Here is a 72,089-nt window from a genome sequence, read left to right as displayed (position 1 = left end):
CGGGATTTGTTTGGACTCGGCGAGTCCAGGATATGGACTCGGCGAGTCTGCGCTGTTTCATGAAACCCTAAATTCTCGGGTTTGGGACCTATTTAAAGGGCCTTATGGCCGTCATTTGTGCTCACCGGTCCCTTGAGTGAAACCCTAATCGAGTGTGAGCGTTTGGAGCATAGAAGGAGACTATTATTGATCTTGGAGGTGTCATTTTGCAAGAAAAGAGGAAATCAGCCAAGGGGAAAGCAAGAGGAGCCATCTTCTGAGGATTTGGAGGCCAGAGCATCACTATTGGGGTAAAATTTCGAGTTATTCTCTTCTATGTTGGTGTTTCATTGATTTAGGGTTTATTGAACCCCTTTTTGTGACTTGATCTTGTGCTCCCTTGGACCCCTAAGAGATTTAGACTATAGATCTGGACCCCTAAAGGTCCAGAGTATCCCTTTGCCCAAGCTTTTTGTGAGTCAATGGAAGTTTTGGGTTGGAACCCTTATGCTTTAGATCAAAATGTTCATTATAAGCCATGGGGTGTGTTTTGGACACCAAGATAGGGACTTTACGTGGTGAATCAGTTTTGTAAGGCTAGATCTATGAATTGATGGAGCAGATCTGACCTTAGAAACAAGTTTGAGTAATTGCATGGCATGGACTCGCCGAGTCCGATGAGCAGACTCAGCGAGTAGCTTGAAGATTGCCTTAGATCGGCCAGTGAGTGATCCAGTCGAGTCACGGGTTGACTCAGTGAGTCAGGACGAGTGAGAGAGGGTCGACAGGTGGTTTGAGTCGAGTTGGGACTCGCCGAGTTGTTCTTGAGACTCGGCGAGTTGAGTCGGGGTGGCCCCGCGACTCTCCCAGATGGAACTCGTCGAGTCGGGGGAAGTACTCGACAGGTAAGGGAATCCTATGGAGTTGACGAATACGTCTAGACTCGCCGAGTTGCCCTTGCGCACTCACCGAGTCCGGTCAAATTGACCGTTGACCGTTGACCAGAGTTGACCTATGTTTGACTTCGTAGGGATAGTCAAACTTGGAAGATAAACGTATTGACTAAAGATGTATGATGTTATAGGAAGATTGTAGCTCGGCGGATCGAGCACGAGTGACTTCGAGATTTGCTAGTTTTCGATATTCACGAGGTGAGTCTTCTCACTATACCGTACCCGGAAGGGTTTGACTGTGTGACCGGAAGGACGGTTATGATATGTGATATATGTGCTATATGTGATAAGTTAATTGTTATACGTGCTATGTATGTATTGTGGGCCGGAAGGCATTATGTTATGGGTCGGAAGGCGTGTAATGTGGACCGTAAGGTTGGCATGGGTAGGACCGGAAGGTTTACCCAGCAGGGACGGAAGTCCCCTGATACACATGGACCGGAAGGTCGGGGCCTGGAAAGGCGTATGTGCGTAAGTCGTATTTTGGGGAACTCACTAAGCAATTATGCTTACAGTTGTTGTGTATGTGTTTCAGGTACTAGCGAGGACCGTGGGAAGGCGCCGGCATGATCTGTACACACTAATAGATGTTTATGATCTTGGGATTCATATAAATTGTATTCTGACATGACACTTGGGATGTTTATGCCTTGTTTTGAATGAAAATACTCTATTTTGAAATGAAAATTTTTGTTTGAAAAATTACGTTGTTACAAGCGAGAATCCAGGCTCTGCGTGAGCAAAACTTCTGAGCCAAAAGCTCTTCTTCTCGTGCCCTTAAGGTGCTCCGAGACTCACTACTAAAACCTAGGAGGTGTTTTTTGGGTGCTTGGGAGAGAATTGGTTGAGAGGGTGTGAAGAAAAGAATGAGAAATGAGCTTTATTTATAACTGCCAACGATTGAGTACGCAGGGTGTACTCAAGAGGTAAGTTGGGCATTGCATAAAAAACAGTATGTTGGGCGTACCGAGTCCAGGTGTCGCGATCTCGTTCCAAACTGTGGGGAAGAAGTAGTGGCCTAGATCTTACCACGTGTCACTACAGGGTTTAATCAAAAATTTAATTATCTTCTAAAATTTGTACCTTTCACATATGAGCTTTGTTTTGTTACATTCTTGATATCCACGGGTAGGTAACGACGTGATCTACAACTTTCGCTTAGACTTCGTCAGCTAATTTTGAGTTTATTTATAAACTAGTATTTTAACAGGCTTAGGCAGTTCAAGTCCGCTAAAAATTCATAACTTTATCATCTGACGTCCCTTTTTTACTTTCTTTATAACGTTGAGCTCCTATTGATGAGATCTTCAATTCTCGTTTAGGTTGTGTGGGCTAGTGATCGATCGATCTAAAATTCTATTTTCGAGTTGTGTACTTCTACGCTAAATCTTAGAAAAATCATAACTTCCTTAAACAAAGTCAGATTTAGACGTTCTTTAAGTGCATGCTCTTGGTTTAATGTCTACCATGAATTTTGTTTATATTGCTACTATGACTTTTGTTTATCAAGAATTCACTTTTTACGATACGCGACGATGTGCTGGCTTTGTCACAAAACTTCGACAGGTCATAACTTCTTCATTATAAGTCGGATTTCAATGTTCTTTATATGTACGAAATCCATGTGCCACATACTATAACCGCGATTAAGATTATTTACTCTAAAAAATCTTCTATCAACAAGTCATTTTTAACGCTTATTGTCTCTAAATAGACTAACCTAAATCTGTGGGCGTTACACCCTTGATCTCCATGATTGAGATCTTGTCCTCCACGAAGTTGCTTGGATGAGAGGACCCAAACCAGAATCCATCTAATGGTATCACACCTAATGACACTACAGAGTGGAATAAAAATAACTAGGAGAATGGTCAATTTCACAAACCCCAAGAGGGTTAGAAATCGTCCCTATGAGGGGGAGGAAGAAGGGTTGGTTAAACATCAATCCAAGGTTCAAGGAAGAATGAAATCCCTAAGGCACATTTATAGCCTTGGGTCCCTTCCTAGGTTCTATACTCATTTCCATGTGGGATAGGAGGCCAACAATGAAATTCACTCCTTTTCCCATGTGGGATGGAGTGATTTTCTGTTGGATAAGGTGTCTAAGTCCATAACTATTTCTGGTCAGTACTTGACCCGACCCGGCATGGTCCATTTGGGTTGCATGGCACCATGCAATTGGATAGACTAAATGAGAGAAATAACACTTGGAGATTATTAATATATTATAAGTTCTAATATATTAATAATATTATTTGATTAGTTTGATCAACGAATTAATTTAGAATTAATTAAGTGATCAAAAGATAACTAATTAAATATACGGGTTGATTATGAAAATCATTCATACCATGTATAGTGGGCTAAGAGGCTCCATGGATTATCAAGTTAGGTTCCACCCATAGGATGCTCCATGGGAGTTACAAACCCATGGGTCATGGAAATTAAGAGTCATGACACATTAGGGTTTACATGGTGCAACCCTAGATGTGTCAACACTATATAAGGATCCCATTCTCCACCAAAATCGTCTACACATAAGAAACTAGAGGGATAGGCCGATTTCAAGAAGTGTGTATTCTCTCAAAAGTCCTTCCAAGAGAATTTGGTGTTGTGTGAAGCATTTGAGGCATCACACTCGGGGTGCTACGCTCACAAGGTTTCAAGGAACATAAGCAACAACAAGGTAGGTTATTCTATCTTTCATTCAAGTTAGAAATTGTTCCCCATGTATGCTAGATAGGAATATAACCTTGGAATTCAACTTTGCATGATAATTAGACAAACATAGATCCAAGGTTATTAGGGTTGCATGTACACTTAGGAAGTGTTAGAATGCTCAAAACCCATCATTTTCATCCAACCCTAATTCTATAAGGGTTCTGGAACATTCTTGATTAACCAACTATTGATTAATGCATCTTCAACACTTTAATTAATTAAACTGTTAAATAATTCCTAAAATGTTTTCCAATTAGTTTCTAATTAATTATTATCCATAATAATTAATAAACCAATTTCTCCTGTATTTAATCTACTCAACTTGGGTCTTGAGGGAAACCCAAAAGGACCCTGTTATTATTAGAAATATTACCAATAGTTAGGGATATTGAACACTCTTTCCAACATATCAAATTATCAAGGTGTAATATCCTAAAACTCAGAAACAAAAAAAATATATTAAATAAACCATCAACCAACATGTTAGTCAAAACCATAAAGTATTTAGAGAATATCAATAAAAAATCCCAAAAGTACATTCGAGTCAATGAAGCAGAAAATCATGGTGTGTGCAATGCGATTATCCTGAGCTCTTCCCGGTCGAACCAGAAGTACCCGAAGCATAAACTAAAGACAATAAGCACAATGTTTAGTGATTTCCCGAAAATACCTCAAACCATACATATACGTCACATCAATGCTATATCGGGTCTATTTCACACCCGGGTCTATTTCAACTCATATATCAACCCAAGGTTGTACTAGGTCTATTTCACCCCTGAGTCTATTTCAACTCATATGTCAGCATAAGGCTGTATCGGGTCTATTTCACCCCCAGGTCTGTTTCACCCCACATACATATAGAAAGCAGACACACATGCATAAAACACATACATTAGGAGTCATAAAGACTACAAGCACATAAAATCCTTAGTGTCCTATACTACAGTGAGCAAACTCACCTCTCAGTCTGAAAGATCGATGAACAGGACACTGCTCCAAATATCAGCTCTATTGGCCACCTATTCTTTAGAACATGACCAAAATTAACTTATAATCAAAATACCCAAAACACCTCTAAGTCAGCATGGTAAAAAATAGGTCAATGTCAAAAACTCAAAAAGTCAACTGAGTCAACTCAACTGAGCACACCGAGCATACTCAGCTTGTACGCTTAGCGTACACAAGCGTTGACCAGAAACTGGGTGTTGACGTTTTATGCCATGTGTACCATAGCATACACCCAACGTACGTGCAGCCATCAGTTCCTTCTATTAAGATCTAATTACCAAAAACTCTTTCATCCAAATTCTAGATCTAGTCCTCAAATGATATCCTTAACAATAAAGTTTCCAACTTTATGGTCTTGCAAGGCCATTAAAGTCTCAATACCAAAAACCATAACTTTCTAACTCTTTAAGACATTCTAGCTCATGCATGGAATGAAACTAAGGTCCAAGATTACATTTTTATGGTTCCTGATAACTTAGATCCAACTTTATCCATTTTAATGGTCCAACCAACCAAGATCTAGTCTTTAAGTCTCAAATGGAACAAAAGTGAATCATTTCCAACTTAATCCATTAAGTTCAAATCTCAATCCTTTAGATCTGAATCAATATGATGTTTAAATGGATAAAGTTTCCAAATTTATCCATAACAAGATCACAAACTTTCACGATCTAAACATTACGCACTAAAGTAACCAAAAGTTCATAACACCCAAGACTATCTAGATCTATCAAATGCATCATCAAGATTCAATCTTTATACCTCCAGAAAAAAGTTCAAGGTGAATAAAGTTTGGATCTACAAGCTCCAATGCAACCAACACTTTTCAAAAGAGATCCTTCTTCTCCAAGATGCACCAAGAACTCTCCAAACAACTCAATCACACCTTTTTTTACTCAAAATGATCAAACTAGGGTTAGGGTTTTCAAGGGAGGGTGATGGAGAGGTGGAGGCTGAGAATAGAATGGGTTTGGGGAATTTAAGGAGGTTAAATAGGGTGGAAACCACGAAAATAGGGTTTGGGCACTAAACGCATACACCCAGCATACTCCTAATACGCCCATCGTACCAAGGATGCCTAGTATGTCAAGCCTACTTGTATTTCCAGCATACTAGACTATGTCCAAAACCTTCCTTACATAACTTCTTTGTTCCAAATTCGTTCTCGATGATCTTTATATCCACGAAAACGTATTTAAGAGCCTTACAACCCTATCTAATTACTTTTAACCTAAAATACATCGAACTAAAACCCTTATTTCAGAAAATAAGTCTGAAACACCACATTTCCCATTTTACCCTTTGACTACACATCACAGAGCGAACTCTTCGATCACATAATCTATATTAACCACATCCAAATGTGTATAAACCCCTCTTTCCCAAATCCTGAAGCCTTATGATACTTGATCTTCAGGTCCCAATCCCGAATTTATGAAACGGCTCGAAAGAGGGGTTATATAAGGATAATCGTTATCATTATCAGAACCTGCATTTGCCTAGAAAATCTCCTAGATTTCATCCTTACCATATTTCTATGAGGCTTCTGGAATATTGGAATCAGTATTCCAATTAATTAATATTCTAACCTTTTAATTAATTAAAACAATTTAATTAATTAATAAAATAATTTAAATTTATTTATTAATTAATAATAAATTAATACCTTAATTTTCTTTGTTTCCTCATTGCTACTTATATCATGAGGCCAACCTAAAAGAACTTTTCTATTATTTAGTAAAATTACCAATAGTTAATAACATTGGACGCTATTTTGGTCAAAAACTGCCTATGTGCTAATCAACCAAATTGAATGAGAGGCTATGATGTTCAGAATATGTAATTGCAAATGATAAAGGAAAGTGACACAATGGTTTACATGGAAAGCCCTTGATCCTTGCTAGGATCTTCGGCATAAAACCTTGGGTGGTGATAATGATCACATGCCTTGATGCTTTTATTGATATAGAATGTTGATTATAGTGAATTCTTAGTAAGAATGAGTGAACAATATCGTAGAGTAAGCTTCTAATGAAAAAACAGTATGTTGTGTGCATAATACAAGTGTCAATTTATAGTCTAAACTAGCCAACAAGATGTCTGATATTTTCGGGATCCTCAATGACCAGCTTCATGAACGTTATTTGACCAAGTTTTTCGGGTCTTTAGAATTGTTAAGGTGATTCTTCGTTGAGAATTGGTCTTCCTTTAACTACTTACGCATACGTGTTAGTTATAGACAAAATATGACCGTTATAAATATTAATAAAAATAATAAGTGTAATTAGCCGAGATCCTGAGGTAACTGAGGATCTTGGATATTTGAGGATCCCGAATATTGTAAGGATCTTGGCTCTAACAACTGCCCCCATGTTATTCCTAAAAATATAGAAGTTATTTTTGTAAATTTTAAAGGAATAACTTAAATTAAATTTAAAAGAGAATTTGAAATTATTCCTTAATGGATATGTCTTATCTTTATCGAGATAATCGAGAAATGGTCAAATCATCCAGATTATCTTTTCCTGGCTATAAATGAGGGCTTCCGGTAACTCCTCTTTTTACACTCCCAAGTAGCCATCATCTCATTGTAAAGGTAATCCTTTTTCTTTTTATTTGTTCTTTCATTGTTTCGATTTTCCTCATCATGGCTAAGAAAACTAGTCGCTCTCGAGTTGGCGTTGTTATTCCCTCCGAGAATGATTTTAGTGATCAAGCAATCTTAACCTATGACGAGGTTTTCTCCTTCGACAATAAAGACATGGAATCGTTGAAAACCATCGGGGCTTTCCCTTCTGATGCAGTTTTTGTCCTTTTGAGGCTATCGTTGAAACTGATTTTGTGTCCCCAACATGGGTTAGTTATCCTGAATACCCATTCACTCTAGGTTTAACTTATCCTTTTACCGGTATTGTTCATGATTCCTTTATGTGTACCCAAATCTCCTATATCCAAACTATGCATGTGGCTTAGAGAATCCTCTTTTGGATCGATCGCCTGAATCGGTCCAAGAATATGGACATTGGATTACCTGAGTTGGCCTTCATCTATGATTTTTCTACTTTCAGTTCTTCTCGTCTCCTGTTAAGAGTTAAGACAAACAAACCCCACCTCATTCTGAAATCTAAACAAAATGATGGCGCTTAGAAAGAAAAATATTTCTTCGTGAGATGCGACTCGATTCCCGAGGGGGGATTCCCTGCCAAAAACATGGATTAAAAAGGGTAGGAAATAAATTTAGATATCAAGGATCCTGAATTTTACTTCCTTTATTTTGTTTGTTTTGATGCAACATTCACGTTTGAGGAGCTTATTCCTGTCGTTAGTGACGCCGAGGACAAGATTTCCAAATTTCTTACACTACTTGCAGTTGAGAGGTCGTTCAAGCTTGAATATTCCAGTCTTCAAGAGGGTTCCTCCAATACTGCCTCTATGGCCACTGGTAATATTATTTTTCTTGGATATATCCTTTTAGAGGATCTTGATTTGAAAGGGATCTCTGGAAGGTTCTAAGACTACCCGATCTAAGTCCCGCTATGGTTTGACAGATCTTGAATATGACATGACCAGTGGTTCAATTAAAGTCAAGCAGGAAAAAGGTGCCATTCTTCCTCTTCCCAAGGGATCTCATATAGATCTTACGGTTAAGGCTTTAGGATCCCAAAAACAAAAGACTTTTAAGGCTGTAGACTTCAGCTTAGAGAATCTCAGCATTGAGGATGCTCTCGGGAATTGTCTTCGTTTTCCCAAGCTGTAAGTATTCTGCGTATAGGTATTATTTATATTAATCTATCATACATGTTCTTCTTTGTCACACCCCAAAACCAAGAGCGGCGGAAACGTTCTGGGGCGGAGGACATCATGTACAGTATCACAACAATGAAAAGTAGTAAGCAAGCAACAACATCATCCATTGCATTAATAATATAATTTTAATACATGTGTTCTGTCAAATTATAATAGACACTAAGTATAAACAAAATGAAAGATGAGTCTTGAACGAGCTTCATCTTCTCTAAACCTTGCATCGGTACCTGTCTATTGTTGACCTGAGGATACAAGTTATTTCGAAAGAGAGTATCAGCTTTAAAGTTGATGAGATCATAAGTATTAATTTGTCTTAATTTGTATGTAAGTATTTGTTTGACATGTAATGAAAGACTAGAAAATGTTTTGAAAGAAAGTTCGTGTAAGTATGAAAATGTTTGTAAAACAACTGTAAACGTTTGAAAAACCCTAGAAATCCCTATGATTCCTACTATATTAAAAGGGAGTCTTCTACCAAGACCTAACTGTTTTGTATGTTCGTTTCTTGTAAAAGTGTGTAATTTTCCCAAGTGTAACTATCATTAACAAAATATAGTTTGTACATTAATGTTTAAGTGAAATGATCACTAACTATATGCAAAGGGTAAATTAATGTAGTACTATAGTGTTATATTATAGGAACTACTGTTTTACTAAATACCTTAAACCGGATTTATATTAAGGTATTATGTGATTAATTGTACCATACTATCAACTAGGAAACACGAAAATGTAGGTCGTAAAAAGGTATGACGTTTGGCACCCGCAGACCTGCAGGTCTGGCTGTAGCTAGCAACAAGGTGTAGGAAAGTCAATCCGATATAGATCTATACGCAAACTCACGCTCTCCCTCCAAGAGACTCTGGCTACAACTCGGGCCATGACATTGAAGGCGTGCTCCGATACAGTGGATCACAATTATGTTAACGTATTCATGTATATGTAATGTATTGTTACTCGTTCTAGTATCGTTGTATATGTTCTCTTTCTAGTATAGTTGTATACGTTCTCTTTCTAGTATATTTGTATATGTTCTCTTTCTAGTATAGTTGTATATGTTCTTCTTCTAGTAGAGTTGTATATGTTCTTCTTCTAGTATAGTTGTATATGTTCTTCTTGTAATGTAATGTATATGTTCTCATAGTAATAAATACTGACTCATTGTATGATATCGCGTTCTAGTAATAGTTCTAGTATATTCCTAAACTATCCATATGGTAGCTTACTAGTAATGTAACTGGTACGTATGAACATGGAAGTATACCCTTGCTACCCAAGGGTACTGCATGGACTAGAAGAACCTTTATGACTATATATGTACACATGATATATAACTAATATTTAAACGTCCTTCGGACGGGTACCCGACATCCCACCAGACCACATCTCAAGCGCGAAAAGGAAATAGGGTGGATAGCCTTCCTTAAGTCTTTTAAACATTTCTTATATAACTATACACATATAGGCATGCAATTGATAATATAAAAGCATAAAATAAGTTTTGTAAAACCTTTGAACATAATAATTATGTAACAGCCCAAAAATACAGGCCAAAAATTTCATTTTTAAATACGTCATTATAAAAACCAACTGTGTAATAAAACATCTGTAATATCATGTCATGTCAAACCAAAGTAGAAATAATCAAATGTGTTATCATAAAATAATATCAGAGTGTAATCCCAAAGATCTCATGTGCGGAAAACCATAGCGTGATGCGTTGCGATCAAGCCGGCTCCTTTCCTTTAAACACGAAGTACCTGAAAACAAAACTGAAAACCGTAAGCACGAAGCTTAGTGAGTTCCCCCATCATACCGCATACCATACAATCACATAACATACATATATTGTCAGGCATATCTGGGTGCCCGACCTACCCCTTCGGTCCTCTCGACCGGATACTATCTAGTATATCTAGGAGTTGGCCTCCCCTTCGGTCCTCTCGACCGGATACTGACCAGTATAACTGGGAGCTTGCCTCCCCTTCGGTCCTCTCGACTGAATACTGACTAGCATATCTGGGTGCTGGTCTCCCCTTCAGTCCTCTCGACCGGGTACTGGGGACTATTTCACTCCCCTACTACTACCACATAACACATATATCTCATAATCTATCTAGCATGGCTGGGCATGACCGCCCCTTCGGCCCTATCGACCGGTAATCTGGGGACTATCTCCCCCTACTGTCACTAGCACATAGCAGCATATCATACTAGCACATAAACATATCACAGGTAATAGCAACCTTAGATGAATATCACAGAGACAATCATTTATCATACAACTCCTACTGGTGGGCCGGCATTGTGGCCGTAGACCCACCACTACTGGAAGGTAACTCACCTCACCCTGCTGAAGTCCCGAAGACACCATCCCTCACTTGCTGAAGTCCCGCAGACTCAACCCAACTACTGGATGACAGATTCCCGATCTGTCAATTTCAAAACATCACCCAATTAATAATTGGGTCCCACTACATAACCATAAACACTTACTTTGGATAATTACATTACCCCAAGCTTGGATTATTCAAGCCTAAGGCCCAATCCGTAGGCCCAAAGTCAACTAGGAACCAAAGCCCAACACATGGCCCAATTTTCCAAATTGGGCCTAGGCCTATGCATGGTCTTATTCTGAGGCCCAACATCATGTAATTATTAAGGCCCAAACTATGGCCCAATTTTCCAAATTGGGCCTAAACCCCTTACATGGGCCTTACCCTAAGCCCATTAAATTATTCTAGTTCAATTGCTTGCTCTTGGATGGTCCATTATTTTCTCAATCATTTAAGCCCAATAGAAAGGCCCAACAATATACCCAAGTGAAATTAGGGTTTCACATAAAATGATGATTAGGGTTAATTTTCCTACTTAACCCATTAAGGACTTAATCCATTAAGTCCAATATTGCTTCGATTAATCTTTACCAATGATTATTATTTAATATCTCAAGTTATTAAATAATTTCCATGTGTCCCGATTAATTCCCCCAAATTAGGGTTTCATGGCATTATGGTTTTCCAAACCCTAATTAGGGTTTCCAACCCAATACTAGTCCATTAATTAATTTGTTGGGCTTTTAGATCAATTAGGGCTTTATTGGGCCTATTAAGCCCACTAGAATATCATTAAGCCCATTAGGGTTTTATTAGGGTCCATTAAGGTTTTATTAAGCCCATTAAGTCTTATTGGGCCCATTAGGGCTTCCTTTGGCCCATTAGGGTTTCAAACCCTCCGAACGAATCAACACAATCGAGACAAGGCACACCGCCACCCGACACGGCGATCGATGGCGGCGGGAGGCGGCAGCCACCACCCTACGGTGGTGGTTTCGAGTTTCTTTCCATTATTCTATTTTTGATACAAATTACAATGCTAAAAACTTAAATAAACACACGCCCACACACTAAGATAAACACACACATATGGCGGCACATGGTGGCAGCCACCACCGCACGATGGTGGTGGTGGACTCTCCGGCCACACAAATACCCATACACCCCAACGACACCGGTAACATCAATTTCACACGAACATACACCCATAAACACACCCACAACCACCTTTTACGGTGGTTAAGGGTGGCAGAAAAGGAACTAGCGGCGGCAGCCATGATGGTTTCCTCGGGTTTTCCGGCCAACCAGCACACACCACACGTATTGAAACGCGCACAAACCCACGGACAGAACACCCACCACACATGTATATATTTCGAACATGGAGGAGGATGGCGGCGGCAATGAAAAGACTGGCGAAACGAACCAGTGACGGCGACTGTGGTGCTCCGATTCCCGGCTTCTTCTTCTCGTCGGAAAGCCAACAACGACAGCAGTAAGGCGACACGGGATGCGGCGGCGTACGAACAATGGAACAAGAGGGTGGTGCGGCGCCCGAAACTGAAGAGACGAGAGTAGCGTTCGCAACATCCCGACACATGGCAGCGACAATCTACAGCAGCAACCTCCGACGACCTTGTTTACTTTCCGGCGTAGGGGAATTGGCTCCGACGGCTGGAAGTTGAAGAGGTGAGGGTGGCTGCTGGAGGTCTTCCGATGATGGCGGTTGTCTTCATGCTAGGGTTTGGGTTAACAAGTGATGGGTTTTATACTCCCGCTCCTAACAAACTTCCATCCATATTAACAACATTAGTCCCTCCCTTCCTCATTTCTTTCAAATTAGGATCGATATTTACCATATAAACCCTCATAATCATAATCCCTTACAATTTAAGTACAATATTTACTTAACAGCCCTCCGCCATGGAAATATTTTCAAAACTAATCCAGGATTTACCTTTTTAACCCCCGATTCCATAAATCTTCACAATATAACCCAGAATTTACATTTTATCCCTTAGTTCCATAGTTCCTTTTATATTGAGTCCTAATTGTTACCCATCAGCCCATGTCTTCATAAATAATTATAAGTTGAGTATGAAAATTACACTTTTAATCCCTAATCTCTTAAAGTGTGACAATTAGCTCTACGAGACCATCATTTGGTATATAATTATTTATTTTAGGGCTTCTATTCACTCATTATTTTATTTATTTATTTAATAAATAAACGGGGCTTTACAACTCTCCCCCACTTAAATTAGATTTCGCCCTCGAAATCATTCCTTACCAAGCCACTCTAATAACATAGTCATCTTCCTGGGCACACCCTAGCCTTCCCAGGGTAGCCGTGACCAATCCTCTTTAAGCCCTAAAATCCATAGGCGAACGAATTCCTCACCACAAGATCACATCCACTTCGTCTGAAATCTGTTGCCTTGAGATTGACTGATTCCCTGATAGACCACTCATACAGAATCATTATCGTTGAATCCAATCCGTTTATCTCACAACTGACTACTCAACTTCTAATCACTCACGGTTCCCACTATAAAACAGGGTCGTAGACCCAATTATCCTTCAATAACACTTATTCTTAGTCAAGGCTCAGCTAATCCCGCTGGGAGTGACTTGTCACTCCCCCAACCAACCAACTATTCCGTCCCCATATGCAACTAAAACACACATACTATCACTGACCAAACTTTGGAACTGCCCGGACACTGAACTGCCTGAAGCAGTATACACTGTTACATAGCTGCTTACCAAAAGCTACCGGGACCTCCTTGGTCTAAATTCGCTTGCCAATTCTCTGAAACACTGGGTTCCCATCCGACTGTAGAGCCAAAGGACTCCCTACTTAGTCGCCTTATACGACTTCTGAACGAAATCCTTCTCTACAACTAGTTGCCACTAGTTAACATGCTGGTATGACTCTACTACTTTCTTATCTAACCGATCGGGTCCATGCATCGAATCCTGTCATCATCAAATCCAAGACTAAAAGTGATTGCTACCTGACTAATGGTAGCCTTATCTCACACGTCCTGAAGTAGTCCATTGCTTCTCTGATCTCATAACTATAGTGACGACCCTATAACCTCATTACTGGCTTAACCAGGTCTAATCCATTTGGGTAAATCCGAAATCCAATCTGTGGATTTCCATATCCTCACTGCTGCACCCGAATTGGTGGGTACTATCGCTCCTTCCACATCCTAACAACATACTCATGCCATCTACCAACCTAGTGAATGCTACGGCCACACCCGCAGACTTACAACACTCTAGTACTATCTGCCAACCTGGTGAATGCTACGGCTACACCCGAAGACTTACAACACCCCCATGATAACTAACTTCTAGTGAATGCTACGGCTACCCCCGTTGTCTTACAACACTTTCCATACTAACTGACCACTAGTGAATGCTACGGCTACCCCCGTAATCTTACAACACTTTCCAAACTATCTGACTACTAGTGAATGCTACGGCTACCCCCCGTAGTCTTACAACACTTACCAAACTATCTGACTGCTAGTGAATGCTACGGATACCCCCATAGTCTTACAACACTTTCAATACTGGGTCGAACACGCACTCGACCTAACACACAACTGAACTTTAGTCCTAACCGGAACTCAAATCTGGTTCCTGAAACCTATTATCACGTGACCCCATTGTATCAGTACCGTACCCATGCCCGTTATCAAAGCGTCACAGTAAACCACAAAATCATCTACACTCTCTGGCAGGGTGAGAATCGGTGCCTCGCACAACCGCTGTCTGAGAGTTTCGAAGGCTGCCTGCTGCTCAGGCCCCCAACGAAAGGTCACCGACATCTTGGTTAGTCGGGTCATAGGAACCACAATCTCAGAGAAGTCCCGCATAAATCTCCAGTAATAACCCACCATACTCAAGGAATTCCGAATCTCAGATGGAGACCTCGGAATCTCCCACTACATCATGGCCTCTATCTTGGCCGAATCAACTAGAATACCCTTCTGGTTGACAAGGTGGCCAAGAGATTTCACCTTGCGCAACCAAAACTCACAGCTAGAGAACTTTATAAAAAGTCTCTCCCCCACTTAGATTCGACTAAGTCGTCACATTACTTGATAATTGAAGGATTCCCAATCCTTCTCGCTTTCTAATATCCCACTGATGACAACCTATGCCTACGAATGCTTATGTTTAATCGTCGATTAAACCTTGAGATCTCCCATCCTCATAAGTCTCGATGAGTACTCTTGAGATCTGATCCAGTCTGACACCTCAATCCATTTAACATGCTATCAATTGAAGACCTTAATCTTCACTCTAGCTGACGAATCCTCGTTCCCACTGCCAATCTTGCAGTACCACTGAACCCTAATCGAACACAGCCCATACAAAAACACAATTCTCTTGAACATCCAGTGACCAACCACTTATGCATCTAACACCCGTGACTGACACTACCCTCTTCCTGTCACCAGTTCTGTCCTAGCAACGGTAGTGCCTTGAACTCCAAAGTTCATCCATAAATAATTACCGACCATACCTGAACAATGATAGAACCTCTGAACGCTGACTTCATTGGAGAACAATCACTCCAACCCTGATCGAGTATCCTCTTAATAATACTCCTACATAGATCCCGACAAAGATCCGAAATGATGACGGTATGCGCGGAACCCACTCCGCAAGACACATCCCTCTTTGGGTTCATCAAGGACCTTTCGGCATGCTGAATGGCATATATGATCCCTGATAACCCAAACACTAGCAGAAAACCGACCCGAGGTCTGACTTATCCAAACACACTCACAGTTCGAACGCGATACGTATCCCCAACATCCATCTAGTAGCAATAGAAGTTGACATACTCGCAACGTTTGGGGAAATACTAGTCACTTTCTTCTGATATGACCAATCCTGCTACCCTGTAGCAGCCTAAACCCTTGGAGTGACAAACTTCCTTGTGTACTTTCTCGTACGCGCTGCACTGACTCAAGCCCTGCTGGCCTTTCACCTAATGTTCAGGAGCCATGGGTCTCTTCCCGGGACCCTCTACTACACGCACCTGGCACGCACCTCTCTTTCCAGGGTGCTCCCAAATCGATCCCGTATCTACAACTCTTGGAAGTCATATCCTTCAGGGTCTGACACCCTGTCACGCTCACTAGCTCGCTTGCCAAAGGCTAAGCTGCAACAACTGGAACATCCTCTATCCCCAAACTGGGTCACAAACTCTTCCCTGAATCTTCTTAGATTCTCCAAGGGATTTTCGAAATCCCTAGGGTTTCCTAACCCTAATTTCGAAATTTGGAGGCTAGGCAAAAAAAAATTTAAGAACCCTATCAAAAATCGCCAACTAGGGTTTTCCAACCCTAATTTGCGAAAAACACCATGCCTTAGGGTTTACATGCCATAAACCCTAATATGTCAAATTCATAAAACATATAAGCATCAAATACAACTGAAACCAATCAAGGCTCTGATACCACTGATGGGTTTTATGCATAAGAACAATCCTATGTGCTCATACAAACCCTAATGCTTGGATCTAGGTTTCTCTATTGTACATGCTTTGAATCCAAGACTAATAAACTTAGATCTAACATATTATGAACTAAATTAGGGTTTATAGAATTACCTTTGATTGTTATATAGCAATAACAATCAATTCCTTGCTTGGATTGGCCTTAGAAAGCTTAGTGCCTCAAGTGCTGCACCTCTAATGGAGTCACAAACACCATATACAACTTGGATGAAGAGGAGAAGAAGAGAGGCTGCCCAAAAACGGCTGGAAACCCTAATGGAATACTTGTCCACGTTTTTGGGGCATAGGGGCCCTTTATATACATGTAGGCTATTAGGGTTTACAACTAGGAAACCCTAATTTGACTGCTTAGGCCCTAAGCAGCCCATGGACTCCTTAAACATATCCCTTGGACGATTTCTAATGGGCTTCCCATAGAATTCGTCCAACCTATATATTATTAGGTGATCCATAGCCCAATTATAATTATCTTATAGTTACAACTTCAGTCCCCTAAGTTTAATTAATCTCTTTTAGCCACAAAATTAATTATCAATTAATTATTGACTAATATTAATTAAACAATATGATTTCTCCTTTAATATATTATTCTCATAATATATTAATAAATCATATTTAAACCTTTCTCTCCTTAAATCATCCTACATATTGCTATGGTGAAGGCAACCCAAAAGGACCATGCTCATAATCGGGTCAACTACATACCAAAATAGTTATGGACTTAGACACTAATCCAATAGTCTCCCACTTGGATAAGTCTAATAACTATTTTCCGTATGACTTCAGAACCTGATCAGCAATCGTAGCTTTCAAAAGCCGTTGTCAACTCTGATCTTATCAAATATCGTGTCCTTTAGATAAGGGATTATATATTCCTCCATTCTCAATATATCGTATAGACAAAAGACATGAGTTTCAATCATTCTCTCTATACTGTTTCCCGACTTCCGATTTATGACGACTGACAACAGACTACAATTGAACACATCAACTTAGTCCCGGCTTGGCCAAGCGCTTAGGTGTCATCATTAAATCATCGAGAGGCCCACAGATATCGCTTTTATCCCACTTTGGGTAAAAGGAATGGATAAACTTCGACTCAAATGCTCGCTTGCATTTATTGATCGAGTCACACACAACAATAAGTTTTATAACACCAAGTTACTGGTGCGTTTACTTATTATCAATGTGCAACCGACCAACAAATAACAACTCACATGTCTCGGTTTCAAGAATATACAATATTATCGTCTCACTAATCACTCGTGATAAAACCATGAAGTGATCCAAGTGAGCGTGGGTTTAATCCAATACACTAATCTTATCAAAGCACTCATGAACTCTGCAGCAAACTTGTGCTATGTCTAAACACTTCAGACAATCTACAGACAGATTCATGACAGTCTTCCTTCATACTTACTTCCAACGTATGAACGACTGTGGATGTTTGAATAACCTAGTTATTCTGGAAGTCAAAACATGCAAACTGAAACATGACAATAATACTTAATCCTATATGGCCCCAAAGTTGTTAGAGTAAATAAAACACTTCTATTTATCCACCATATTGATCACTCATTATTTATCATTTAATGTTTCGGATAATCAACTCATTACTTAAATTACAACAACAGTTGTCCCATGCATAAAGCATGCACACTATGTTTCCTATGGTCCTTACTTTGTGAAATAGATCAACTGAAAAACCTTTTTAATGATGCTAATTTCACAATTCCCAATCCTTATCATTAGTGTAAGAACACAAGGTTCTTGGCACTACTAGAATATGCTAGATTCTAACATTTTACGCAACGATCCTTTCGTAAAGTCATAGCACAAAAGTCACCAACACTTGGCTAATGAAATTACAAAGTGCTTTCTTAGAAATTGTTACATGACAATTCCATAGACGTGAAGTCTCACATTCAAAGTACATTCCTTTGAACATCCTTCTTGCATAAAAGTTTCAAATCTAGACATAGATTCTTAATATCCAACTCCCAATATGGAAACATTTCCATATTTTCCATATGACAACTCATTCTTAATAGAATCTTATCTATTCATAATAATGTCGATATGGTCCATCCAATACCATACTTCCAACTACTCACAAGCGACCAATCCTCAGCGAACTTTGGATCATCCTTTGATAGTTGTTTAATTATTTTAGTCAAAACCAATTCTAGTCCTTTTTCCCTCTTAATGCGCTAGACATTTAGAAAATTTTAGAATGGTAAAATATTATAGCATTTGCAATCGATCCTATACCCGAAGCGTATGGGACACAATGCATAATGTCTTACATAAAGATATGATACTTTACCAATCTTTTGCCATAATATTTTATGTGTCATGTTCTCACAATTCGAACTATGAAGAGGGATGCCGTAATCATAATCGAATTTTAAGAACACACAATGTATCCTTTGACTGAAAATATTAAAATTTCTCAATCTAAGCTTTAGATTTTGAAACGAAGTATAATATTCTATCCCTTAATTATATTAAAACAACTTTTCAACCCATGCAACTTTGCAAATTGAATCTTTGTTTTTCTATAATTAATATTGCTAACTTGCAATACTCGCCATAATAATCATACAAGCATAACACTTATGCTCCCACTATCATGATTATTATCATATAAGCATAACATTTATGCTCCCACTAGCTTTGACATGTATTCAGAAAACAAATGAAATTTCCGAAAACAATACCTATTGAATTTCTGAAATTCATATTTCTAATACCAGATGCTTCGATTAGCCTTTATCTAGGCTTCTTAACCTTATACACCTTTGTCTTAGATAGCTCATATGTGTGTTTAAACAATTCAGAACTTATGTTACTAAGTTCCAAATGTTGAAACTAATTGCCAAATCTCATAATTCGAACTATGGAAAGGGATGTCGTAACCATAATCGAATTTTGAGGATACAATTTTCACAATTGCTATATTCTTAAAACCTCTCTTAGTGAAAGTATTTCCTCACAGTCATTTTCATGAAGGAGGGAATCTTATGACACTTAGATTTTTATGGTGTATGAGTTCCTATCCATGTGAATTTGCCAAAACCAAGGTTTGCGACAAATCCAAACTCATATGGACCGAACTTTCTTAATCTTGATTTCTTGCCTTATGGTAACACGAGTGCCCACCATGTCTTCCAAGTAGTTTAGTAACTTGTCCTTACATATCAATGTACTTTCCATCGACTAAGGCTCTAGTATGCATTCAAATGAGTACTCATAGAACTCACATACACAATTAACTCAATTGGAATGGCACAAAAACAAAATAATGTCAGCACGATAGGTTGCAAACCTCAATTCGTGTGCTAGTGATGATCGATAAGGTATATTCTTGATTTGTTCTTGAAACCTTTCAAGACCATTAATACTCCCACTGACTCCTTGACATATAAGATTCTCTTGTCAAGAAATATTTCTTGACAAAGCAAATATTCAAGAGTTAGTGTAGTTCTTATCAAGACAAAACACTTCACAAATTGGTCCTAGTTGGTGTTTGTCTTATCCAAGACATCACAACTTACCAATTTCTAATGTTCAGGAATAAGAAAACTTTTCCAAATTCCACATTTGATGAGTGTTATACACCTACTTAAGACTTGTCACTTAATGTCACAATCTTGTAGTATGACTCTAAGACTTGATATTGGAACGAAGTATGATTGACTCTTTGATTTAACCATTTCTACAATTCTCGATTCCTCTTCTTAGACATGCAATTGCACTAAGACTCACTTAGAGGATCAATTGAGACATGGTTCTTAATCATAAAGACTTATCATAAAACACAATAAAAGGTACTCTCCCTTCTTCTTAGAATAGAGTAATTTTTATCTTTCTGCCTACTTGATTCTTCTTTATTCGTTCTACTATTCATTGAAACTCTTTCAATCAACTTAGAATTATACTTAATCTTATAAGTATAACCATATTTACTAAACTTTAGTAAATCATGACGAATATCTTTGTCACTCTTGTGGTAGACTTGATCAACGTACGACCTAGTGTACTCGATCTCCTAGTCCTTCAATTGACACTTTGCCAAAGAATTAGTCTAAGTTTCCCAAATGTGAAAGTTTTTCATTCATCATACAATACACATTGCATGATTCCAAGTTTCTGTCCAATTGAAACTTGGGCGATGAGAAACTCTCCCTATTTGGTAAACTTTTGACATTTCCACAAATAACATAATTAAGAATCAAATCCATTATTGCTAATAATAGAAACTTCAAACATCAATTTTTTCATACATGCCATTGCAAGGATAAATAAATAAGATAAAATCAAAATTCATTTTATTGCGGAAAAATTTTGTCCTTACAATGCAATTCAATTGAAAAACTATGTTATTACATATTTCTTAACAATCTATTCTAACTCCAAGTAGTTGCTCAAGAATCCATTCTTCAAGTAATGCGATCGAAATCCATTTCTTCATGATTAGATTCAGCTCACTTCTTCCCTCAAGCTTCCTCTCTTTTCTTCGATCCTACAAAACATCAAAATGTAATCTTATCACATCATGTATTAAGAATCTAGAATAGGAACTCAAAAAGATTTAGATAATGGATTTTACCAGAAGCAGAGCCAAACGTCTTGACTCTCCCATCTCTTAGATCTCTCAGGTAGTTAGGGCAGCTTCGTCTCCAATGCCCCTTCTCTTGGCAATAAAAGAAAATGGACTCCTTTGGCACAGCACATCGGACAATCACAGACTTAGTTCTTTCTGGACTTCCAATGTTGCCAGTGTCCATTGAAGTTTGGGAGTTTGATTCACCAGACAAATTTGCTTGACTAGCACGCCAAATCATTGCTGATTCAGCAGCTATAAGCAAATAGGTGAGATCAATTAGGGTCACGTCGTGGTCCATCATATAGTACTCTCTAACGAACTCACTATATGATTCAAGAGTGAATGAAGAACCCAGTCAACAGCCAACTCACTTGAAATCTTGACACCCAACATGTTTAACCTATCAATGTGTGACTTCATCTCTAAGACGTGCGCACACACAGGTTTCCCATCTTCGTGTTTACTTGCCAAAAGGGCTTGAGTGAGCTTGAACTTTTCAAGCCTTTGAACTTGTGGGTCAGGGAGAACAATTGGAGGAGGTGGAGGAAGTGAAGCATGACTCTCATTTCCTTGATCATATCTCGGAACGTCATCTTCATTTGGAAAGCTTGTTCCAAAGGATTTGGGAAGACCATTGTAAGATGTAGACATCTACAAAACGGGAGAAAATTCAAGTTAAGTTGATTGGAATTCTTGATGTAACACCCAAATGAAACATCAAGCTAGGATCCAACACAATACTCTACAACCTAGAAGAGGGATGCCGTAATCTAGTTGCAGAATATCTGAAGGTAGGTAAATGACGATTTACCAATTTCCACCATGAAAAACGAAAAGGAAGATTAAGTTTTAAATGAATTGAAACTCCTAGATCTTTTGAGATTCATTGAACTTTTCAATGGCATGTTTAATCTCGATTATGCCCTACTATTTGTGACTGGGATGCCGAGGATCACAAACAAGGTGTGAATAACCATACGAATCACGTGGTGCACCCAATGCTACAATCACCTAATCAATGTGCCGGTTAGCCACACACGCTCCATTGATCTATGATAAGCATCGAGCCACCCTCCGCCACCAATGTCATCCCCAAATTAGTGTGCCGGTTAACCACACATGCTCCACTAACGTTTGACAAGGGTACGAAGTGTAATTCCATGGGTTAGCATGCAATTTCACATTTTGCCTAAAGTAACTATGATTTGGGAATTTGAAAAAGCATTTAGTTACTTTGTACTTCATTATACTTATAATGGAAGGTTTCTGTCCTATCCTACCCGTTCGGCTAACGAACCTCCACTAGTCAAGAGTGCGGTGGGTAAGAGTGGATACCCATTCAATCGCCATTTTATAGGCAATTTCCTTAAACACCCCTTATAGACCAGCTTCGTGAATGAGTCCTACCAACGGTAAGACTGACTGTTTACTCATACATATAAAATACTAAACTTTTAATGTTATATATAGTATAGGGTGTATTTTACACTTTTAAAATACTAGGTGGTTTAATTTAGTGAAATTATACTTTTAATTTAATTAAATGTAAACCAAAACTTTATGGGTTTATTAAATCACTTTTAATTATACACTTTAATTAATTAATAAAACCATAAGGGTGCGATTTGAACATTTCAAATTACTAGGGTTTTAGAATTTAATATTTCAAAATTAAACTTTTAGTCAAATTTTAAATTCCAAAACTTGAGGGCAGGTTTTGAAACATTTCAAAACATAAGGGATCAAATGACAAATAATTCAAATTAAACAATAAATTTGGAGATTATCTATATTTGACTTAATCTCATTTTATTTTTTTTTAAATGTATGGAAAGGATAATACAAGATCTTCAATTATCCAGTTTAAACAATTAAATTGATAAGCACAAACATAGCAATATCCAAATCCCTAAAATCATGGGATCTTATCTTGGGGTGCAAGGGATTTTCGAAATCCCTAGGGTTTCCTAACCCTAATTTCGAAATTTGGAGGCTAGGCAAAAAAAAATTTAAGAACCCTATCAAAAATCGCCAACTAGGGTTTTCCAACCCTAATTTGCGAAAAACACCATGCCTTAGGGTTTACATGCCATAAACCCTAATATGTCAAATTCATAAAACATATAAGCATCAAATACAACTGAAACCAATCAAGGCTCTGATACCACTGATGGGTTTTATGCATAAGAACAATCCTATGTGCTCATACAAACCCTAATGCTTGGATCTAGGTTTCTCTATTGTACATGCTTTGAATCCAAGACTAATAAACTTAGATCTAACATATTATGAACTGAATTAGGGTTTATAGAATTACCTTTGATTGTTATATAGCAATAACAATCAATTCCTTGCTTGGATTGGCCTTAGAAAGCTTAGTGCCTCAAGTGCTGCACCTCTAATGGAGTCACAAACACCATATACAACTTGGATGAAGAGGAGAAGAAGAGAGGCTGCCCAAAAACGGCTGGAAACCCTAATGGAAGACTTGTCCACGTTTTTGGGGCATAGGGGCCCTTTATATACATGTAGGCTATTAGGGTTTACAACTAGGAAACCCTAATTTGACTGCTTAGGCCCTAAGCAGCCCATGGACTCCTTAAACATATCCCTTGGACGATTTCTAATGGGCTTCCCATAGAATTCGTCCAACCTATATATTATTAGGTGATCCATAGCCCAATTATAATTATCTTATAGTTACAACTTCATTCCCCTAAGTTTAATTAATCTCTTTTAGCCACAAAATTAATTATCAATTAATTATTGACTAATATTAATTAAACAATATGATTTCTCCTTTAATATATTATTCTCATAATATATTAATAAATCATATTTAAACCTTTCTCTCCTTAAATCATCCTACATATTGCTATGGTGAAGGCAACCCAAAAGGACCATGCTCATAATCGGGTCAACTACATACCAAAATAGTTATGGACTTAGACACTAATCCAATAGTCTCCCACTTGGATAAGTCTAATAACTATTTTCCGTATGACTTCAGAACCTGATCAGCAATCGTAGCTTTCAAAAGCCGTTGTCAACTCTGATCTTATCAAATATCGTGTCTAATGTATTTGACTTTTATTTGAAGTGCTTGATTGCAGGGTTTGTACGAATGGAAATTTCAGGTTGTCACATCATCCCCCCATTAGAGAGAATTTCCTCCTAAAATTAGAGTTTAAGCAAGGAAGTAGTTAAGAATAACAAGTAAAGAGATGAGGGTACTTCAGTTTCGATTGATCCTCGTGCTCCCAAGTGAATTCAGGTCCTCGCTTGACGTTCCAGCGAACCTTTACTAATGGGATGCGGCTTTGCTTTGTCTTCTTGACCTCTCGGTCCATGGTCACTATGGTTCTTCTATGAAGTTGAGGCTCTCGTTGATCTCGATCTCGTGGAGTGGGATTTCAAAAGTCCTAACGGAAAGGCACTTTTTCAAGTTTGAGGTGTAGGAAGTAGAATGTACGTTGTTAAGTTCACAGGTAGGTTGAGTTTGTAAGTTACAGGGCACATTCTGGCAAGAATCTCGAAAGGCCCTATGTATCTTGGATTTAGCCTTCTACGCTTTCCGAAGCGTATCAAGCCCTTCTTGGGTGGGACTTTCAAAGGAACGTGGTCCCCTCCTGGAATTCCAAGGGTTTACTTCTCTTGCCAACGTAGCCTAGACATTTTGAGAATTTCTGTAGGCGTCTTTGGTGCTGACCAGTTCTCAACGGTTTTGATTTTGGAAGGGTCCTAATGAATTCCCACTTCACTAACAGTGTGCCTTGGGAATTCGACTCTTCAAATTCAAAACTCGCATATAGAGAACTTTGCGTAGGGCTTCTCTGATCGTAATGTTTCTAAGGTCTGACGTAGATACTTTCTATGCTCTTTCTTACTACGAGGGTAGATAAGTATGTCATCTGTAAGGATAATGACGAACTGATCTAAGTAAGGACGGCATACCCTTATTCATTAAGTTGATGAATATTGCGGGTGCATTGGTCTTATCCGAGAGGTATCACTACGGACTCGTATTGTCCGTAACGAGTTCGGAAGGCCGTCCACGGGACATCCTCCTCTAACACTAGTAACTGGTGATACTCGAATCTCGGATCCATATTTGAAAGGTACTTCATCCCTTGTAGTTGGTCTAACAATCCATCTTTGCGAGGCAGAGGGTAACGATTCCTAATGGTAATTTGATTTTGAAGTTGACCTTGACATTATGGAGATAATCCTGGGAGTTCTTCTGGAAAAATATCAGGAAGATTCAAAAGAAAGTATGGTTATTCATGAGGTAAGCAATAGGATAGGTGTGTCTATTCTATCTGTATCTCTTGTCCTCACTCGGCAAGAAGGCATTTGATTGGATTCTACGTTTATTCGCGTGGCAGCATTATTACTCGTAGTCTTGAGCAGTCTCCGTACTGAAGTTCATATCAGAAGTCATATTTGGTTCATCAATCACAGCTTCGTATATACGAGTCGTATACAACTAAGTTTGAAAAGGTAGTCAAAAAATGATTTTTCTTTAAGCTCACATCAAACAAGGGAAAGGAGTTAAAGCAGGATCATCAATTCTAAACCCATAGAACCTTGATTATTTACCACCCTTGCGTATACATTTCTCTGTGATAGATCAACCATATGGATCTTCGGATTGAACTTGACGTACTATACGAGTAGTATTCCGGGGAGGTTTTCTGAGGCTCCTTTGTGAATGATACGAAACATAAGGTACTCTATGCATGAGTACCTCGGAGTTCTGGAATAACAGTTTCGTTAGAAAGGGGATTTTGGAGAAAGAAGTTTACGCACTAAACTGGTATTGTGAGGGTCGAATAGACTCAAGTTATACGATAATGTATGACTACTCATAATAAGGGGCGTTAGACTTAGTTCAAAGAGGTGTTACAAACAAATCCCAACAGTGCAACCTTTAACAGAGTTTCAGTACTTTATATTAACTAATAGACTACTGATGCGAACAAGTTGTTGGGTTTTGAGCATTCTAACACTCCTAAGTGTACATGCAACCCTAAATACCTTGGATCTATGTTTTCTCTATTATACATACAAATATGAATATTCCAAGGTATTACCCTATCTAGCATATAATCTATGATACTTGGGTAATAAAACAAGTTAGAATACATACCTTGTTGATGTAGCTTGTCTTCATGAAGCTTGAGTGCCTAGTGCCCCAAGTGTGGCACCTCAAATGGTTCACACAACACCATGAACACTTGGAATGACCTTGAGAACAAGGATACTTGGTTCTCTCTTAGTGAAATCGGCTAGCCCTCTTCGTTTACCCACACTAGTGCTCATTTCACCAACTAAGGACATCTTTATATAGTGTGGAGACTAGGGTTAAACCCATGACCTTTTATTTCATATGATCCATGGGTTAAACACTCCATGGACTATCCATGAAAGCTTAGCCCAACCTAAATGAAGTTGGCCCACAACACATATATATATATATATCTAAGAGTCCATACTTAATTAGTTCCTTTTGATCACTTAATTAATTATAAATTATTTCTTGATCAATACAATTTAAATAATATGATCATATATTAATATATTAGAACTTATAATATATTAATATATATCACTAGTATCCTTTTTCCTCATCTTGTCTATCCAATTGTCCCGATGACATGCAACCCAAATGGACCATGCCGGGTCGGGTCAAGGCTTACCAATTATAGTTATGGACTTAGAAATTAATCCAACAGTCTCCCACTTGGATAAGTCTAAACAATTATTTCAAGTACAACTTCAAGAACCCACTGGCAATCGTAGCTCTCAAAAGCTTCCGTCGAACTCTGACCCTGCCGATGATCTCTGACCCTTGTCAATGACTTGTCCATTAGATAAGGGATCATCTATTCCTCCATTCTAGATATCATATGGACTGAGACATGGATTATAATCATTCTCTCTGTCCATCTGTTGTTTCCTGATTTCTGATTCATGATGACTAACTGATTGAAAAAATCAAATCAGTCCTGGCTTGACCAAGCACTCACATGTATCATCATTAAATCATCGAGGGGCCCACAGATATCTCTTTTATCCCGAATGTAAAAGGAATGGATAAACTTCTACTCATATGGCTTGTTCTACTACTTGTTGAATCATACACAAAGGCACATTTTATATCATCGAGTTACCAATGCGTTTTCGTGCAATCAATGTACAACCAACTCATAGTAATAACTCATATCTCTAGGTTTGAAGAATCTAAGATATTATCATCTCATGATAACTCGTGATAAAATCGATGAAGTGATTTCAATGAGCGTGGGTTGAATCCAATACTCAAAACTTGTGAGCACTCATGAGTGTTGTAGCACCACCTTGTCCAACATCTTAGACCTCTACAAGCCCAACTCATGACAGTCTTGATTCATATCTACTTCCAACATTTGAACGACTCTGGATAGTTTGAATAACTTAGTCATTCAGGAAGAACAACCTAGTTATTCTGGAAGTCAAAACATGCAAAATGAAACACAAGAATAATTGAATCCAATATGGTCTCAGGACTTGTGAATATAAATAAAACACATTTTATCTATCACCATATGATTACATATTATTCATTGCATACTGTTTCAGCTATCAACTATATTCTTGAATTAAAACAATAGTTGTCCCATGCTCCGAGCATGTACACTATGTTTTTCTAAACAATAGCTTTGCGATACACCAAGTATGCACTCTATGTTTTCCTATGATCCTTACTTTGTGAAATAAACGAATTGAACCATGATTCTAATTTCACACTCCCAAATCCTTATTGTAAATGTAAGAATTCCAAATCCTTATCATTTATCGAAATCTATTAGATTTTAAACTTATATGCATTGGTCCTCTTGTAACGATTATGCATAAAGTCACAAAGACTTGTCAACAAACATTATAGAGTATTCCAATGGAAATCAAATCCATGGAAACATCCTTCTTGCATTAATTTTTCCTAATCTTACACAAATTGAACAACTTCCACCTATGGAATCATTTCCATATTCCCATTTTAACTATCACTTCTGAACAAGAGTTGCATTTTTCAGAATATATCAATATGGTCCTTCCAAAATTAACACTATACTTCCAACTGTCCCTGAGAAACCAATCTTTGGTAAACATTAGATTGTCCTCGACAATTGCTTAATCACTTTATTCATATCCAATTCTAGACCTTTTTCCCCTCTTAATGCCCCGAGCATTTGGAAAATTTAGAAAGGATAAATATTATAGCACATGCAATCGATCCTGTACCCAAAGCAAATGGGACACGATTCATGATGTCTCACATAAAGACATGATTCTGGACCAGTCTTTTGCTACAATATTTTTATTTGCCATGTTCTCAAGATTTGACTATGAAGAGGGATGACGTAATCATAATCGAATTTTGAGAATGCAATATATAGAATTTCCTTATGTTGAACCAATCCAACATGAAATTCATATATATATATATATATATATATATATATATATATATATATATATATATATATATTCTTGACTAAAGATGATTAAAATCTCAATCTAAGCTTAAAATCTCACTCTAAGCCTTTTAGAATTGACATGAATTATAACTTCCTCTCCCTTAATTATAGCAAAACACCTTTTTTCAATGAATTCAAACTTCTGTTTTCTATAATTAACATTGCTAACTTGCAATACTTATCATAATTATCGTGCTCCCACTAACATGATGATTATTAGCATAACACTTATGCTCCCACTATCTTTGACATGTACTCAGAAATCAGATGGACTTATAGAAATCAATACTTTATTGACTTTCTAATCAAAGTTCAGATTTCTAATACACAATGCTTTGATAAGACTTTATCAAAATCATACACCTTCCCTTAGATAGCACATAGGTGTGCCTAAACAATTTCAAAACTATGAAAAAGGATGCCGTAATCATAGTCTCATCAATTGTTTAGACCTTTTCTATTTCTCATAAGTCCATGTTGGTGTGCCCTACTAACGACTTTGAGAATGCAAAGATTGCTATCTACTTAAAATCTACTTAGTGGAAGTGTTTCCTCACCATCATTTTCATGAATCAGAGAGAAACCTTATGACCCTTAGATTTTTGTGGTGTATGTGTTCTTATCCACATGAATTTATCAAACAATAATCACAAGACTAGGTTAGTGACAAATCCTAACACATATGGATCGAACTTGTGCAATCTTGACTTCTTGCCACCTGGCAGTACAGGGCCTGACATTGCTTCCAAGTAGTTATGCAAACAATTGAGAACATGTAGAACTCAAATATACAGCCAACTCAACTGTAATGGGCACAAAAATGTCAACACTATAGGTTATAAACCTCTAGTTGTGTGCTAGTGATGAAATACATGTTTTATTCTTGATTAGTTCTTGAAACTATTTCAGGATCTTTTAGACTCCCACTCTCTTCTTGACCTATAAGACTTTCTTGTCAGATATTCAAGAGATAGTGTGGATTCTAATCAAGAAAAACACTTCACACAATTGGCCTTAGTTAGTCTTTGTTCTATCCAAAACATCACAACTTACCAATTTCAATTGCACACGAGTAGAAAACCTTTTACTCTTACATTTGACTAGTGTTAATAAACCTTATTTAAGATGTGTCACTCAAGTTACAATCTTGGAGTATTAACTCTAAGAATTGTTTTTGGAACAAAGTATGACTCATCTTCTTGATTTAATCATTTTAACAATTCAAGATTCCTCTTCTTAGTCATAAGGATACACTAAGATGACTTTAAAGGACTAATTGTGACATGATTTCTAAATCATTAAGATGATCACAAAACATGATGCTAAAGTACTCTCCAATCTTTTCAGATTTGAGAAACTTTTATCTTTCTGCCTAAGTTTATTCTTCTTATTCGCTCTGCCATACATTGGAACCTTTTCCAATGTCTCAGAATTACACTTAAGCTTGTAAGTATAACATATTTACTGAGCTTTAGTAAATTATGACGAATAGTCTTATCGATCTTTTGTGGTGAAAATTCTCATTCATCATACAACTTGCATGATTCCAAGTTTCTATCCAACTAAACCTTATGTGATGAGAATCTTTCCTTATTTGGTAAATTTAGACACTACCATAAATGAAAGAATCAAATCCATATTTCCAATATTGTTATCAATGGAATCATATAAGCAACAAAGTTTCTTCACAAATGCCATTGTAAGGATATTTTAAAATAAATAAAATCAAAATTTTTCCTTTTATTTTAAAAACTTTGCGGAAAAACTATCCTTACAATGAAAAAGCATATGGAAAAATTGTTGTTATCTATTTCTAAGCAATATTACATAACTCCTAAGTAACAGCTCAAAATTCTGATCACCGAACCATGCGATCGAAATCCATCTTCGCGATCAGAATCAGCATATACTTCCTTGTTCACTTTTCCTTTGATTCTTAAAACATCAATATGTGACCCAGTCACATCATGTGATAAGAATCTCAAAATAGAAACTTAATAGAGTTTGATAGTGGATTTTACCTGAATATCTTTCAGGTAAATTTGGCAGCTTCGTAATCAATGCCCCTTACCATGTACCATTTTCAATGTCCATGGAAGTTTGGGAAGTTCGTCTTCTAATCAAATTTGCTTTACTAGTCCTCCTAATCATTGCTGATTTAGAAGCACCGAGCAAATAGATAAGATCATTAAGGGTCATGTCATAGTTTGTTCCATAGTAGTCCCAATGGAACTCACTATATGACATAGAAAGTGATTGGACATCCAACGTTCTCAAGACTTTGACACCCAACTCTCCCGGCTTTTCAATATGTGACTTTATCTCCAAGATGCGATCACACATAGAGCTTGCTTGCCAATAGGGCTTGAGTGACCTTGAACTTGTGGTTTAGGGAGAATAATTGGAGGAGGTGGAGAAGTGATGTTCCAAGAGATTTAGGTGGATCATAGATGTCTGAACTAGACATCTTTTGGGACATATTCAAGATAGTTGATCTAAAGTCCTTAATATAACACCCAATATGAAATATTAAGGCTAGGACCCAACAAACTATTTTGTAACATGGAAGATGGATGTCGTAATCCAAGCTATAAAATATCTGAAGGTAGGTGAATGATGATTCACCAATTTCCACCAAGATAAACAAAATGTATTATTAGGTTTTTAATTGGTTTTTGAAACTCCTAGATTCTTTAGAGATTCATTGAACTTTTCAATGGCATGTTTCAATCTCGAGTGTGCCCTTCAGGTTTTGTGACTGTGATGTCGAGGATCACAAAACAAGGTGTGAAGTAACCATACAAATATACTTGGTACCCTTAATATTTACCCCTCAATCGATGTGTCGGTTAACCACACACGCTCCACCGATACTATGATAAATATTAAGTTACCCTTTGCCTACCTTGTTAAATTCAAGTTAGTGTGCCGGTTAACCACACACGCTCCACTAACGGCTTAAACAAAGTGCAAAGTGTAATTTCATGGATTAGCACCTTATTCACATTTTTCCTAAGTAACTATGATTGGGGATTTGTAAATGTTTAGTTACTTAGTATTTATCATTAATACTTTTAATGAAGGGAGAATTCTAGTCCTTGTCCTACCCGTTTGGCTAACGACCCTCCACTAGTCAAGGAAGCGGTGGGTGAGAGTGGACACCCATTAAACTGCCATTTTATAGGCAGTAACCTTATACCCCCCCTTATAGACCGACTTCGTGAATGAGGCCTACTAACGGTAAGACTGACTTTACTCTTATATATATATATATATATATATATATATATATATATATATATATATATATATATATATATATATATTAACTTATAATATTATAAAGTATAAGGGTTGAATTTTAACTTTTAAAATTCTAAGGGCTTAACTTGGAATTAAAGTATTCATGAAATAAAACTTTTCAAATTCCAAAACTAATTAGTTCCAAAACTTATGAGTTTAAATTAGTTTTAATTAAAAAACTCTTCAAGTTCCATAACTTGAGGACAAGTTTTGGAAGACTTTAAACTATTAAAGAATGTAACTATTCTTCTTTTGTAACTTATGGAACTAATTAAGGCTAGACATTCTTATTATTTAATGAAGTGACTCTTGACTCTCCATAACTTGAGGACAAGTTATGGAATCATAAAACCATTTAATGAGGACAAGACTCTTCATTTTGTAACCATTGCCAACTTTTATGAGTTTTAAGAAACTTAAATGTGACCTTTCATGTAACTTGAGGACAAGTTACACAAACACATTTTAGAATCATCTCTTAGATTAAAATGGATTGAAAACACATAATCAATTAACTTATCTATTAATCTAAGCAACTCATATGAAAAAAGATAATTCACATCAAACTTTTTCATGTAATTAGCATAACTTTTAAACTAATACAAAACATGAATCTATTGACAATTATCTTTGAAATTGGATTAGCATGAACATTACCACATCAAAAACAAGTTTATAAGTCCAAAAACATCTTAGGGTAATGTTCCTAGTCCAATTCCAACCAAAATAGTCAAATAGATGCTGTCAGGGGGTCCAACTCGTCAATTGCACGAACCAACTCGACGAGTTGGATGATTTTAGCCTTGGACTTAGCGAGTCTGCTATGCTGATAGCACCAAAATTCGATTTTTAAGCCAATTTTGCAAGTATAACAAGAAAACAAGCCTAGGCTCTAATACCACTGTTGGGTTTTGAGCATTCTAACACTCCTAAGTGTACATGCAACCCTAAATAACTTGGATCTATGTTTTCTCTATTATACATACAAATATGAATATTCCTAGGTATTACCCTATCTAGCATACAATCTATGATACTTGGGTAATAAAACAAGTTAGAATACATACCTTATTGATGTAGCTTGTCATCATGAAGCTTGAGTGCCTAGTGCCCCAAGTGTGACACCTCAAATTGTTCACACAACACCATGAACACTTGGAATGACCTTGTGAATAAGGATACTTGGTTCTCTCTTAGTGAAATCGGCTAGCCCTCTTAGTGTACCCACACTAGTGCTCATTTCACCAACCAAGGACATCTTTATATAGTGTGGAGACTAGGGTTAAACCCATGACCTTTCATTTCATATGATCCATGGGTTAAACACTCCATGGACTATCCATGAAAGCTTAGCCCAACCTAAATGAACTTGGCCCACCACACATATATATATCTAAGAGTCCATATTTAGTTAGTTCCTTTTGATCACTTAATTAATTATAAATTAATTATTGATCAATACTAATTAAATAATGTGATCATATATTAATATATTAGAACTTATAATATATTAATATATATCACTAGTATCCTTTTTCCTCATCTTGTCTATCCAACTGTCCCGATGCCATGCAACCCAAATGGACCATGTCGGGTCGGGTCAAGTCTTACCAATTATAGTTATGGACTTAGAAATTAATCCAACACAAGGTATACTACAAAAAGCAAGTATACGTAGCATGACAACCCCTTGACTGATGGGATCTCGCAAAAGATAAGACTCGAGTTGCACTAGTTTTTCATAGTTCATAAGTCTACTATAACGTAACGCCCTAGTATTTCAACATGGTTCCGAAGTAGTCTCTCCTGCGGCAGTGATCCTCAGCATCTTCCCGTCTGTGCCAGAGTTCTTTGTTATTGGACAATCCTTCTTGAGGTGTCCTATCTCACCACATATGTGACATATCTGGCTAATACAAGCATTGGTGGTGGAAGTGATGTGTTGGGTCGGAGTTATGTGGACATGAGTGTTTTTGTTTTTCCTCCCTTTTGGACAATCCTTGTAATAGTGTCCGGTCTCACCACAACTATAGCAAACCTGGATGGCTCCAGTGGTGGGGGTGGTTCTACAGACACGAGCAGTGTGCCCCGTTTTGTTGCAATTGATGCATTGCAATACCCGGCAAGCTCCATTATGATGTAGTTACACTTGTTACACTTCTGGAGTGTTCCCTCATATCGTTTGATCGGTGCTGAGGTGGTAGGGGTCGCCACTGGTTGTTGATGCATGGCAAGCTTTGGAAATCGTTTGCGTTCCTTTTGGGCTTGACGCTTTCATTTCTTAAACTCCGAGTTGTGGCTTTGGGTGTTTGAGACCGTTATCATTTGTTGATTTCATGGATTGATACAACAATCAGAATTGCCAACTCCTTTGCCAGCCTTGTTTGCGTTCCCAAAGCTGAGGTTTGCAATGACAGCCGCCACGGCAGCTGTTACCGCGGTTTGGAATGTAGCGGCGTCGATATGAAGGATAGGGGTTTCATTGCTCAGCTGACTATTTCTGGATGACGACATGATTCTATTATACAAAAGAAAAGGAGTTCGTGAGTGATTATGATCGGTACTAGATGTATCTTACTCTTTTATGTAAATGTAACTTTTTCGTTTCGTTTAAATTGTTCTCGGTGGTTTGACCTACATCCCTATGATGTAATACTAATAAGGAGTAGAAGTAAGTTCATAGAATTGTCACAAGACGATTTCTATTTCGAACTAGGTCGGCATTGGTTGGTGTATGACATGATCCAACCTTTGACAAGAATTGGAAGTGACCCTTGAGCTAAATTACCATAGCTCCATAATTTTGACGAAAGTGAGGTTCAAATATGCTCTCAACAATAGAAGAATGAAAGTATTTAAACAAGGATTGACATAGAAATTAGCCGACTATCAATATCATTGATATTTAGGATGTAATAAGTTTGGGAAAATTGACCTTGTAGAAGGTCTTACATCATATCCGTAGTAGAAAAGTTTTGACAGCATAAAGGCCTAACTATTTGTACTTACGGTACAAAGATAGTTACATAGAAACGTGCTACCTAGGACATAGACAGGAGAATGATTCCTTATAACATGGAAGGAAAATAAAACATATCCTACTGGTGACGGGTATCCCTCGGATGAACCATTAGTTCAGCCAGCTGACACTCCATATCAAGTAGGTGTTTTTCATACACTCTCTGGCGTACTCGGAGCTCTATGACTTCGGCTCGAGTTTCAGCTAGTGCTTGCAGCAGGGCCTCATGGTCACTCCTAGACCACTCACGAGAATCTTCAAGATTAATGGTGCAGATGGTATGAACTCCTGCATTGGCATCAACATCTGCGATATGATGGAGAGCTTTCCTGCCCTGGATTTCGTTTCGGGCAACTCTACGGATCAAGATTGGCAGAACTCTGTCTGCTGAGCCTCCTTCGCTTAGGTTATAGAAGCTTCGGTCTCCATTAAATGGCATAGGTTGATCTTGCACTTCGCTCCATGTGTCCAAGTATTCTACCCAAGGAGGCGTCGGGCCTTGAAAAGTCGGACGAGGGTTAAGGTTTGGAATAGAAGCCACCGGGGGTAGGTTCTCAACTTCCGGATCAGAGTTAGAACCATCAGAACAACCTTCTGCAAGGTGATCATCCAAAGAGATTGGATGGTCATCTTCTGGCTCTTCTTCAAGCCATCCAGCATTGCCTAGGTTTGGGAAGTATGGGTTGTCGTGGGGATGGAATCCAGCCATGATATATATGCGAGAAAAGGGATGTGAGAATCTTATATAAATAGACGTACTAATTAAGATAATTATAGGATGATCCTTACCAGTACTTCAATACTTTCATAGTGTATACCAGTTATATGAAATCAAAACAGGATAGACCTTCGAATAAGTGACTCTAACTTCAAGTCCACAACCAAACAAGGAACAGGGAGTGAAGCAAAGATCACAGATTCTAATTCTATGACACCTTAATTTCATATAACCTTAGTGTATCCACTTAGCAACTATTGACCCACTTAGTAAAGACCTTTTTACTTCGTAAATAAGTAATTACAATAACACAAAATACTTCTAATGTTTTCATTGTAGTAGTGTTGGTAAGTTTTTAGACTTGCTGCCATATCACAACCATTCTTGGACATATGCTAATCACTCCTCGGACCAGCATAGTTGATCAGGCTATGCCACTCCCAGGACTGACCATACATCCCCGAGCCTACTTGTGATATTCAACAATCATAATACTTTTGTTTTTGTCATTGTGACACTGTTTTTAGTATGAATGCAGGTATGTATACTTAGTTAAATATTTTATTATTTAAAGGTATAAACTCTTGGTCAGAGTATTTTAATCCCATTGTATTTATAGTCTGTATATCTTTTATGGGTTGATATACTCGATTCACTATAAACAAAGCTCTCATACCAATCTGTCACACCCCAAAACCAAGAACGGCGGAAACGTTCTGGGGCGGAGGACGTCATGTAAAGTATCACAACAGTGAAAAGTAGTAAACAAGCAACAACATCATCCATTGCATTAATAATATAAATTTTAATACATGTGTGTTCTTCCATATAATAAGACACCATAATAAGTACTCAAAATAAAAGACGAGTCTTGATTTCTTCGTCTTCTCAAAACTTGGTTATCGTACCTGTCTACTGGAGACCTGAGAATACAAGTTGTAAATGTTCAATGAAAAGACTTGTAAATGTTCAATGAAAAGGTTTTTATAAGTATGAAAACCCTAGAAAAATCCCATATTTCCTACTAGTATAAAAAGTATTCTTCTACCAAGACCCGACGGTTTTGAAAGTTTGCTTCTCTGTAAGAATGAAGTTTTTTCCCATGTACAACTATTATTAACAAAATATGGTCTACCTCATCGTTTATGTGAATGTGTCACAAGACAAAAGTAATAGGGAAAATTATATAATCATTGAAATCGTATCTGTAGGGTCCATTATGTGTTGCATCTTGGGCTCGGTCCTTAGTCCAATTTTGTATCCGGATTGGGCCTGTCCATCCATGATTTAGTTATTAGGGTTTAGTATTTATAGATGCTTGCATGCATCTTTGTACGTAGCTTTTGAGTCGATGATTCACAGCGATTATAGTTTTATCGATTGTAACCCTAAAAGCCTCTACAGTGGAAGTTCTTTATCAAGCTCTGCTGAGGCGTGAATCTATTGAATCATTCAGCTTATTTTTGATTCATTCTCTTGTTTGTTATTCTGTTTGCATTATTTTGATTAACCTGTGTGAGATCTAAACGATCAAAGAGTTTTTCAACTCATCAATTGGTATCAGAGCAGGAGACTGTGTAATTCATACACATCTCTTCTGTGAAAGAAGTGATTAGGGTTCATTCCGCATTCATTGATATTTATTGAGCCGTCACTCCATAATTGACGTATCTCATTAATTATTCATCTTGCCCTAATATTACGTATTACAAAGTCTGATCTTATAACAGGTTAAACGATCAAGCATGGACGATTCTCAATCCAATCCCATCAACATCTCTAACAGCATCAGATCAACAACCAAGATCCCAATCCTCTACACTCAAGACTATGAAGTGTGGACGCACCATTTTGAAGATTACGTTATTGGATCGGAAGATAACGGGTATCTGATATGGGAAGCTATCACAGCTGGCCCCTTCTCTCACTCAAGCACTTTAAGAATCATTAAAACTCATAAGGAGTACAATGATCTATTAAAAGATGTGAAGGACGTCGCTCAGGACGAAAAGGAGAATTTCCAATGCAATATTAAGGCATTGAGACTAATTCGATTCGCCCTTCAATCCGACACATTTCAGTTAGTAAGTTCTTGTGGTACAGCAAAGGAAATCTGGGATCGGCTGCAAGAGCTGTATTCCACAGATGAAGATCTGGAGCACTCGATTCAGACCCTACTTCTCTCTGAATTTGGAGAGTTCAAGCATAAGCCAGAGGAGGTTGTTACACAAACATTCGATCGGTTCAATCATCTTCTCAGTAAGATGATCAAACATGACATAGAAAGAAAGCTCATCGAACAGAATGTCACTTTTTTAAATGGCCTAAGACCCGAATGGAGGGCGATTGTGTCGACGGTTAAAGTGCATGAGCAGTTCAAATCATATTCTTTGGCGAAACTGGTGGGGATTCTGAAATCCCAGGAAAAGATTGTGCTACAAGAAAAGAGCGTGGTTTCAAACTTGGGGTCTTTGGCCCTTCTGTCTAAAGGTAAGAGTGCAGCAGAAGATGAAGAAGATCTGAATCTGGGAGACTATGATCTGACATCTAAAGATTATGCAATGATGGTGTCAAATCCCAGGAGGTTCATCAAGAAGAAGTTCCCTACCAACAAGAACCGAAACTGGCAGGGAAGCTACAACTCTGAAAAAGTGAAAGAGGAGCCGAAGGTTGGAGAACTAAAGAAAGAAGCGAAGGGTGAAGCTGATTCTGGTGTCAGCTGTTTTTACCATGGAGGGAAAAATCACTACGCAAAAGATCGCGTGTTGAAGAAAATGGCAGAGAAAGAAAAGGAGAAGGATGAAGAAGCATGTCTCCTGAAAACATTGGAGGAGATTAAAAGGAAGAAAGCTACTACTAATCCCTCTATGAATGCTCTTGTTGTGCAGGATTCATTAGATGATGATGAGTTCGATGGTGTACAGGTGTGGTCAACCGACTCAGAAGATGATGAAGTGAGAAAGCCTACTCATGGAAAGGCTTATGTGGTGGAGAGTGGTGATGCTGGTGGAAGATGTTTGATGATGACAGATGTATCCCAGATGAGGGGATACAACACTGATGGTGGAAATGAAGTGGCTAAGGAGCGAGAGGACATGTGCTTTACAGCGAAGCCTCTCAGTGTGCAGATCAGTGAACTAGATGAACTGATCAAGAACGTACAATCCATTTTTTTCGTTTAAAATTCCACATACGTCATATGAAAATGAATTAAATAACTTGAATTCAAGAATCTCAAATCTGGATAGTTGTTTAACTCAAACACGTGTTACGAATTCTAATCTGACTGACCAAATAAGCAAGGTATCATCCAAGAGTGAGGATCAAATAATGTGGATCGAGCAGAAGGAGTTGGAGCTAGTTAAATCTAGGGATGAAAATATCTATTTGCAAAAAGACAATCTTAAATTGTTAAAATAGAGAAATGTTTTTTGTTTGATTGCAAAAAGACTTTATACTAACATTACTCAAGTGCATTTAGACTGTGAAATAGACCAGAAGATACATCGCATGATTTTGCCCTTCCTTGAGCTAAAGGAGGATGAAATCGATGTCGAAGCATACAACTGTGAAAGTGTTGTATCTTCAGATGATGTAAATCTCACTTATATGTTTTGTATGGACAAAATTGAATCATTTATAAAGTCCAAAGACCATAAGGACATGCTTAAGAATCTTTTGGATGAAAATGATAGGTTGAAACTCAGAGCCGAAACTATACAAAAATTTGACTTATTGAGTACCAAATTAAGTTCAGAAAATAAAATTCATGTTGAAAATGCATCTAAACTTAATGAGGTTGATGACATGAGTTAAATCTCTATAGAGGATGAGGTTGATTGTTCAGAGTTTATTAGGAGTGAACCTGAAAACCACAAAAACCTGATTTCTGAAAATTCTGTGGAATTTGCTCGACTGTCCAAAAATAAGTCCCCAATCCTTAAAGAGAAGGTCGTTGTTTACCAAAAGGTAAGAACCACTCCCAATCAGGTTTATAAGGTCACAGGAGTAACCGAACATCAGACAGCCGAACTCTCTGCATTGGTGAATGAAGATAATGCAGACGGTTGTGATGAGTTTTTCTGGTCTGCACCGATAGACAACGTAGACGAAACAGTTGGTTTATCGGAGCGAACATCATGGAAAGTCAAAGGTAGATATGTGGCAGAACCACTTAATAAACCTACCAACTTTGACGTGCCTAGTTCAAGTGGCACAAAAGAGGTTCCAATAGAATGCGTCTCCTCAACAAGCAAAACCTCTTCCATGGAAAGTGAACCAGTTATTCAGAAGCCGAAACAAAAGGCAAATATTCACAGGCAACCGAAACAGGTGAAAAATCAAAAGCAGCAGAGAAATCTGAGATATAAGAAAAATCTCTCAGAGCGAAAGCAATTCTGGCGCTCCCAAAATCCTCACTATACTCACCTTGATAGAAACTCCAAGCCAAAAGGAGAAGAAAATAAGAGTAAAAGGAGCTTCGGTCCATTGGATCAAAAGAATCAGAGGAAGACTTTCGGGCCACAGAAAGAACAAAACCAGAAAGATAAGTTTGGTCCCGAAAGTAACAACAACCGAAAGCCTGGTTTCGGTCCACCAAACAACAATAGACAAAGACCAGAGTTCAGTTTTGGTCCAGCAACCCACAACAACCGAAAAGCCAGTTACGGTCCATAAACAAATAGCAACCGAAGGTCCAGGTTCGGTCCCTCAAATGATCACAACCGAAAGGTTCATTTCGAACCTAGTGTCAGGAAAGATTATCATTCTAATTTCCATTCCTCTAATTCTTCTCGTTCTCATCCTCCTTCTAAGTCTAATTCTCGTCCTACACCAAGCTCACACTCGAAGAAGGATTTGAAAGGAAAAAGTAAGATTTCCTCAGCAGATGAAAACCGAAAGCAAGCTAAAGTCCAAACTCCCGAACCTAAATCCAAAATACCTGCATCTAAAACCAATAAAATCAAAGTGTTTACTATTAAGAGGAAAGATGAAACAACCTTAATAAAACGAACTTATCTTGTTGATGTTTCTCTTACTATTCCTGTTTCTATAAAAAGCTCACGAGGACCCAAGAAACTTTGGGTTCCTAAATCTGCTTAATTCTTGCAGGTTATGAGTGACGAGCAGTTCGACGAAGAATGGTACATAGACAGTGGCTGCTCACGTCATATGACAGGAAGGAAGGAAAAGTTAAGGGAGTTTCGGTCCCTTCAAAACGGTGGTAACATCAAGTTTGGTAACAATGCCTATGGAACGATAAAGGGTTATGGAATGATAACCAATGAAGACTTTACAATCAGGAAGGTAGCTTATGTAGAGGGGTTGCAGCATAACCTCATCAGTGTGTCTCAACTGGTGGGAGGTACAGGTCTCAAAGTATCGTTCGATGACGAAGGTTCAGAGATAATAGAGAAGAAATCCAACAAATTCATTCTCAAGTCAGATCGAAAAGGTGAAATGTTCCCTCTGAATCTCAAACCAATCAAAGGGAATCCAGCCATATGTCTATTGTCCAAAGCCCATTCAGATGAAAGTTGGTTGTGGCACAGAAGGCTCTCACACCTCAACTTCAAAGACATCAACAAGTTAGTCACCGGTGGTCATGTTCGAGGACTTCCACTGCTTAAGTTCGATCGAGAACACTTATGTGCTGCATGTGAAATGGGGAAACAAAGTCTCCAAAGTCACCCAACAATCATAAACACCAAATTTGTCGAACCACTTGAGTTGCTTCACATCGACTTATGTGGTCCATCATCAATCGAGAGCATTGGCGGTAACAAGTACATCCTTGTTATTGTTGATGACTTCTCAAGATTTACTTGGGTATTCTTTCTAAAGCACAAATCTGAGGCGACTCCCAATAGGAAGCCGAATGTCAAGTTCTTTCATGTGTTCGGTTCGAGGTGCTTCATTTTCAACTCTAAAGAGCATCACAAAAAATTTGATGTCAAATCCGATGAAGGCATCTTTCTGGGATATTCTCTTACTTCAAAGGCGTACAGAGTTTTGAATAAGCGTTCTAAATGAATTGAAGAAACCTATTATGTAATGTTCGATGACAATTACGTTAAGCAGTTGAAGTTTACCGAAGAAGCAATTGGAGAGATTTTCTCTCAAACAGGTCAAGTCACAGCCTCAATCGCCAATTTCTTTGACCAGTTCATGGATTTATTTGATGAACCTGAGAAGGCTACTCACTTTGAGGCCGCGGCAGCAGACAACAAGATGGATCACCTTAAGAAGATTGTCGAAGATGCAGCCAAACAAATGGGAGAAGAAGAACCAGATCGAAACGAACCTCCTCAAAGCAATACTTCGGTCCAGGGGGAGAATCAATTCTCTTCAGATCGACAGAACTCACATTTCCAGGGGGAGGGTCCATCAGTCTCAATCGACGATAATACTCATTGCAAGAGGAAGAATCCAATCTTTGTTAGAACCGAAAGCCTCTCCAGACCCGAAAGTCCGGAACAACCCGAAAGTCCTGTAGCAACCGAAAGTCCGGAACCACCCGAAAGTCCTGTAGCAACCGAAAGTCCGGATCAACCCGAAAGCCCAGTCGAAGAAAGATTTTTTGGTTCACATCCAAATAATTCATCATCTGTCGAGGGGGAGAATTCCAATATGTAATATGACGATGATATTCAATCAGAGTTGGAAGAAATGGTAAATGCTGAATTGGATCCATCCTATGATCCAAATTATCCTCCTCTCGCCAAATGGACCAGAGATCATCCTGTATCTCAAATAGTGGGTGATGCATCAGAAAAGGTTCTAACTCGATCACAACTGAAGGCGAAGCAAACTGCTCTATTCTCCCAAGTAGAATTCTGCATGTTTAATTCATTCATCTCCAAAATAGAGCCGAAAACCGTCAATATTGCTCTCGATCATTCTGATTGGGTTCAGGCAATGCAAGACGAAGTTAATGAGTTCGAAAGAAATAAGGTCTGGAGACTCATTCCAACACCAAAAGATGCCTCGGTTGTCGGTCTGAAATGGGTGTTCAGAAACAAAATGGACAAGGAGGGAAATGTGATCCGAAATAAGGCTCGGCTAGTAGTGAAAGGATATTGTCAAGAAGAAGGAATCGATTACGAAGAGACATTCGCTCCGGTTGCAAGGCTGGAATCCGTTCGAAAATTTCTTGCCTATGCTGCACACAAGAATTTCGAGGTCTACCAGATGGATGTGAAGTATGCATTTCTGAATGGGGAACTTGAAGAAGCCGTGTACGTGGAGCAACCTCCTGGTTTTGTAAATGAAAAGCATCCAAATCACTGCTACATCTTGGACAAAGCAGTTTATGGTCTGAAACAAGCACCTAGGGCATGGTATGAAACATTAACTAAGTTTTTAAAGATGTCTAAATTCAAACAAGGTTCGGTTGACCCAACCTTCTTTCGTAAAAAGGAAGGTAACCACCTTATGATCGTTCAAATCTATGTCGATGATATCATCTTCGGCTCCATGAATCCTAGCCTAACAGTTGAATTCAGGAAGTTTATGGAGACTAAATTTGAAATGAGCTCAATGGGTCCGATTAACTTTTTCCTTGGTTTAAATATAAGACAGGGACCCGAAGGCATCTTTATCAACCAGGAAGCATACACAAATACTCCTTGCCAAATTCAGCATGATGGGAGCCTCAAAGGTCAAAGTCCCTATGGCGTTCGGCACCAAGCTCACACCATCTATGGAAAAACCGGCAGTCGACATAACGTTATATCGCCAAATGATTGGTTCCCTGATGTACCTCACAGCTAGCAAGCCTGATATAATGTTTACGGTATGCTATTGTGCCAGGTTTCAAGCAAATCCTCGTGAACCACACATGCTGGCAGTGAAGAATATATTCTAGTATTTGAAGCGAACCACCTCTCTCGGTCTCTGGTATCCCTCAAACTCCGGTTTCTTCGTTCAAGCCTACTCAGATGCAGACTTAGGAGGATGTGGTCTAGACCGAAAAAGCACCACAGGAGGCTGCCAATTCCTAGACAGGAAGTTGGTTAGCTGGCAATCTAAGAAACAAACATGTGTTTCTCTGTCTACAGCCGAAGCAGAGTATATTGCAGCTGCCTCCTGCACATCACAAGTGATTTGGATCCAAAGCCAACTCCGGGATTATGGACTCAATATGAAAAAGATCCCACTATATTGCGATTCAGAAAGTGCAATTAGGATCTGTCATAACTCAGTGCAACATTCCAAGACCAAGCATATAGCACTGAGGTATCACTTTATTAAGGATCACGTGGAAGATGGAAACGTCGAAATTCACTTTGTTCGAACCACTAATCAACTGGCCAACATCTTCACCAAAGCTCTTCCTGAAGCAAGTTTCAATAAAATCCTACAAGGCCTAGGTATGATGGAATCAGAGTCAGTACCAAAAACACCTTCTCAAAACTAAAAGTTGGAAGCGAAATGAACCGAACGCTCGGTCTATTTCGGGCTCGGTTCACATGGGAACCGAAATGAACTGAACTATCGGTCTATTTCGGGTTCAGTCCCACTGCACTTGTTTTCGCTTATCTCAAAAAGTTCATATCTTTGGTTGTATACATTTGTACAATTGTTTTCCAAAAATCCAAAAATATTTTTTTAAGGAACCGAAATGAACTGAGCGTTCGATCCATTTCTGGTTCGGTCAAAATTATTATTTTTTTTTGTCTCTACTTCTGTTTATGTTAAAAGTTCATGGAATATCGATGGGGCAGGTATCATTCTCACACTTTATACTAGCTAAGTGTCCCTAGAAGCATGTTGCTGCATGTTGTCCAAAGCCTCAACTGATTCTGAATAAAGCCTTATTGACTAGGTATAAACAAACCTCGTCTTCCCAATTAAGCTGCTAAATTTATTCTAATCATGAGCTACCTTACTCTTTTCTCATATGAGTTAAGAGTTTTCTGCTTGGTCATTCCTTTTATAGCAGAGGTACTTTGGTTTCTTTACAACACCTCATACATTCTTCTTCATCATATTTCGGTTCATAAATGTAACCCTTGAGACTCTCAGATATAACCACTGAGGTTTATGGTTACACAATCTCTACGTTTATGATCTTAGCTTCGTGTCACTACATGCTAAGTGAAACCCACAATTCAATACCCACTATGCATTGACGGTGAACAATTAAATTTGCTTTAGCTTTCACCCATGAATTAATGAAAGCACCCAAGTGGTTGTACCATGAAATCTCTATTTTTTTGTGTGATTCTTATGAAATTGTTAAACACCATAACATTTCTTCCCATAGAATCCAGTTTTAAATTGTTTTTGAGATTTCACACCAAACATTTCCAACATGTCACTAAATATTGTCCAAACCTACTTGTTCAACAGACCACATTGGTCTCACAAGTACTTCATTCGGTTTCTATCTTATGTCAAGATCTGGAATTCTGAACTGAAGCAAAAGCCACCCTTCTAAGCCTCATCAAAAGATGCATTTCAACACTTCTTAACAAGTGCTTGATCGTAATTCAACGGGAATCCACACAGACACTTTAAAACCCTTTCGGGAGGGTAACTTCACGAACGTCAGATTCAAAGTATTAAGGGGATCAGATAAAGCCGAACATGCCATTTCTCTCACTGATCTTCCTAACCTAAATCCTCACGATTGGATCATTTTGCATAACATCCTCCTCATCAATGAAGCTGAATATGGGCCGATCATAGATCACTTCAAGAGGATGTTGGTTTGCTACATCATGGAGGTTGCTAAGATGGATCAAGAAATCACTAACGTATTCAGGAAGAAGCCTACCATCTCCCCAGTCGGTTCTGCAAGTGATCTGAATAAAATGCAGATGGGGACGATCGATCCAAAGCGAAAATCAGTTATGTTCACCAAGAATGAAGGCCAAAAATGTATGTTCGCCTTGGCTGACAAACATCTTTATACCACTTCGTGTTTGGAGCATGTTCTGGGGATCATCAATCGGTGTAAGCAAAATTCTGAAGATGATAAGAAGTACTTCAATGACATGATCCACTGGTATATTCGTTTCAGACAAACTATTCTTGCCATCATTCCTTGTCTGTTCGATACCACGAAGAAGGTTACTGCAGCAGGATCCAGTAAGCCAAAGTAGAGTCTCGCCCCAATTGACGCAAAGGGGGAGATTGTAGGGTCCATTATGTGTTGCGTCTTGGCTCGGTCCTTACTCTAATTTTGTATCCGGATTAGGCCTGTCCATCCGTGATTTAGTTATTAGGGTTTATTATTTACAGATGCTTGCATGCATCTTTGTACGTAGCTTTTGAGTCGATCATTCACAGCGATTATAGTTTTATCGATTGTAACCCTAAAAGCCTCTACAGTGGAAGTTTTTATCGAGCTCTACTGAGGCGTGAATCTATTGAATCATTCAGCTTATTTTTGATTCATTCTCTTGTTTGTTATTCTGTTGCATTATTCTGATTAACCTGTGTGAGATCTAAACGGTCAAAGAGTTTTTCAACTCATCAGTATCCTTTTGTATAGGATAAACATGACGCGGTAAATCGCCGAACAGTACAACCGAGATCATCCGTCGATAACAGGTCCCGCTGTAGCTAGTAGCCAGGTGTAGGATGGTCAGTCCCGTAGTATGTAATTGTCTTTCTAGTATAGTATATAGCAATTCTCTTCGTATAGTATGTAGTAGTCTACTTAGTATAGTATACATTGATTCTCTTCACATAGTATGTAATAGTCTTCCTAGTATAATCATTGAAATCATATCCTTTTGTATAGGATAAACACGACACGGTAAATCGCCGAGCAGTACAACCGAGATCATCCGTCTATGACAGGTCCCACTGTAGCTAGCTGCCAGGTGTAGGATGGTCAGTCTCGTAGTATGTAATCGTCTTTCTAGTATAGTATATAGCAATTCTCTTCATATAGTATGTAGTAGTCTGCTTAGTATAGTATACAGTGATTCTAGTCATATAGTATGTAGTATAGACTCATGAATGAACTGACTCTTGTGTGTTTCCTTGTACTAGGAATAGTAATTAGTATCTCCTAACTATGCCTATTATAGTTTACTAGAATGTAGTTTTAATGTCCAAGTATGTTTATACACCTTTGCTACTCAAGGGTGTTGGAACTGAAGAAGAATTAAAAACTCTCATATCAATACATATATACTTGTAACATGAGTGTATAGATATAACTTTTAGCAATATAAAAGTTAGAATGAGTTTTTGTAATACATTTAAAGATTTTTGAACAATAAATAGTAATGACTTAATGTCAGTTTATAAAATGATTACAAAGTGGTTTGTGTGATACCAAAGTTTAAAGTAACTTAAATTCATTGGTTGAAACACAGTTGTAATAGAATTTGAAAGGGAAGGTTTAGTATAGAAAACAATTTTGATAAAGAGTTTAACATGTACAAGCGTTTGAGAAACAATTTTGAAGTAGTTTGCTTGGTAAGACAGCTAAAAGTGAAGTAAATTCCTTTGTTGATAGTTATTAATCACATGTGATTGATATAATAACTATAATGATTCAACTTGTATCTCCCTCCCCCCATAAAACAATTTTAAAAACATTTAAAAGGTTGATTAAGGGGTATGAACTCACCTGAAGTGGGTATTGTGAACGTAAGATCGATAAAGGATGCTAAGTGTCAAGGGAAGACTTAAGCACACACGGATCCTATTTAACATATAATGACACATATATTCTTACAATTAGTGTTTATAACAACTAATTATGTAATGAAACAACCTTAGGGCTAGGAAACACTTGTACAAAAGTGTTAAACCACATAGGGTTGCATATAAGGGGTGTAGGGCCTCTCATTGGAGTTTATGGTCCATATGGTAATAACCACATGAGTTTACGGCCCAGGGGTAATTTCCCCATGAGTTTACGGCCGTAAACTCATGGTATTAAGTCCTAAGTTGTGTTTTAAGGTCTTACAAGTCAATATGAAGTGTTCTATGATCAAGTCTAAGCCTTAGGAAGGAATGGTGGCACCATTGCAACACTAACTAGAGTTTACGGCCTAAGGACCATGTCTCCATGACTTTACGGACGTAAACTCATGGTATTTTGTACCATTTCAAATTTTAAGGTCCTTAGCTCTTGTTAGAAGTGTTCTAGACTTGATCCCAAGGCTTTGGAAGGAATTAGGGTTGATTTACACTTAGAATTAGGGTTTACAGCCCAAGGAGGTTCCTTGGCCGTAAACACCCTTTTAATCTTATTCTCTTTTTGTTTTCTAGGTGTAAACAAGTTCATTCAAGTGTACAACAAGCTAGGACAAGAGTACTTACAATATAGAAGCTTGTTTGGGTGTTTAACGTCCAAGAACACTAGTGTGTGTTCTTGGTGTTTTGAAGAACACTTGAAGATCTATGAAAAAGATAAGATTTCATGGATGAAATGATGTACAATCACTAGAGGAAGTGTTATATCAACAAATCAAGTGAAGAAACACTTACATTTTTGGAAGATTGGAAGAAAAGTGGTATGATACTTGAGAGAGAAGTTGGTGTTCTTGAACTTGGAAGTGAAGAATGAGGGAAATGGGGAGTAAACTCATGCTATATGCATGAGTTTACGGCCATAAGGAGTTCATGGCCCAAACTCTATTTGTTTGGTCGTGAACACCAATCCTAGGTTTTGTTTGATTTGTTGTTACCCCATAGTCCTAGAATATACTTCCTTTTATTTGTTCTTTTGAAGAATAAATATTAAAACACTCAAACGGACTTTAAACCAGCTAAAAATTAGTAGAAATGTATTTGAATTTTTATTTGAAGTGCTTGACTGTAGGGTTTGTACGAATGGAAATTTTGGGTTGTCACAGAGGAGGTAGCTGATCTCTTTCCTCAGGGCTATACAGTCCTCCGTGATATTGTCGCAGTCTTCATGGTAAGCAGACCATTTAGACTTTTCATTCCAGGCGGTGGGTTTGTTATCTCTCATCGGTCATCTCGCTTTGTCTCCAAGATCCTGCATAGCATGAATTACACTTGAAATATCCATAGAAATAGTCAGTGATCTTAGGAAGTTCTTCCTCTTCTCCATCATCCTCGAGAGCATTGACCCTGTGATGATCCGGTTTGGAGTAAGGCTTCGTTTCGTAGGATCTTGGAGTCGAGGATTCGGCCTTTCTGTTGGGATTCTCATATTGACTCGAAGGGTTGCTTCTCTTCTGGATTTATCTATCCTCTTCAAGCCTTATGAACCTCAATGCCTGACACCTGACCTCCTCAAGTCTTTTGCATGGGGTCATCACAAGGTCTTCATAGAAGGGTGAATCCTTCCAAAGTCCCATTTTGAAGGCTTCTACAGCGGTGGCCATGTCGATGTTGGGGATGCTCAAAGCTTCCCTGCCAAACCTACTAACGAACTCCCTAAGTTTCTCATTAGGATCCTGAACCACTCGGTAGAGATCACTAGTGATCTTTTCGAAGGTTTTGCTGCAGGAAAACTGGTTATTAAAGATATTGACTAAGTGTGCGAATGAAGCAATAGAGTATGGGGGAATGTTTAGCAGCCATTTGAGGGTTGATCCTGTAAGTGTCGAACCAAATCCTTTGCATAGGCAAGCTTCCTTCAAGTGACCTGGGATGGGATGATCTCCATCCTTTCTCTGTATTAGGCTATGTGCTCTTCAGGATCTGTAGTTCCATTGTATAGCTTCATGTTGGGGGTTTGAAAGCGCTTAGGAACTTCGGTATTGGTTATTGCTGGGGCAAATCTCGAGATCTTATGACTTGTAGGAGATGCTTCCGATATGGGTTGGACCACTCTGGGTACACTTAAGATCATATGCCTTAGTTGTTGAAGTTCCTTGGCCATGTCTGGATTTACTCCTGCATCAACATTAGTATAGTTAGTATTAGTAGTATTGTTGTTTAAGATGTTACTAGAATCAAGGTTTCTAAGAGTATTGAAAGGCTCACTGAGATCATTGATCATAAATGCTCGGTTGTCTATGGTTGTCCCCCTGGGCGACGCCACAGTGGCAGGAACTGTGTTCTTCTGGTGATTCTCTAAGGATCCCGCATCGCCAATATTCAGGATCCTTGGTTATACAACTGTGGGCGTTATTCCCTGGGACTTTTGTAATTTTCCCTTCATCCTTTCCACTTCTTTGAGCAGATCTCTATTCTCCTCCTGTTGTTGGGTCACCTGTTGCGTCATTTTCCTCATCATAGCAAGGAGTTCTGCAGTAGTGACCGAGGCAGTTGGATCCTGTAGCCCTGGGGATCAACCCTCGTAGAGTAAGCTTCTAGTGAGAAAATGGTGTGTTGTGTGCAGAATATAAGTGTCAATTTATAGTCTAAACTAGCCAACAAGATGTCCTATATTTTTGGGATCCTCTATGATCAGCTTCATGAACGTTATTTGACCAAGTATTCCAGGTCTTTAGCATTGTTGAGGTGATTCTTTGTTGAGAATTGGTATTCCCTTGACTACTCTGCACATGTGTTAGTTATAGACAAAATATGACCGTTATAAATATTAATAAAAATAATAACGGTAATTAGTCGAGATCCTGAGGTAACTAAGGATCCTGGATATTTGAGGATCCTGAATATTGTAAGGATCCTAGCCCTAACAGACATTGTCTCCAACATTAGATAATATACATTATCGTCTAGTAGTATTGTTGAGTTAAGATCGGGTATCAAACAAGTAACACCCCCCTTCCTTTTTTAGTGGTTGACTAATAAGAAGTTTTTCAGTGGTTGACTAATAAGAATTGTTGCGTTAAGATCGGGTATCAAACAAGTAACACCCCCTTCCTTTTTCAGTGGTTGACTAATAAGAAGTTTTTCAGTGGTTGACTAATAAGAAGTTTAATGGTTTTATGTCTTTAGTTACTGATTTCTTTATTGATTTCATATCTTTGTTCGATTAACCCATGCTAATAATTATAAACAATTAACACAATGTTTATTTGATTAACTATCTAAATAATTAATTAAATAATCTAATTATGAAAGATTTGATCTAATGAGTAGTCATCAATGGTCATGAAAACCAATCTATGCACATAATGGTCATCTATTGCAATCTTTAATGTTTTAGTTCTCAGCTTAGTTTCTTTATCCTAAGATTTGATCCATCATTAGTCCTAAAAATTTATTGTTATAAATTGAATAAAATACAAGTTAATAAAATCAGATTGATGCTCTAAATTATGTTAAACTCAGTTATAAGCAATAAAAATCAAAACTTTAATATTAAGGATTTATAATCAAACACACATGATAAATAAGAAATTAATAAATCCAATATCATTTATCAAACCAATGAATCAAGGGGTTCATCTATATTAAAACGGAAGTAAAGGGCTGTAACCCATAATTATGACTAGAACACAAAAATACATCAAAATTGTATTGCAAAAGATAGTAGAACAAAGGGAAACCTCATAAAAACCCCACATATTTTCATCAGATTTTAAAAAAACCACTATATTATTTTTTAGTGCACTAAAACTCTTATATTTTCGGAAATTCTTATTTAAGGTTTTCTGACTTCAGAAAAAACCTAATATATTTTCATGAAAGGATTAAAAAAATCATTATATTATTTTTTTTAGTGCATTTAAACCCTCATATTTTTTTAAAATTTTTTAATCTAATAAATTGTAACAATCAAAACGTTAAGAATCGATTACCTAGCATTTTCGGCTATCTAGGATATACCGAGTTCGATGCCTTAAATGATACATTTTAAAAAATATAAGAGTTTTAATATACAAATAAATAATATAGTGGTTTTTTTAAGACTTTGATGAAAATATGTTGGGTTTTTATAAGGTTTTCCCTAAAACAAACTAAATTGAAGTTCATAATTATTGTATGCGTTGATCTTTAAACACTTTATTTAAGTGTGTTCTTCAGCTTTGAATTCCCTTTCTGTCTTTTAAAATCGTAATATAACTTGTCTTCCAAATTGTTATTTAAAATCATTATAAAGAGGACATCTATTTATAGGAGATTGAAAATATTTAGATTTGTATGGGGACTATGTCATTTTTGTGTCGCATATCGTCGCGTTTCTATGTTGTCGCAAGACATCTACTACTAAATCGCGGCGCGTCTTAGGCAAATTTGGCAACTTTCGAATTTTAATCTTTATCATCTCTATTGAGCTCCAACCGTCTCCTTATACTACTCAATGTTGATTTTTTTTCCCTGTATTTATCTGATTCAAAGTATTATCAATATCAGTTTAAATATCAAATCATAGAATATTTTATTAAGAGATTGGCCAAAATATATATGTAAATAAGTCAACATCGCAATATCAAATTTATTTACTTAGGTTATCTCCAATAATAATTCTAAAGTATGATTTAAAATCATTGTTACATTATCATTCCATTAATTTTAACATCTATTAAACGACATTTCTAATGGTTAACCTCTTAAATAGTTTTTTATTTTATTTTTTTTTTTAAATTTTAAACAATATATGTTTATCTATTTAAAATGTTTTATAACACATCCCTTATTTAATTTGTCAATTTTTAAACATTCATCATATTTAATAAACTTTGAATGCTAAAAAAAAAAAAGAAAATTGAAATAAAATTTAACAAAATTTTTTTTCTTACAAACATAAAATACGAAAAAAAATTAATCTGAATGTTATAAAAAAAATTAGAAATATTATATAATCATTATAAATGTTATTTTATAAATAAAATACAATTAAACATTTGTTAGAAATAGTTAACTAGTAAGCAAATAAAAAATTATTACTAAAATATAATTATGTAGTAAAATGAAATATGATTAAATGATAAAAGATAAAATATAACAAATATAAAAAAATTAAGCATTTAATATATATCAAATGATTAATAAAAGAGTAAATTACACAAATGGTCTCTATGGTTTAAGGTAATTTGTGTATTTAGTCCCTAACTTATTTTTTAATTCGAAAGGTCGCTACTGTTTGTTTTTTTACGCATTTGGTCCTTATTTTTTCTAAAAAGATTATTTTTTTCCTTGATTTTTTAATTTATTTAAATAAACACTCCCTCAGCCCATCCCTCTAACCTTACATTGTCTACCTTATTATTTTTCCTTATTTAAATAATTGTTTTTTAGGTAAGACAGAGACCGAAAACGTAACAAAAACAAATAGTAGGGACATTCCAAATTAAAAAAATAAGTTTGAGACCAAATACACAAATTATCCCAAACCATAAGGACTATTCATGTAATTTACTCTTAATAAAACTAAATAAATTATATACTCCTGGATTGAATAATTATTAAAAAAAATAAAATCTAGAAACATATCATAAAAAAGAAGTCTAGGCTATACGGAGTTTTTCCATTTTTCACACGTTAGGTGACCTGACACACCCAAATCATGCATGATTTACCTACAAACCCCAGCCCAACCTCTTGCATTGTGATGCGTGTTCACTCCGGTTACGGACACCCACAATCTTTGTCCTTCTTCCCTCTCTCTCTTTCTCACTCTGCTTCTTCCTCTACCTCTCTCTTTCTTCCTAAGACTTGCAATAACATCATTTTTTAGACCTTAGGGCATGGTAGGGATGTTTCTTTTATTTTATTTTCTGTGGCTCACATTATCCTTTCATTTACCTAAAATCCAAAGAATTGGTGTGAAACTTCTCTAACTATTTTTTTTTAATATATATTTCATATATATATTATATTTGTTTCGTAGGGATTAAAAGACCATAAATTTTAATATATTTTTTTAATAGATATATAATTTTATAAATATTAAAAAAGATTAAAAAAAAAAACAATAGAATAAGGAGAGAGAGCGCCACCCCCTCCCCCTACATCTTTCCCACAGGCCACTCCCCTCACCCGAGGGACGGTGTTCCAGTGAGAAGAAAACTTTCGTCTTCCCTTTTTTCGCTTCTATTTCATGGGGCCTTATATCTTGTAAGAAGCTAGGACTCAAGTTTTTGGATGACGTGGATCACCTTCACGTAAGTGATCCTCATACACTCCGTATAGCCTTAGATACTTGTAGCTTAGTTAAAGATATTTTTTTTATAATTAATATAATAATTGATTCTGTTACATGTTAATTTTGCTTGGAGTACTATTTTTTTTTAAATTACCCAAATATTTCATCCATGCATTTTCGAAATAGATTTTAGTAATATTTGACTTTTAGATTTAACCGTCTTCTTATCGAAAATGATTACAAGAAACCGATTATACTCTGATTTTGAGCAACAAGTTTTATCAATTTTTGTTGTTTTAGCGACACTAATATGATAAGAATTAATACTTAAAATTTATATAACGTATCGGCATTGGCGGATATATGGGGTGTTGGGTTACTACAACATCCCGAAAAAAATTGTTTTATTTATATAAAAAAAAAGTTATTTGTAAACATGTTTTATATTATTTTATCATCAGCTAAAAAGATTATATCATGTTTTTTTAATTCCTCGAATATAACAACTATATAGTATATTTATTGATAATATTTATACTCACATATAAAAATTTCTAGCTCCGCAGCTGCGTTTCGGAATTAGATTATAATATCAAGTAACTTGAACTATTATATTAGATTTATTTTCTCACATAGTTATGTTAAGAAAATATCGAATAAATAATAAATATTATTTCCATAAAAGAATTACGTTTGTTTACAATCAAATTTTAAAGCTTCTGTAAAAACATAAGGTAAAATGACGGTGTTATAAAGATGATTATTCTAAGGAGGCTGGAACAAGGCTCGATGGTGGCAGAAAAATGGGTGTCGAAGGTGATGGTGGTTCTGGTAATCTCGATGAAACTGGTGGTGGTTTGGTGGCTGATGCGAATGAGGACCGGAGTCCCACAAGAAAAATCAAGTTGGATATAGGCTCGTCGGAAAAGATAAACCAAAGTCTTGTCGAAACTACAAAAAAACGCCAGGAACCAACTAAATTCATACCAACAGATCATACGGTTAAGTTATGGTATATTTAATTTATTTCCTCAAAATATAATTGACATGTATCAAAATTGTATGCTTTGACAGTCAAATTAAAAGTTTTTGTTCAAGAAACTTTTAGAAGGGGTTATAATTTAAAAAGCCAACAATAAGGTGATGGTGAGTTGTGTATGGGGCAAAGTATCGGTTGTGCTATAAGTACCTCTTTATCTAAGTTTACCCCCTAAAGTCAATCAAATGAACTTTTTTGACAGTTGATTTGACATCATTTTTTTCCTTTTTTACACAAATTATTATTATTATTATTACTCTCTCCGTCCCAAAATTATAGTCCATCTTTCCTTTTTGGTTTTTCTCAAAATAATAGTCCACCTCTAAAAATAAATAAAATTTTTACCAAAATACCCCCTCATTATTATTTAATCAACTGAGCATTTCATGGAACATTAAATGCAAAGTAAGGACAAATTTGTCAATTTATTATATAAAGTTAGTGGTAATTAATGATTTTCTTAATTTGTGTGTTTTTTGTCTTTGAACAATAATATTGGGACGGAGGGAGTATTATTATTATTATTATTATTATTATTATTATTATTATTATCATATTTATTATTATTATTATTATTATTATTATTGTTATTATTATTGTTATAAACTTTGCACAAAATTTTAACATTCGGATGACGTTACAAATTCGAACGTCGATATAAAATCGTTTTTAAATATTTTTTATATTTTAATATTAATATTAGTATTTTTATATTTTAATATTAATATTATTATTGTTAAAATAATAATAATAATAAATTTAAAAGGAATTAAAAACAAAATAAAACAAAATAAAAAAAAAAAACCAATAAAAAACAAAAGATCAAACCAGAAGGTGGGATTGGAAAATGAAGGGGTTACTTTTAGAAAACCAAATTATTTGTTCAAGAAACTTTTAGAAGGGGCTATAATTTATAGAGCCAAAAATAAGGTGATGGTGAATGGCGAGTTGTGTATGGAGACGGTTGGACGCGTGGCACTTGTGCTGTTCATAAGATGGAGAAGGTACTCAATGGAGGGGTGATGCTGACACGTCATAGTTTTCACCGACCCTACGCCTTTTGCTCTTTTCGAAAAACATTTTAGTTATAACGAGACACGTGTCTCATACATCGCCCCCCGGGCGTAGCTATCCATTGCTAAAGTAGGTATTAAAGTAGGTATTAGGACCTACCTTTTTTCTTTTTTAATGTAACAATTATATATAAAAAACATAGGGAATTATCTTATTTTTTTCAAATGACTTATATTTTTATATTTTTTTCCGTTTTATTAATATAAGGAACCATTTTAATTTTTGTTTTAGATTCGCCACTGCCCTATATATATATATATATATATATATATATATATATATATATATATATATATATATATATATATATATATATATATATAAGTTCACGTGAAAACACAGATAACTTGTGAAAATGAAAAGAACCAATCAGAATAAGCCACCTATAATTATTTACTGATAACAATTTATAAATAAATTATTAGTTGTAATTACGCCATTATGTACTGATCGGTAATTTTATATTTTTTCCATTCACACACGATTTCATATTCTCCGCATTCTCTCTCTCTAACCTTTACTCTTATTCCCCCGATCAAACTTCCGATTATCACATCATCGTCGATTCTCTATTACCACCAAGCCTAATCACCCCCTTCGCCGCTCCTAACACCAGCAACAAGATCGGTGACTACCACCTGCTGCCACCATCAATACCACGCACCACCGCCATCACCACTCCATAGACGCTATTGTTTCTCCTCCTGCCTAAAACCATCGATAGTTGAGGTCTGCTCCGTCAATAAAACACCAACATTCGGGGTCTGCTCCACCTTTTCTACCTAGTCAAAACTCCATAGACGCATCATTGCATGGTTGGGCATTTTTTTTATCTCAACATCTGGTGGAGATGTCAATTTTGGTTTTTAGGTTTTGCAATTTCGTGTTTATGTGTGCAATTTGCAAGAATTATGGGATGAAGTTGTGTTTTTCTCGGTTAATGTTTATGTTTATGTTGCCATTAATACTGGCATTATTTTTTAGGTTGTTTTAACTAAAACAACCTAAAATAATATTTTTTTTTCCTTTATCAATTTAATTTTATTCAAATTTCTATTTATACATAGCAATCAACATGTTCGTAGTACTTCATAACTAACAATTCACAATTCTGGTGATATAATGTTTGGCATTCAGACTCAAAGAATGGAATTATTAGCCAAAATTGGATGAATGTCTACTGTTTATCAACATAAAGTTTTTTATTTTGGTCTCGGAGGGAAACTTCTGTTAATTAAGTGTTTTTACTACTGGATTTAATGTTTCTTGAAATCCAAAATGTAGTTTTATTTATGACAAATATATGATCCAAAAAGGATATGAAGTACCAATTCGTATCAAATTCACTTGCTTGATTCTTCTGCATAAAAGCTCCTGGAGATTTTAATTTTCAAGTACAAGTAATTTTTTTATATTCTATTTTGAAACAAAAACATTTTGAAATGAATATTATTTATTATTTGTTTATTTGGATTTTAGTGGTTGATAACTTGATATTGATCTCTAATTTTATGATGTTGTAGTGGGATGATTGATTAAGGCAACATGAATTTTGTGAAATTGTAGAGAGAAGTTAGAACTCCATAATTATTGATTTCAAGGAAAGAATAATTAAAGTCCTTGAAATAAACATTAATAGGATAAATGAAAAATGGTAGGTATTCATTTTACTGCCTATTTAATGTATATTTTTATCAGTTTTCTTTGGTTTCATCATCACAGCAGTGCCTTTTTTATGGTTGTATCTGCCAATCTTGAACCTAAAAGTTATAATCAAGCTGCACAATTTGAAGAATGGTGAGAAGCTATAAGTTCTAAGTAAAATTACATGGATATGAATAAGATTTGGTCTATTGTACCTTTACTTTTGGGCAAAAATTTTGCTCACCAAATGCGTAGGTATTGAATTTCAATCGTCAAAAGTTGAGATTTTTTTTAGAACGACAGCAAGTTGAGAATTTTAGTTATGGTGTTGTAAACACTTGGATTTTTATATCAACTAGTAATAGTGTGACTGTACATTTTATTTGTTTTTTTACATAATGATCAAACATTCAGACAATATGTTCTCACTGCATTCTATTTGTTTACCAAGTTTGCGTCGTTATTATTAATATTAAAATTCAAACCACAGTTCGATCATTTATAAGACTCTACGCAACAATTTCATACTTTCTATCTTAATATTTCTTGTACATCTCGTAATAAATATGAATTAGTTAATGATATGCGATCCTTATTATGGAGATTAATTATGGTTATTACATTGACTGAATATCAATATCTTATAAAAATGGAACCGAGTGATATTATGAAAGATGAATGATGTTATGAAAGAGAGATGAAGGGGGTGATAATATTAAATAATAGTCCAGTTTTAACTATTTAATTATTAGAACGGGGGTGATAAGATTAAATTGTCCCGATAATTGTACAATTTAACCAAAAAAAAGATATTGGCGGTTGTCTTGTGAGTAGGTGGTTTCAAATTAGAACGGTTTGTTTTTAAACAAAACCGTTTATGGAAGTTTAGTTATGTAAATTACTTATATAACCTTTTATCATAATTATAATATTTTATAGTTAAATTATATTAAGAATGATGTGTTAATTTATTATTGGTTCTTTGCATTTTCACAAATTATATGTATTTTTGCATGAGCCTTCCCCTATATATATATATATATATATATATATATATATATATATATATATATATATATATATATATATATATATATATATATATATATATATATATATATATATATATATGGACGAGGGTTCAATTAAGGGAAAAAAAGGTTCAAAATGAGATAATCATTCTCAGCCACACATTTATTTTGCCGCAAAACAATTAGGATTACCGGCAAAAATGGATAATGGATACACATGTGCTTTCCAACAAAACATGTTTCTTTAAACTATGTTAATCATTACCTTAATATACAAAAAAAAATTGTTTGATTTTTTGATTTTTAGAAAGCTATTTTTATCGAAAAACTATTTTAAATATATCAAAATTCATAATTTTTTATTCTATATAAATAAACATCCATATTGATATAGTTTTAAGATAAAAAAAAATAGACTTTCAGCTCTCGTTATTCATAAATGAATAAAAATCCATTAGTTTTTTATTACAATACATTCGTTATTCACTTATGAATAAAACATATGTTTAACTTTTTTTTTTATAGTTTGAGTATCGTTCATATATGAATATATTACGTAATAAAGTTTTCTTACTTAAAATATATTTTTTACATCATCTTTCATCTTATATTATATTAATATATGAATAAAACGTGTATTAGTTGTCGTCATATTTTATATGAATAAAACTTTTATCAGATTTTTGTTACAGTTAATTTGCTATTTATATATGAATAAGTAGTATAAATAATACTTAAACTGTAAAAAAAATTAATCATATTTTTTTTATTAATAAGTGAATAACGAATGTAGTGTAGTCACATTTTTATTCACTTATTAATAACGATAGTTGAAACAATAAAAAAATATAATTTTTAGTTTATCTTAAAACTATAGCAGTATGGATGTCTGCTTATAGAGAATAAAAAACTATGAATTTTGATATATTTAAAATCATTTTTCGATAAAAACAGCTTTTTAAAAATTAAAAAAACAAAAAAAAAACTATGTTTTTATGTATATTAAGGTAATGATTAGCATAACTTAAAGAAAAATGTTTTATTGGAAAACACATATGTATTCCATTCCCATTTCCGCCGGTACGAATGAGGCTTTTGCGACAAAGATAAATGAGTGGCTGAGAATGATTCCCTCATTTTCAACATTTTTTATTTTCTCAATTGAATTACCTCTATATGTATGTATGTATATATATATATATATATATATATATATATATATATATATATATATATATATATATATATATATATATTTAAGTGAATATACATTTAAGTTATATAAGCTTAGGTATCCAAACTCATCATACAATGCCATTTTGAATTATATATTCATTGTAACTGTCCAACGTTCTTATAATTCAACTTCTAACTTGATTTACTTCCTAAATTTTTATAAATTTCACATTTATCTTCCTCTCATATAATTTTAATTTTCAACAATAATATATATACTCTAGTATATGTTCGACAAAAAGATATGATGCGAGAGGAAAATAATATTGAAATTTCGAAAATCTTGAAAGTAAATCAAGTTAGAGAATGAAGTTTAAGAGCATTATAAAGAATATATCAAACAAAATGACGTATTATGGTGGGTTTGGGTATCTAAGCTAATATACCATTAAGGATATATTCAATTTCTCATATATATATATATATATATATATATATATATATATATATATATATATATATATATAGGGAGAGAGAGAGAGAGAGAGAGCGAAAACGAGGGGGTTAAACTGAAAAAAAAGGTTGACAATACGGAAATCAATCTCAGTCACATATTTATTTTGATACAAAACACTTGTATGTAAAAAATGTTTGTATGTTTTCAAACCAAACATATTTTCTTAAACTATGATAATCGTTACGTTAATATATATATATATATATATATATATATATATATATATATATATATATATATACACACACACACACACAAGTTATTGTTTGTTTTTTTTTTTTATTTTAATGAACATTTTTATTGAAAAATTATTTTAAATATATCAAAATTTTAAATTTTTTATTCTCTAAAAATAGACATCAATATTGATGTAGTTTTAAGATAATATAATTTTTTTATTTTTTGTATAGTTTCAGCTGTCGTTATACATAAATGAATAAAAATGGATCATACTTTGATTATAACATATTTGTTATTCACTTATGAATAAAACTTATGTTTAGTTTTTTTTATATAGTTTAAATATCATTCATATATAAATATAATACGTAATAAATTTATCTTACTTAAAGTATTTTTTTTTACATCATCTTTCGTCTCATTTTATATTCATATATGAATAAAACGGGTATTAACAGTCGTTATATGTTATATATTCATTTATAAATAGAACATTTATCAGACTTTTGTTATAATTCATTTGCTATTTATATATGAATAAGTACTATGTTAATAAAAGACGAAATGTTTTAAAAAGTTAAACTCCTTATTCACATATGAATAACAAATAAAGTGTAACAACCTCATAAATGTCTTATTCATATATGAACATAATTTGAGAGAATATCTAATACATGTTTTATTCATATGTGAATATAACATTTGACAAGAGCATCTGTACACTGTAAAATTTTTATTAAATGTTATATTTATATATGAATGATACTTCAACTTTAATATATATATATATATATATATATATATATATATATATATATATATATATATATATATATTTCAGCATAAATTTTATTTTTAAGTGAATAACGATTGTGTCTAATAAAAATCTAATGTATTTTTATTTACTTATGAATAATGAGAGCTGAAACTATAAAAAAAAACAAAATTCTTATTTTATCTTAAAACTATATCAATATACATGTTTATTTATAGAGAATAAAAAATTATGAATTTTCGTATATTTAAAATATATTTCCGACAAAATAACTCCTTAAAAAATATTAATTTTTTGTATATATATTAAGGTTAGGATTAGCATAATTTAAGATAACATACTTTGTTGAAAAACACATGTGTATACATTTCACATTTCCGAGGGTTTTTTCTCGATTAAACTTATATATATATATATATATATATATATATATATATATATATATATATATATATATATATATATAATGTTGTAAAACTCGTCGAGTTGGCCGATTACTCCTCCAAGTTACAAAATCCCGAGTACTCCCCGATCGACCCTTACTGAATTGGGCAGTATTGTAAAACTCGTTCAACTCGGCAATTAATATGTATAATAATGACTTATTATTTAACACACACACACACACACACATTTAACTATTACTACATATATATCTTAAATTTTCAATAATTATTCATGAAGTGAGAGACCATTATGTGTTTTTCAGTTTTTATGTATTCACATGTATCTAATTTTGTTATATATACTTCAATCAACTTATGATTTTATCTTATGATTTTGATATATATACTTTCCCTAAAAATATTTCTACATGAATTACCGAATCCGAGTACTCCACGAGTACTTCCGAGTACTCGCTGCTCGGTAGTTGGCTGAATAGGTACCGAGTAACGAGTTCTACAACCTTATATATATATATATATATATATATATATATATATATATATATATATATATATGATCAATAACTTTTTTAGGATTGTACAATCATTTTTTCAATCCTTATTTTAAAGTATATCTTATATCTAAAAAAATAAATGAAAATATGCAAATTCATTATAATTTAAGCTCTTTCTATATTGATGTTCAAAAAAAAATTGTTCAAAAAAAATTTGTACCATATGCATCACATGCACATTATTTGTAAAAAACGTTTTTAGAGCTTCTTTTCTATCGAAAAAAATATTTTAAAATATGTAAATTCATCATTATCTAACTGCTAACGATACTTATATTCGAAAAAAAAAAGTTGCATATAACATAAAATATGCACCATATGCACATATGAGAACATAAATAGAAAAACATTTGTTTTGAACTTCTATTTTTCAAAAAAACGTATTCTATGGTAATGCCCTAACTTATTTAGATATTATCCATCTGTACATTAACGTGCATATATGAAGATTTGTATATATATATATATATATATATATATATATATATATATATATATATATATATATATTTATATTGTATATGTACATATGGTGAACATTTTACATAATTTTTTTTCCGAATATATCAATATGGAAAGAGATTAATCAATGATTAATTTAAATATTTTTAGTTATTTTTTCGATATAAAATAACCTCTAAAACCAAAGTTGAAAAATCATGCACATTTTAGTTTTTACATATATGTACATTTTTTTAAACTATTCTATATATATATATATATATATATATATATATATATATATATATATATATATATATATATATATATATATATATATATATAAAATGTCTTAATTGTCTAAGACAGTAATATTAAAGGTGATTAGTTGAAACAAAAATTAAAAAAATGCCATATTTTTTTATGAAAAATGTGTGTATGTTCACATTTTTCATAAAATTTTGTTTCCGAATAAATATGGAAAGAGGTTGAAACTGATAAATTTAAATATTTTAGATATTTTTTTTAGTACAAGTTAAGCTCTAAAATAAAAGTTGAAAAAGCGATCCTAAAGATCCTAAAATACTTTTGATCATATTTGAACTTTACTGTGTTATATATATATATATATATATATATATATATATATATATATATATATATATATATATATATATATATATATATATATATATATATATATATATATATATATATATATATATAAAGGTAAGTATATTGTCGCATATTATATATCTGTCGCTTAAGCACTCCATCGTACTGAGACGATGTAAGAAATAATATTCGTATATTAATAAAAACTTGAGAATATGCATATACTTGCATCGGTACGCAGGAAGGTTTTGCGGTAAAAACAGATATGTCCTAATGATGGTTGCGTTAGTTACGGTCGTGGAGGGTTCTTTTCATGTATGAATATTAAGTTTTCTCCATCATGCCGGTGCTTGGGAGGGTTTTGGGGCAAAAGTAATATGTGGCATATATTTGTTTTTCTGCTCTCGATTTTGTAGTTGTTCTCATTTGAACATATATATATATATATATATATATATATATATATATATATATATATATATATATATATATATATATATATATATATATATGGAAATGGTCAAATGAGAACACCTAAAATGTTGAGAACGCGAGAACAATTGTGAACCAATCATCATATAAGGGTATAAATGGAATTTTGCAATATAATTAATTATGGATAATTTATGGGTAATTAATTAATTTCTAAAATCATGAGATTTAATATGATCAATAGATTTTTTTACACAAATATTAGGAATTTATATAATCTATTTTTAATTAACAAAATCAATAAAATGATTTTAAAAAACGTTTATACCATAATTTTAAAAAATAAAACGTTATTTTTTTTTTTTTTGCTTTAAGTTATTTTTTACAAACGACATCAAAATTACTGACGCATTAATCATTTTATCCCGAATATTTATCAAGTAGTGTCATATTCATAAGTGAAGATGCCACGACTAGACTCATTTTTTTTATGAATTCAAAACAAAGAATGTTTAAGAATTCATCATTTCATTCGAAAAAAATAAACCACTAATCATAATCATAATTGAACACAACTCTAAACAAAAGCATTTCATTACAAAAGAATGAACCTCTAATCATAATTATGCACGAATACAACTTTAGCGATACATTTTTAACCATATGTGAATATATTTTAACAAAATACAAAAGACATCTAAATTTCTACATTTCCAGCCGTTATATTCATTTAACAGCCCGGATTCCCAGGTATTATTTATTCATATATCTTTGGTGTTTTGTGAGGGGACTCGGCGAGTTGGAGCTCAAACTCGCCGAGTAGGATCGCGGTTTTGGACGCGGGTTCGCGCCTGGACTCGGCGAGTCCGCACTGTTTAATGAAACCCTAATTTCCCGGTCCTGATCCCTATTTAAAGGACCTTATGGCCCTTCATTGCGGCTACCTTGACCTTGAGAGCACCAGAGCAGCTGAGAGTTCTTGTGAGTGAGATAAGAGGCCATTATTCACCAATTTTGTGTGTGTTTGCAAGAAAGGAAGAGGAAAGTCAAGCTAGGAGAGTTGGGGAGCTCGGATCTACTTCCATTTTGCCAGAGGAAGCTACTTGACGTAACATTCAGAGCTTATTCTCGTGTTTTTGTTGACATGGCCAAATCTAGGGTTTCTTCATGACTTGTTTGCCTTGTATTTGGAGCATGAGAGGTCCCTTGGGGAAATGGTACCTAGATCTGGACCTTAGTGGGTCCAGAGAGTCCCAAATGCCCTGCTTTATGCCTTTCCTTTTGAGTTGGGAACTTAGGTTACCATTTTAGATGTCATTTCATCAAAAGAAGCCTTGTAGGCGTTGCATGGTAGCCAAGATGGTAACTTTACGTGATGAATGTGCTTGGGAGGGCTAGATCTATGAGTTGTTAGAACAGATCTGACCTTAGAAGCGAGATTGAGTTGATGCATGGCATGGACTCGTCGAGTCCGAAGAACAGACTCGGCGAGTAGCATGAAGATTGTCCTTAACCACTCTGCGAGTGGTCTTGCCGAGTTAAGGGTTGACTCAGTGAGTTAGGGAGAGTTAGAGAGGGTTGACAGGTGGACTGAGTCGAGCTGTAACTCGCCGAGTTGTTCTTGAGACTCGGCGAGTTGAGTCGTGGTGGCCCCTCGATTCATGCTAGGTGGAACTCGTCGAGTCAGGGAAGTACTCGACGTGTCAAAAGAGGATCCTTGGAAGTTAGTGAACACGTATAGACTTGCCGAGTCGCTCTAGTGCTCTCGCCGAGTCCGGTCAAAGTTGACTGTTGACCGTTGACCAGAGTTGACCAGTGTTGACTTGATAGGGGTAGTCAACCTTAGTTGAGAAAGTGTTAATTAGAGATATACTGTGTTATAGGAGGATTATAGCTCGGAGGATCGAGAGCGAGTGATTTCTGGGGTTTGCGAGTTATCGAGATACGCGAGGTGAGTCTTCTCACTATACTTTACCTTGAGTAGTTAATCAGAGTTATGTGACAGAGTTTTTGTATGCTATATGTATGTTATGTGTTGTAATGCATTATTTCTATGTGATTTATGTTGTGCATGTTTATAGAGTTGGAACCGGAAGGTTCCCAGAGTTAGAACCAGTGGGTTCACAGAGTAGGGTCTACAGACCCACAGAGTTATAGCCTCGAGTGGCTAATATGTGTTATGTGTGGTATTTTGGGGAACTCACTAAGCTTTGTGCTTACAGTGTTAGTGTTGTTTGTTTCAGGCACTAGTGATGACCGTGGGAAGGCGCCGGCTTGATTTGTACACACGCATGGAATTTTTATGATATGTGATCTTGGGATTTTTGTATGATATGGATTGGAGTCTTAAAACATTGATGTTTTTATGAAAATTAAATGAAATGTTTTTATATTATGCGAAAAATTATTTTGAAATTCACGCTGTTACAAGTTGGTATCAGAGCCTTGGTTTGAGGGATTCGAGTACACCTTCGGGCGTATTTGAACTCAAACTGAGGATTAGAGAAGTATTTTAAAAAAGAGTAAAAGATTTTTGGAAAAACGCAGAGCAGAGTTGTGTGTACGATCAGTCCGTGCCCGAACGGTGATTTACCAAAATACCCTCATGTTATGTGATATTAATATTGATATGATGTATTCTCAAGCTAGAGTAGGCTAGGTACTCCTATTAGGACTAGAGTGGCCTGATTTGTGATGCCTTAGCGTAGGGAGAGGTGAGCTGCTATGAGATGCTTGAGAGTGAGTAGGTAGCAGCGAGGGGCTTATGAGAGATTGGATAAAGAGTAGATTGTGCATGATAGAGTACTTGGAATTTGGGATCCGAAGAGGAGGACTTGGGATGTATTCTGATACGGTGCGGACAATAGTATTGGGCCCGTACTACTGAAAGCACTGGGGCGGAGTATAGCCCAAGTAGGAATCTTTGGAATACCAAGGATCAAGGAGGGATGAGTTGTCGAGTGTGAGTATGCTCGAATGGATTCTAATTTATCGTATGTTGTATTTCATAGGCAGATCATGGTGAGGACACGTCTGATGCCTGAGAGCAGTGAGACCAGTGACGAGGAGATCCGCCGGATCATCCACGAGGAGGTGGCTGCGACCATCAGGGCAGAGATACCAGAGATGTTCGGGTCTATTAAGACCACGCTGATTGAGACCTTTGACGAGCGTTATGCCGCTCTTTCTGAGGCTGCTGTTACAGCGGCCACCGCAGCTATTGCTGCCGTGAGGCCGCAAGGTGGTGATGCGTTGCTGTTCCGGGAGTTCAGCAACACAAAACCATCGGAGTTTGATGGGACCCAGGACCCGGTGGCAGCTAGGAGGTGGATTTCTGACATAGAGGGGTGTTTCTTCACTTGCTCATCTCCTGAGCATTTGAAGGTTCGGTTCGCGCTGAACCAGCTTCACTTGGGAGCGAAGGACTGGTGGAAGTTTGTGACGGCGCACTTTACGCCTGCTGAGCTTGCGGCAGTGACCTGGAGAGGTTCACTGCCATGTTACGAGATGAGTACGTTCCCCAGGTAGAGAGGGAGCGTTTGTTCCAGGATTTTCTGACCCTCAAGCAGGGTACTGAGTCTGTTACAGTGATTACCAGGATGTTCCATGAGAGGGCGATGTTCTGCCCTGAGCACGTGTCCACCGAGCAGGCACATACGAGCCGATATCTGAGTATTTTGAGGAGAGACATTCGGGAGTTCGCGGCGAACTCCTCGTACCGGACATTTGCCGAGCTTCAGGCAAATGCCCAGAAGAGGGAGATTGAGCTAGAGACTCAGGCCAGGGAGGAGGCAAAGTCTCAGGGGAGGGATCGGCGACCGACATAGTCTCAGCCGGCAGCCAAGTGGGCCAAGCCCGCTGATCCCAAACCAGGGAGCCAGAAGGGCCGCACTTGTGGGAAGTGTGGCAAGGGTCATGATGGAGTCTGTAGAGCGGGATCTTGCTACGAGTGTGGCAAGGAGGGGCACATGGCCAAGGACTGCCCCAAGGGGTTTGCGGTGTGTTTTCACTGCAATCAGACCGGACACCGGAAGTCAGAGTGTACGCAGTTGCGAGGATCATCTCAGGGAGCACCTCAGGGATCTGCCCCTACCGCCAGCAGAGCTAACGAGAGTCGGCCAGTGAAGGCCGAGGCGCCGAGGGCACGAAGGAGAGCTTTTTAGCTAACCGCGGAGGAGGTCCGCACAGCGCCCGATGTCGTGGCTGGTATGTATTCTTTCGTGTATTTATTTTGATGTTGAGATATTATGCTTATATTATGTTATGCGTAGGTACTTTTCTTGTGAATTCTGTACCTTCCTTGGTGTTATTTGACTCGGGTGCGAGTCGGTCTTTTGTATCTTTGGCTTTTAGTCAGCATATCAGTGTTAGTCGTGAGGCATTGAGTCGGCCTCTGAGAGTTTCCATAGCTGATGAGAGGGTGATATATGCCACGGAGGTTCTCCGAGGGTGCGTAGTCGAGATTTTCGGAGTTGAGTTCCCGATTGATCTGGTTCCTATTGCGATGGGTGATGTCTGTGTCATTGTGGGCATGGACTGGTTGAGCAGATTCGGTGCGGTTATCGACTGCGAGCGAGAGCTGGTGACCATACGAGACCCTAGTGGGGGAGTTCTTTCGGTGTACGACGAGGGTACACGTTCAGGTCAGCGTTTTTTTCGGCCGCTAGGGCGAGTCAGTGTCTACAACAGGGCTGTAAGGGTTTTGTGGCGTATGTGATGGATACGCGGGTGGATTCCGAGAGGCCGAGGTCAGTTGAGGAGGTTCCGGTAGTGCGTGAGTTCCCAGATGTATTTCCCGAGGAGTTGCCGGGTGTGCCTCCTGTGAGGCAAGTGGAGTTCAGTATCGATTTGGTTCCGGGGGCCGCGCCTATCGCTAAGGTGCCTTATCGCCTTGCACCTCCAGAGATGCAAGAGTTATCCTCGCAGCTTCAGGAGCTGCCGGGGAAGGGGTTTATTCGGCCGAGCAGCTCGCCGTGGGGAGCGCCTATCCTGTTCGTCAAGAAGAAGGATGGTTCACACCGGACGTGCATTGATTACCGGGAGTTGAACAAGCTAACGGTCAAGAACCGTTACCCGTTGCCGAGGATCGACGATTTATTCGATCAGTTGCGGGGAGCATCTTGGTTCTCCAAGATCGATTTGAGGTCTGGATATCATCAGGCGAGGGTGCGTGATGAGGACGTCCAGAAGACAGCGTTCATGATGCGGTATGGGCATTATGAGTTTGTGGTGATGCCTTTCGGGCTCACCAATGCCCCGAAAGTGTTCATGGATCTCATGAACCGAGTGTGCAGGCCGATGCTGGATCGGTCGGTGATTGTATTTATCGACGACATTCTGGTATATTCGAGATCTAGAGAGCAGCATGAGGAGCATTTGAGAGAGGTTCTCGGAGTTCTGAGATCGGAGAGGCTTTATGCCAAATTCTCCAAGTGTGATTTCTGGTTGCGGGAGGTCCAGTTCTTGGGACATCTCGTTAACCAGGAAGGGATATTGGTGGATCCGACCAAGGTTGAGGCGGTAATGAGTTGGGAGGTGCCGAGGTCACCCTCCGAGATCATGAGTTTCCTAGGGTTGGCAGGGTATTATCGGAGATTTATCAAGGATTTCCCTAAGATCGTAGTGCCACTCACCAGATTGACCCGGAAGGGTGTTGCTTTTTCATGGGGCCCCGAGCAGCAGGCCTACTTTGAGACACTTCGCCAAAGGTTGTGCGAAGCCCCGGTGTTAGCCCTCCCGGAAGGGATGGAGGACTTTGTGGTATACTGTGATGCATCGATTTTGGGGTTAGGAGCGGTGCTGATGCAGAGAGGGCTTGTGATAGCATATGCATCGAGGCAGCTGAAGCCTCATGAGACGAGATATCCCACCCATGATCTAGAATTGGGGGCAGTGTTGTTCGCCCTCAAGATTTGGCGTCACTACTTGTATGGGGTTCGGTGTACGATATACACGGACCATAAGAGTTTGAAGTATTTGATGGATCAGCCCAACCTAAATATGCGTCAGAGAAGGTGGTTGGATGTGGTCAAGGATTATGATTGTGAGATCCTGTACCACCCAGGCAAGGTTAATGTGGTAGCCGATGCAATGAGCCGCAGGGCGAAGAGCACCCCACAGCGGGATGTATGTTTGAGATTGACCGTGATAGCTCCAGTGTTGGACGCCATTCGTGGGGCACAGGCCGAGGCTGTGCAACCTGAGATGCAGAAGAGGGAACGGGTTGTTGGTTTGATTTCAGAGTTCGTTACCGATGGTCGGGGGCTTATGACATTTCAGGGGTGTATTTGGGTACCGTTTGTGGGAGGAACGCGTACCATTTTGACGGAGGAGGCTCATCGGTCGAAATTTTCGATCCATCCGGGGGCCACTAAGATGTATTTGGATCTGAGAAAGGAGTATTGGTGGCCCTGTATGAAGAGGGATGTCGCGTGGTTTGTTGAGAGGTGCTTGACCTGCCGTAGGGTTAAGGCCGAGCACCAGAGGCCGCATGGTAAGTTGCAGCCATTGGAGGTTCCCGAATGGAAGTGGGAACAGATCACTATGGATTTCATTACCAAATTGCCAAGGACTGACAGAGGAGTTGATGCAATTTGGGTGATTGTGGACAGATTGACGAAGAGCGCTCACTTCCTTGCTATCAGCGATAGTTCTTCAGCAGAGAAATTGTCGGAGGTGAATGTGAGGGAAGCGGTATCTCGGCAGACTGCATTTTAGTACCGTATATCATCCCCTGACAGATAGTCAGAGTGAGCGGACGATTCAGACACTCGAGGACATGCTCCTGGCATGTGTGTTGGATTTCGGGGGTAGCTGGGATGCATATTTGCCCTTGGCAGAGTTTTCCTACAACAACAGCCATCATTCGAGCATTGGTATGCCGCCCTTTGAGCTGTTGTATGGGAGGAGGTGTCGGACCCCCATTTGTTGGGGAGAGGTTGGACAGCAGGTGATGGGCAGTACAGAGATAGTGCTTCAGACGTCAGAGCAGATCCAGCATGTTAGACAGAGGTTGTTGACCGCTCAGAGCCAACAGAAGAGTTATGCAGATAGACGCCGGTCCGAGCTTGAGTTTTAGGTCGGCGACCTTGTACTCCTGAAGGTCTCTCCTTGGAAAAGAGTGATTCGATTCAGGAAGAGGGGCAAGTTGGGGCCCCGATATATTGGTCCTTTCAGAGTGATTGCGAGGGTAGGCCGAGTAGCCTATCGTTTGGATTTGCCCGCAGAGTTGGGGCAGATTCACGACACTTTTCATGTGTCGCAGCTGAGGAACTGTATAGCCGATGAGTCGGCAGTGGTTCCATTAGAGGATATTCAGGTGGATGCGAGCCTGAATTATGCTGAGAGACCAGTGGCCATCAGAGATCGGAAAATCAAGGTTCTGAGGAACAAGGAGGTACCCTTGGTTTTGGTTCAGTGGCAGCATCGGAAGGGGTTCGAGATGACCTGGGAGCCGGAGCGTGAGATGCGTGAGCAACATCCGGAGTTATTTGTAGAGCGAGACTTCGAGGGCGAAGTCTAGTTCTAGTGGGGGAGAATTGTAACAGCCCGGATTCCCAGGTATTATTTATTCATATATCTTTGGTGTTTTGTGAGAGGACTCGGCGAGTTTGAGCTCAAACTCGCCGAGTAGGATCGCGGTTTTGGACGCGGGTTCGCGCCTGGACTCGGCGAGTCCAAGGAATGGACTCGGCGAGTCCGCACTGTTTAATGAAACCCCAATTTCCCGGTCCTGAGCCCTATTTAAAGGACCTTATGTCCCTTCATTGCGGCTACCTTGACCTTGAGAGCACCAGAGCAGCTTAGAGTTCTTGTGAGTGAGATAAGAGGCCATTATTCACCAATTTTGTATGTGTTTGCAAGAAAGGAAGAGGAAAGTCAAGCTAGGAGAGTTGGGGAGCTTGGATCTACTTCCATTTCGCCAGAGGAAGCTACTTGAGGTAACATTCAGAGCTTATTCTCGTGTTTTTGTTGATATGGCCAAATCTAGGGTTTCTTCATGCCTTTTTTGCCTTGTATTTGGAGTGTGAGAGGTCCCTTGGGGAAATGGTACCTAGATCTGGACCTTAGTGGGTCCAGAGAGTCCTAAATGCCCTGCTTTATGCCTTTCCTTTTGAGTTGGGAACTTAGGTTACCATTTTAGATGTCATTTTATCAAAAGAAGCCTTGTAGGCGTTGCATGGTAGCCAAGATGGTAACTTTAAGTGATGAATGTGCTTGGGAGGGCTAGATCTATGAGTTGTTAGAACAGATCTGACCTCAGAAGCAAGATTAAGTTGATGCATGGCATGGACTCGCCGAGTCCGAAGAACAGACTTGGCAAGTAGCATGAAGATTGTCCTTAACCACTCTGCGAGTGGTCTTGCCGAATTAAGGGTTGACTCAGTGAGTTAGGGAGAGTTAGAGAGGGTTGACAGGTGGACTGAGTCGAGCTGGAACTCGCCGAGTTTTTCTTGAGACTCGGCGAGTTGAGTCGTGGTGGCCCCGCGATTCATGCCAGGTGGAACTCGTCGAGTCAGGGAAGTACTCGACGTGTCAAAAAAGGATCCTAGGAAGTCAGTGAACACGTATAGACTCGCCGAGTCGCTCTAGTGCACTCGCCGAGTCCGGTCAAAGTTGACCGTTGACCAGAGTTGACCAGTGTTGACTTGATAGGGGTAGTCAACCTTAGCTGAGAAAGTGTTAATTAGAGATATACTGTGTTATAGGAGGATTATATCTCGGAGGATCGAGCGCGAG

This window comes from Lactuca serriola, chromosome 5, assembly GCF_051521515.1.
Source record: "Lactuca serriola cultivar US96UC23 chromosome 5, Lser_US96UC23_V15, whole genome shotgun sequence".
In the NCBI taxonomy this organism is placed as follows: domain Eukaryota; kingdom Viridiplantae; phylum Streptophyta; class Magnoliopsida; order Asterales; family Asteraceae; genus Lactuca; species Lactuca serriola.
The sequence above is the reverse complement of the archived record's forward strand: the minus strand, read 5'-3'. Positions refer to the sequence as shown.